This window comes from Amblyomma mixtum, chromosome 3 (genome assembly GCF_055824585.1).
Source record: "Amblyomma mixtum isolate Tamu chromosome 3, ASM5582458v1, whole genome shotgun sequence".
Taxonomy (NCBI): domain Eukaryota; kingdom Metazoa; phylum Arthropoda; class Arachnida; order Ixodida; family Ixodidae; genus Amblyomma; species Amblyomma mixtum.
This window is the reverse complement of record NC_143014.1, coordinates 99,934,540-99,987,428: the sequence shown is the minus strand read 5'-3', so window position 1 is coordinate 99,987,428 and position 52,889 is coordinate 99,934,540. Positions and strand designations below refer to the sequence as shown.

The window sequence follows — 52,889 nt, the reverse complement described above, 5'->3', positions numbered from 1 at the left end:
TTAGTGTAAAGAGACTAAGTTGCAAGGAATAAGGGACCTTGGTCTGAACAGGACACAATACATGTGTGCGGTGTCCGGATCTTTATGCTCTAGCCCTCTGCCGCTCGTAATGTTTGCCTAAAGCTGCAGATGTCTATGTTCCTGATGAAAGCTAACCCGTCAGGGATTGTTGAACCGTAGCTTTTATCTGAGGTTCTGAAGAAAATAAGTAAATGCGCGAAGGCTGCACGACAAATTATTGAAGTTTAAGATTTCATTTGTTCAGTACCAATATAATGACATCGAAATATTTCGAGCTGTTGATTTTTACTTCCTTAGTGGTGATTAGTTGTTCTAACACTATAGACCAGTGATTGTTTCGAACACCATTTGCAAAATTCCGAAAACCAACCTTCCTGTACAGCTAATGCCCCTTCACCATGGCGGGCCGGCCTAGGAGTTGGGTGCAGCTCTGTATTATAATATTTTATGCCTCATACCACTTTGCTCGTACTTGGCGAAAAATTTGGCAGGGCTTCATTTCACCCTTAAGTACACATTGCGTACACATTACATTAAGTACACATTGCAACTGTTCAGAAGCTTCTTATCTCCACCTATGCCGGAATGAGGTTACGCATTCACCTGCGTCAGCTTGAATAAAAAAGAAGTCAACGGCCGCGGAAGCAAAACGTGTGCTGGAGTCAAGTGACACCACAATTTTGATTGTGTGCACAGAGCTTGTGTGTACTTTTTATAACTTTTTTCTATAACATTTTCATATTTTTCGTATATTAATTGTTGTAATGGAATGGTGTCCCAAAGCTTTTTAACACTATATTTTTTTGTGGATTCTTTCACTGATTTCTACATAAGTGGTTTGCTATAATGAAAAATAAACGCGACGCGAACTTTTTGCCAAAGTAAGCTCGATAGGCTGGAAATGCTGTTCAACGCCGTCCCGCTGCAGTGGCTCAGTGGTTATAAGGCGCTCGAGAGTTCGGAGCCGACTGTGGCGGCAATGTTTCTATGGAGGCAAAACGCAAAATGCGGCTGTGTGCTGTGCGTTGACAACGAACGTTAAATATCTCCGGGTGGTCGAAATTATTTCGAAGTCCTTCGCTACGGCACTTCTCTCTTTCCCTACTCCGCGGTTGAGGTGCGCTCCTAACAGACAGCGACAGTTACCGCATGATTTTAGTTTCGATACCTGGGCGCCGCCATGTTTGTTTTACTCGAGCGCCGCCTACCGCCGACGCCATCTTAGACTGATAATTTGCAGCCGGTGGGCTGCAGCCGAAGCAGCGTGCGATCTCTGAAAGTGTCATTCGCCCGTTTTATTCCTGCCAAGCCTAGAAATTTTGGGTGGGCGTTCGCCTCGTGTCCATCCTCGTGCGTGCTATGCCATTAGCTCCTGCAATAACCAACTGGAAGCAAGCGACCATTCCTCGACGCAGCGAACGGTCACCACGGTGAGTGCCAAGCTCGCAGTTCACGCGTGCTTTTTTGTCGCCGGTTGCCTGTAGGGCAAACGTGGCACGGTGTTGCATGTTAGAAAAACGGAAGCAAAATGTGTTGAAACACAAGATCGCGGAGGGCAATAATTATCTAGTTTTTCGTTAAGCGCAGTTTTTCATGAACGCTTTCGCTGCCTGCTTGGACATGGCGAGTGTGACAGTTTAGATGCTAGGCTTGCGACAGAGTACCCCGTTTACAAATTGAACATTTTGGAAACAGCGAGTACATGACCGAAACGAATCCACTTCTGATGATTAGAATGTTTGTTTGCGGAGATACGCGCTATGAAATTGAAATTCGGCCCCTCCTGCCGCTTGCTGTTCGTACTACGAGCGATACAAGCTAGTTGACTGAAAGCGATTCGCATTCTCGCCTTCTCCGCTCCCGCCAGCACTTACTGGTGCACAAATACCAGAAAATGTGCAATTACACGATCTAATAGGTTGGTACGCTAATGGAACGCTATTACCGCTTACTGACAGGCAGAATCGCCGACCTGTGTATTTTTTCATCTTACGTTGCCATAGCTGCATTTTTTCTCACTTTGCAGTTGGGTAAAAGTTCATGTCGCCGCTTCTACAGACAGTTGCGCAAATCAGAGAAAATCGAAGAAAAATTCTCTCGGCTTAACCGCGCGTTTGTTTGGGCTCAAATTTTGCACAGAGGTTGCATTTGGTGGTCAGTTTTGTTTTATACTACATTTAGGTGGGGTACTTGCCTGATTCGAGCAGAATTATTTGGAAATCCCCATCGTCTGTGGCGACGGAGAACCAAAATCGAAAGACTTCGCAGCAATGGTACCCGTAGCGCCATCTCGCACCCACCGGAGAAACCCAGCTGTGCTAAGTGGAGAGCTCGTTTCTCCGATGGCTGCGAGATGGCGCTACGGGTACCATTGCTGCGAAGTATTTCGATTTTGGTTCTCCGTCGCCACAGACGATGGGGATTTCCAAATAATTCTGCTCGAATCAGGCAAGTACCCCACCTAAATGTAGTATAAAACAAAACTGACCACTAAATGCAACCTCTGTGCGAAATTTGAGCCCGAACAAACGCGCGGTTAAGCCGAGAGAATTTTTCTTCGATTTTCTCTGATTTGCGCAACTGTCTGTATTCATGCCATGCTGTGCAAATTAAATTAGTATTTTTGCACTAACGACATATTTATTTTTTTCAGGTGGTGATCCCCACACCCTCCCGATATTGACGATCATGTGGGGCGGCGAAAAGAAGTTGTGGCCAAATTTGTGAAGTCATCAGATAGTGTACTGCTGAATTAAAAAAGAGCTCTGCCAAGGCCGTCCAAATACTTGATCTCTTAAAATTATGCACAGATTATAGTTTGGTAACCCAGGCGATGCGCTTCGTTCCGCGCCCGATATTAGGCACAGGCAGTGGGTTTGTTTCTGTCTGCATTTCGTTCACAAACTGCGCTAACGTTTAGCTTTTTGTTGGCGCAAGTATTTTTTGTTCACCAACTACGTCCACTGCCAATGCAACTCGGGACCGGCGGAAAAGCGGTGAAGAAATGGACACCGAAGACGTGATGAGACCTTAATTCGCATAACATGGTGCGCGTACATACTGGCGGCGTTTGTTTTCTACTTTCGTCTACTATTTCCGCAACCGACAATAAAACAATGATGTCTAGAAGACGTTGGTGTTCCGTACAACATTGCTGCTTTTGTTGTACAGACGCAAACGCGCTTGACCGGTAGCTAAGCAGCCGCGGACGTTGCTCCGAGCGCCGGATTATCAGCCCAGGGGAGAACGGCAACATTGGGGTGTCGCGGAGCGCACGTGTTTGAGAGTATTTTTCCCTCTCCTGCCCGCTCCTCGTAAAATGGTGTAATTTTGGTGCCCAACGCCCAGCTGCAGCAGTGCAGGCTAAAGGAGGGGGGATAATCCGATTGGACACGCGCCGCAGCCATTCGCCGTGCTGCATGGACGCCAAAATGGCGACCACTGTGGCTTGAGTGCATACCTCCTATAACCACAACTGTTATTTTTAAGGCCAGATAAAATGACAGTTTTTGCAACATATCGTAAAATATTGGTTGTCGCAATACATTCCAAATACCGCACTTTAGTGTCGTTAGTGTGTGTGTGCATGCTTCCGAAGAATAACTGCCTTCTATAATAAGCAGCCACATATAGGTTCTTGACTTCGCCAAAAGTGTGACATTTTATCATTTGAGTCATCCGCCTTCTATTCATAATGATACGTGTCGCTCCATGAGCAAAACAGCTTCAAGGAAGCGCGTTCGGCCCCAGTGTGCGGTGGTGGTGGATAAATATTGAGCCGTATCTTAGGCTCTTGGTCTCGCGTAGTGGCCGGCAGTCGGTGACGCCCGGCGACTTCCAAAGCCCAGCTCACCAGCTGCTTTTGAACAGCTGGGCCGGAGCTGGACACCGCGACCTCCCATCGCTCGAGGTCAGTGAGTTGCCACTCTGATGGCGGCTGGAACTCAGAGCATATGTAGAGTATGTGATGGAAGTCAGCTCTTGGGGCTCCACATATAGGGTACACTCTGGCGAGAACAGCCCTGGGTGCGTAGTGCTAAATGGGCGGGAGATAGAAAGGTGCGAGATTGTAGCTGGCGCCACGTCACCTGCTCTAGTTTAGTGAGTGATTTGTGAGGTGGAGGATAGTGGAGTCGTTGCTCCCTGTAGTGGAGTGGAATCTCGTGGTATGTGATCATTCGGTCACGGGCGCTCCCTGGCTCGGCGGCTTGCCCTGCTCGGTTGACGCATGCTCGAGCGGTGTCATGGGCGGCTTCGTTGCCTGGATGGCCCGCGTGCGCGGGGACCCATATGATTTGAACGGGCCTAGTGGGGGCCTGAGAGGAATGGAGAATTTTGTGGGCGACGGCATGCATCCGCCTTTGGCGAAGTTTCTGATCGCAGTTTTTGAGTCACTAAATACGAGTGTGGCAGTGGTGGAGGAGATCGCAAAGGCAATTGTAGCTTCTTCGACTTCTAGCGAGGTGTACGTTACGACCGATACAGCTGTTAGAGATGAAAGATTGTGGCCGATTGCGCTAATGGCAAAGGCCGGCTGAGTGGTGTATGCCGCGGCATCTACGTAGACAGCATCCGTGTGTTGGTTATACCGCTTGTGTAGTGCCTTGCTGCGCGTCGAGCTTGGTTGTGGACTGGGTGCACTTTTTTGGGGAGTGGATGGACTGTTAGAAGCTTTTGGGTGGCCCCGGGGATGGGGTATGTAGGTCGGAGAGTGTTGGTTGGGTTAAGACCTAGGTTCCAAATGATGCTGTGGCCTGTGGGGGTGGGGGAGAGGCGTTCAAGTTGTGCCGTACGGTGAGCTTCTGTAAGCTCGGCTGATGTGTTATGTATGCCCATGAGTAAGAGCCGTTCTTTGGAGTTGTGTCGAGGGAGGTGGAGTGCGGTCTTGTACGCCTGGCGAATCAGGGCGTTGATTTTCTCTTCTGCTTTCGTGAGGAAGAGATATGGGAGAGAGTATACTATGCGGCTGACGACGAATGCTTAAACTATAGGCTACGGAGGTCATGTTCTCTCATGCCCCTGTTTCGGCTGGCAATTCGTCATATGAGCCGCATGGTCTGATGGACGGTGTTTGTGAGTTTGGTTATCGTGGCGGTGGTCTAGCCGTTGCTCTGGAGTAGGATGCCTAGGATTCGGACCTTTTCCACTTCTGGGGTGGGGGTGCCGTCCAACGTGACATTTGTTGGAGGCGGGTGCCCTAGGTCCGTCCTACATCTAGGTGGTCGAAGAATGAATGAGTAACTCGGATTTAGTAGGGGAGCAAGGCCAGGCCGACGGTTGCAGCATGCGCGGCCACCAGGTCGGCACCGGCCTGCAATGTTTCTTCTATGGCTCCGCCATTTCCTGTGGTTGTCCACAGTGTAATGTCGCAGGCATAGAAGGAGTGCAAGAGATTAGGTACTGCGTTTAACGCCTTGTCCATGGGAATGAGTGTTATGTTGAAGAGCAGCGGCGAGAGGACTGACCCTTGCGGGGTGCCTCTGCTGCCGAGTGTGAAGGTTGGGGAGGAGAGAGACCCGAAGCAGATTTCTGCTGTGCGGTGTCTTAGAAAAGCTGAAGTGCATTTGAAGGTGCGCGGGCCTGGTTCTAGAAGACCCAGTGCGCGCTCCCGAAGCGCGACGAAAGGAGAGGGCACAAATATATCGTACTCCGTAGCAGAAGATGCAGTGGTCTCCACTCTCCACGAAGCGGCGGAGGGGGCGCGCGCATCGAGGCACCCTAGGGATACCTAAAGTCCCTAGGGTGGGACCCTAGGGCACCCTAGGGACACGTGGAGACCCCCGCCCTCTACACTGTCTATTCTAGCTAACTGCAGCGCTGCAACCACGTCTTTAACTTGATAATAGTATGTCTTTAGAAATACTTGGGGACCACAATAGTCTTGCCTTTGTGCATACATAGGTTTTGGGTTTTGTGCCACGTGCTACCGCCAAAGAGGTAGAAGGCGCTGCAGACACTACATGCGCTAAGCCAGAGCCACCTACTTCATCGCTCATACCATGTTTTTTTGTTGGCGAAAGGCGAACGGCGTACCATTGCACCTTTAGCCTTTGTATCGTTCCATGGTTTTTAAGAGCGAATCATGGAAGCCGGCTTGAATCAAGCAGCGCCTGAAAAGCGTGTTGTATTAGCGTCGTTGTCTACTGGAAAATTTTTTGAAATCCCAGACAAGGACATCGTAAGTATCTCGTGCCATCGTTATGACAGGCTGCAACTTACGTTTGTGATTCCCGTAATTCTGCTACTCCAAAGCTCATCTTTGGGGAAGCGCGCACTGCGATATCTGTTTTGAGCTTGACCTTTTTTAACAGACAGGGAGATGCCGATTGGTTACGGACTTCGAAAAACTGAATCGAATCGGAGAAGGCACTTATGGGATTGTCTGTGAGTGTTTGGCTAGAGTGCCTCATTTTGCACTGCTGTGTATCGGAGTCTGCAGATTCCAACATTCATAGTGCCACGTCTTTTTGTTTTACAGACAGGGCTCAAGACTTGAGCTCTGGTGAAGTTGTTGCGATGAAGAAAGTGCGTATGGAGCAAGAGAAAGACGGTATATACCTTGCAGGCTTTGTCGTGTCGCTTACAGTACTCTATTGGTTACGTTGTAGCTATAAATGTCGCATTTCTTGTTGATGTCCATTTGCAGGCATTCCTGTCAGCGGTTTGAGAGAAATAAACCTCCTGCTCAACATTCAGCACCAAAACATTGTCAATCTTAAAGAAGTTGCTGTAGGAAAAAGCTTAGAAAGGTGAGTTGTGGTGTGTACTGTCGCTCAAATTCTTAATATTGTGCAAGCCTTGGTCATGCAGTCGGCCAGTGCTTTGTTCTAATTAGGTACGAATGAATCGTGTACTATCGCGCTCAATATGAGTTGCAACGCGCGGTCATCGACCGGGGCTCGTTCCGTGGTGTGCCTCCTCCAAACAGTCGCTCGGAATTCTGGGAGAAACTGCTGTTCCAGGAAACAACAGCACCCCCGCTCAGGAAAAAGTTTCTGCCAGAATTCCGAGCAACTGTTTGGAGGAGGCACACCACGGAACGAGCCCCGGTCCATGACCGCGCGTTGCAACTCATATTGAGCGCGATAGTACATGAGCTTAAAGCAAGCAAGGTCTATGAAGACCATGCTTACTTCAAGCTCATGTACCTAATTAGAACGAAACACCAAGAACGTGCTTGCTTCATGCTGATGTACTACCGGGAGCAGATTTAAGAGACCCCTGCCAGCGCGTGCCGATCCACGCCAAACTGCGCGAGCGCCGCCTGACGAAGCACTCCTGGTGCCGAGGACGGCGCACTGGTGCACGCCGATCTCGAGCAAAGCTACGCAGCACGCGTGCTGCGCCTGTCTCGGCCGGCGCCAGGAGTGCCTCGTCAGGCGGCGCTCGCATGCAGTTTGGCATGGATCGGCACGCGCTAGAAGGGGTCTTTTAATTTTGCTCCCGATAGTATATACGTAATTCATTTTTACCTAATTAAAATAAACCGCTGGCCAATCTGATGACGACCGTGCTGTCACAACTGGCCACTACACGTTGTGGTCATGGTCAGCTAGGTTACCCTGTACAATGCACCGTTGCCAAGTGTGCGACAAGGATGGGTGGGATGAATAAAGTCATTGTCACAGCATCGCTGTTCAAGTCATTGGAATTTCTTCTGGGCATATGACCTGTGTGTGCAGCCCAGCATCAATTTATGACTGTCAAGTGCTTTCTAAAGTAATTTTTTAATGCATTGCAACAGTGATGCTTCGTACAGACAGACCTACACCTGGTAAACGAAAGTAGCATCCAGCGATCATTGAGGGTGCCTGTCTACCCATTGAACACAGCTACGACTGTTATGTGTCTATAAGATGTCTTGTGAAGACCTGCAAAACACTGATATGACATCTAGCTGGACTTTAAGGGCATCTGTTAAACATCTGTAGGCTGTGTTGCAAATCATCCAGTGCACATCCTGTCAATCTCTCAGGCTAGCAAAGGGCATAGTAGCCATCTCATAGATGGTCTAATGCTTTATCCATTTTGAGTTGCAAGACACCTTGCTAGATGTTTGGTAGGGATTTGTAGCGTGTTTCAAGAATGCTTGGTACATCGTCGGAATATTAAGAAGATTTATTGTAGATGAACTAGGTTTTAAAATGCCATTTAGGCTTGAATTGACACTTTAGAGAGACCACCGCAGAGTCGCCAACTTTTAAGCATACCTGTATGTGCAGGAACAGGAAATGTCAATGTTTCAGAACCAACGCGCTCCTCACTTGACCACGAAAACCTTGGCTCATCCCTATTTGCTACGCCAATATACTGCACCATAAGGGTGCTCTTGTGTACATGTGGAGAACTTCGGATTCACAAAGCTCCCTCATGTATTATTTATTCTCTGTGCACTAAAATTAACCAGGCTTATATGGGATGCTTCATCATTAGGAAACTATCATTCCATCCCAAACACAAATCAAGTAAAATCTGTTCTTATTTGGGTACAGCACAGGGATTATTTGTGAAAGGTCTGATTGAAGTGTTCTGTATGCGTAGCGGGAAGATGTCTTACTGTTAACTAAAAAAAATCTGCCTGATAGATGTTTTGTGTAGGTTAAGATGTAATAAATCATGTAGCTTTTTGTGTGCATTTCTGAGACGTACTGTACAGTGATGCAATGACTGTGTCATTGAGCGCCAAACTGCACCATAAGGCTGACCGTGCTACATGCTGCTACATTATGCAAAATAGGCCACCACGGTGGCTCAGTGGTTATGGCGCTTGGCTGCTGACCCGAAAGACACGGTTCGATCCCGGCCACGGCAGTCGAATTTCAATGGAGGCGTAATTCTAGAGGCCCGTGTACTGTGTGGTGTCAGTGCACATTAAAGAACCCCAGTTGGTTGAAACTTCCGGAGCTCTTCGCTACGGCGTCCCTCATAGCCTGAGGTGCTTTGGGACGTTAAACCCCGTAAACCTAATATAACAAAGTACGAGCAGTCTGCGGTAGAACAGCACATGGAGTGCAATTAACATTGATGTCGTACCTAGTACCGTGGTCACATCTCGTGTGTCTTGGGCAGCGCTATCGGCAAACCTAATCTTGCCTGGAATCATTCATCCAGTAGTCGGATACCTTGTTGGGGCCATTTCCCTTGTCAGTCTGCAGAGAGAAGTGAAACAGGTCTACAGCGTGGCGTCATCTTGTCATGGTTTCATTAGTGCTTTCATTACAGTGCTTTTGACCTGTCCTCCAAGAATGAGACTGCTACCTTGCATTTCTAGGGGCTGCATGCGATTGTGAAAGGATTTTTTCAAGATGAAAATAAGCAGTATAATAGCATCACAGGCAATGGTTAAAAAGTATGTGTACATATTTTTAAGACATTTTTGGACCTACAGTTAAACATTTGTGCAACATCTTGAGAACGTCTTGCAAGATGTCATATCCCCAGTCTTGCAGCCTGTTAGTTGAGCTATATGACTGCCTCAATTCGTTGCAGATGATGTCTTGACGAGAAGGGCACTAGATGTCTGATAGTTCTTTGTCAGAAAATCTTGTGTGCATTTAAATGGCATGTCGAGGTAACTAAGATGTCTTGGTCATCTTTGTAAGGTATATTTTAGACGTCCAAAAGATGTAGTTGTGTTAATGGTGAGGGCATTGCAGTGGGAGCAAGCAGTAGAGGCTGTGCCTGCTGTCCTGCTTCAGCAGAATAGTGGATGATGGTAGCACTGGTAGGTGCCAAGTGTTCACATGCTGCTGTGAAATGATTGATTAAACATCTGTAATTAATGTGACATTAAAAAATTGAATGCCAGTGTCATTGCAGTGTTGCATATGAAGCCACCTTTGTTATTTTTACTTTTATTTGCATTGGTGGCATAGTATTGTGGTCTGTCTGCTTCACCATTACAGTATCTTTCTTGTGATGGAATACTGTGAGCAAGACCTGGCAAGCCTGCTGGACAACATGCAGAGCCCATTTTCAGAGTCACAGGTACGGGCAGTTCTGCTCTATCAGCTGCAGGAGTGAGCATGATGTCTAGCTGGATAAAAGAGGTGATTCACAGGCCTGGCTGTTTGTGGCTTTCGACCAAAGTATGACGTCATGGACACTGTCACAAACCTCTCGTGTATCCATTGATTGGCTAAACTGATGTCTGTAAGGCAGTTTCATTATTTCGATGGAGGTGAAACGCAAAAGGTGCTGGTGTGCTGTGGATGGCAGTACGCGTTAGAGAACCCCAGCCGGTCTAAATTAATCCTGAGCCTTCCACTACAGTGTCTCTCGTAGCCCATGTGTTGCTTCAGGATGTTAAACCCCACAATTTACAATTTTTTTAGTTTGTCTCAAGTGACCATAAACATGCTCAACTTCTTCCGTCAACAATCGCAGAGCAAGAGCAAACATTGACGGGCGTGTAACTTGTGACATCACACATGCAAGGTTGCCTGTAAAAATTGTCCCAAGTGAGGCCACGAAACGGGAAAATTTTTTATTCATTAGCACAGAAACAAAACACCTACAGGAAGGATCAGGCGACTCCAGAGAACCTACCTTGAAAGTTTGAGTAAACTGTGTGGAGGTAAAAAAAAATGCTGGAGTTGCTCTTTAATGGCCCCTGATGGGGCATTACACAAGGGGTAGGGGGCAGACGGTCAGTGGAGGTCACAGAAAGTAAACACTTAAATATAAATAGCACTGCCTAAAACAAATATAACAGCATTATAGCTGCCTAATATAAATATTGAGCTGTTGCCTATTTGGTAAAAATTATACTATAGTTAGTGGAGCAGATGGTCTTGCTACCTTATATTAGGATGCCAAGGGTGCTACACCGATGGATGATCTGATGTTAGTAATGCTCAGCTGAGAGTCATATTTGGATGGGACGAAATGAGCAGCTTAGTTTTATATTCCATGAACTGAATAGTCCAGACAGCTGAGGCGTACTCTAGTTTAGTGTGTATGAAAGTTTTATGTGCGATTTTTCTAACGGCATGTGGAGGACAGTGATCACTTAATGAAGCCAAGTGATTTAGAGACGCTTGCGAGAGCCGACGTGATTTGCTTTGATCAGGTTAGGTTACTTGGGATTTGAATGTCTAGATACTTAGGCAATTTTACTTCAGACAGTGCAACTGTGTTTAGCGTGTATGGATAGTGTGTGTTAGACCATTTACGTGATGCATGCATGAACTGCCTTTTAATGCATTCAGTTTCATGAGCCAGGTAGAACGCCAATTTTGAGTATGGTTAAGACGTCCTGCAGCATTGACTGATCATTTTTAAAACATGCGATAATAAGAGAATGTAGTCATCTGCAAGCATACGAACGATGAAATTCCAGCAGGTAGGTTTTTGATAAACATGAGGAATGGAAACAGGCTGAGAACTGAGGTCTGAAAGATTCCAGAGATAATGATAACAGCAGCTGAAAGGTAACTGTTGATGGCAAAGTATTGTGCTTGATTAGTTAAAAAACTGTGAATTCATGACAAGATCAGCAGGTCCAATGAAAGGCATGGAAGTTTAGTCATGAGGCAATGATGAGGGATGTGATCAAAAGGTTTTGAGAAATCAAAGGGGAGGTCAGTCATGAACTTATAGCGATTGACATGAATAACCAGAATTTTTGTTTTGATTAGCGAAGAAAAGTTACGAAGGTGATTTGCTATATGCGAGTAATGTACGTGCTCGATTGTGAGAAAATACAGAAGAAAGAAAACATGAGGAGTGTCGCTCTCGTGCTGCAGGTGTAGTTGATATTTTTCATGTAAGCCGTTTTGTGTTGCGTCTGTGGAATTTTATGCAAGCACAATTCATGTTCTGGGATTCTACAGGATTAGATCTTCCTCCTCCAACAAGGGCCTGCACTTTGGCTGAGTGTTTATTGCTGCATCTTGTCATTTCTGCTCACGGATTATACGACTGCACTGCTAGATGTGACCTTGATGCATGCCATTGATTTTTGGTTTATGGTTTGGTTTATTGCGGTTTAATGTCCCAAAGTGACTCAGGCTATGAGGGACACCTTAGTGAAGGGTTCCGGAAATTTCGACCAACTGGGGTTCTTTAATGTGCACTGACATCGCACAGTACACGGGCCTCTAGTGTTTTGCCTCCATTGAAATTCGACCGACGTGGCCAGGATCAAACCCGCGTCTTTCGGGTCAGTACTGAGTGCCATAACCACTGAGCCACCGCGGCAGGTCGACAGATTTTTCTTCGATTAAGTTTATTTAGAAGCTGTATAGCTCTCCTTTGTAGTCATATAGCTGTGCTTGGGTGGATGCTAATGAGTAATTACATCATTTTTACAAATCTACTCCACCTTGGGGAATTACCCTAAAAACATTGGACCAACACTGTTCCCACTTCGAGTTATTGATCAATTTGCTTTTGCCCTGCCATATGCTAGCCGTCCTGGTTCACTGAGTTGGTAGAGTGACTGCCTTAGTGTGGTGGTGGTCCTGGGTTGGAACCCCTGACCAGGAGGAGTTTTTCTTTAACTACAAAGTTTCTGTGAAAGCTGTATAGCTTTCCATTGTGGCTGTCTAATTTGCCTTCTGGTGTATAACATATTTAATAACTAATGAAAGTTAAAGATGTTACAATGATAAAAAAGTTTGATGTTCCCGCTTTTGATAGATGTTTTCATTTTGCATGTGGCACCGCTGGTATTAAAGCAGTCATAAGCGAAATTTCGGCCACCATGAATGTATGGTCAGAACAGCGTGCCGTAACCAGATTTTCGATGGCAGAAGGTGTTCCTCTTATCAACATTCACTGTTGGATGAGTGCTGTTCATGGCAAAGCATGTGTGTTTCCAGTCAGGCGGTGGGTACGGACTGTACACACGGAAGACCAAGTCATGTCGAGTGTGAAAGACAAGAACCGCAATGGACGCCTGCTGTCTGCATCCCACACCTGGGCTTGCGGCACGCGTGGGTGCATTGATTCGTGATGATCGTCACATTAAATAGACAGTTATTACAGGCATTCTTGGAAGAGCTTGAAGACATTGAAGCATTTGCGTGCACTTTTGCGTGGAGCATCCTAGAAAAAATTTGATCATTCTGCATGACAATGCTTGACAGCACACCAAGTCAGGAGACAACCGCCGCATTGAAGAAGCTGCAGTTTTGGGACTTTCTGCCTCGCTCACCGTATAGTCCTGACCTAGCACAGTGTGGCTTCTGGTTATTACTGAAGCTGAAGAAAACATCTTAAGGGCACGCACTTTGTGTCCGACAAAGTGGTGGCCAATGCAGTGCCTAGTTGGTGTTGTCAGCAGTTGGCCTCATTCTCCTCTGACGGAAAACAGACATTAGTGCATCGATGGTGGAAGTGCATCAGCGTTAAGGGGGGGGGGACTATATCAAAAAATGAACTACGCCTCTGAAAGAACACATTGCGAGCTTTATTTTGACTAACGTTTGAAATTTTCATCAGTTCATAAACATGTTCCAGACCAGCAGGCAAAATATGTTGAACATACCTCTTGTGTGTCTCATAAATATGTATACCAGGTGTCCCAACTAAATGTAACCAAGCTTTTAAAAAACATGGGATGTCCTAGCCATCTGAAACCAACTGAGGTTTGTTTAGAGTCGCATGACCTATTCTGCAGTATTTTTTTCATTCTTCAAGGTTAACTAATCACTTTAGCTAGATTGGCTAAATTTTTAATTATTGACTTGAGGAACAAAGTGTCAATAGAAAAGTTATAGATCGCTTTGAAAAACAGCTGACTGAAACATTTGCGGCAAGGTACTATTTACGTAAAGTAGTTTTTTTGCCGGTGTTTAACCATAATTCGCACAATAAGAAGCAGCTTCAACGTGACAATGGTGCCACTTCAACGTCCCAAGGCACGCCTTAGAGAAAAAAAATCCTGTTTTTTCTGAAGTGCTCTCTTCGATGAGACTTTGGGAGCACATTGAGGCACAGATGTGAGCGAGCAGCTGGTCACGTGATAACTTTCTTTTAAGGCTAATAAATAAAGCTACGTAAAATGTATCTTGATGAAAACAGCACTACTAGTGTTTTTTCGAGGCAATCTAAAACTTTTTCATTGACACTTTCTTCCTGAAGTCAATAATTAAAAAGTTAGCTAATTAAGCTTAACTAATTAATTAACTTTGAAAAATGAAAAAATACTGAAGACTAGGCCACGCAACTCTGAACAACCCTCAGTTGGTTTCACTGAACTAGGCCACTTCGTTGTCTTTTTTAAAAGGTTGGTTACATTTAGCTTGGACACCTGATATATATACAGGTTGTTTCACCTAAGACTTTCTGCAATTTTTAAAAATAAGCTATTTGAATTAGATGCGCGCTTTTTCTGGCATAGCATTTTCTGGTGTAGTACATCATAATGCAGCTAAGACGTGCTAACTAGCAGGCTTGTCAACTAATATTTAATAGTTAACTTTTAAACTATTACCGTTGGGCTCCTTAATTATTGAGAGGCATGTAGCCCACCGTAAGTAATACCCATATCAGTGTTTAGAATTTCGAAAACGCGGTTACCCTTGGCGCTGTGGCCCAACAAATTTCGCCTACATCGCTCCAAAATACATGCGGTTTGAGAAGCTTGCAGGCAAAGCAACCTCTCCAGTGAACCTAACTCGTCGAGATAGCCAAAATTTGTTGGGCCACAGCGCCAAGGATAATCGTGTTCTCTAAATTCTAAAAACGGATATGGACATTACTTACGGTGGGCTACATGCCTCTCAATAATTAAGGAGCCCAACTGTAATAGTTTAAAAGTTAACTATTAAATATTGGTTAACAAGCTTGCTAGTTAGCACGTCTTAGCTGCATTATGATGTACTACACCACTGACAATGCTATGCCAGAAAAAGCGCGCATCTAATTCAAATAGCTTATTTTTAAAAATTGCAGAAAGTCTTAGGTGAAACACCCTGTATATATAAGTCTAGAGGCTCGTGTTCTGTGCGATGTCAGTGCACATTAAAGAACCCTAGGTGGTCAAAATTTCCAGAGCCCTTCACTACGGCGTCTCTCATAGCCTGAGTCTCTTTGGGATGTTAACACCCATAAACCATATATATATATATTTATATATATATAGAAAGTTTAAATTTAATTTCAATTTAGTTTTAACACCATAAATTAAAAAAACATCCTCTATGCTACTTTGTTTCGGTGACTGTTCACTTTTGTTGTGCATATGTGCACGTGTACGTGCGTGCACAAGTTATTTTCTTTCTCAGTGAATGATCCCTAATATCACCGTAATAGAGCAAAAATGGAGTTGGTTCATGAATGTTAACTAAGTGCTCCCTTTGATATTGCTTGTACCTGTACAAGTGAGCAACAGATGCAGGGATGACTAACTAGGAGTGATCTTTTGGATACTGTGCATCAAGCCAGCATGTGCACAAAGCAACACTCCAGAGACGTGAAACTGGCATCCTCAGTGCCATTGTCTGTTGGGGTGCGCTTTCTGGGTAGTTCTGACTTTGCCTCTACTTTCACCGTAATATGTTTTGCTATTTTTGCAGTTCCTTTTCATGCTCCTTGTTGCTTGTGAGAGCTTGCAGAGCTAAAATATGTTGAAATGATGGTGTTCACCACTGAATCACTTTTTTTGTTTTCTATTAGGTGAAGTGCATCATGATGCAGCTGTTCAAAGGCCTTCAGTACCTGCATAAAAATTTTATTGTGCATAGGTTGGTACATCTTGCTTCTTCTTCAGCGTGAAGCAGTGGAAGCAGCAGCACAGAACAGCTTGTGAACTTTTCTCTGTTGCTTATCTTGATACTTGCATCTGCTTACATGAATTCTTTTTTCAAGTTCATCAATAACTTGTAGCCCTCCTCCTTGCCTTGCAAATGCATAGAAAATGTGAACTCAAAGTGGTGCTTGTCAATAAGGAATGGTTATCCAAATTGCACTGCTGGATTGCATTTGGTCCCTTAAGAGATTTGATAGCTTTTGTCATGTCCTGATACCTGCAGTTGTTACAATTGCAGCAGCTTTTTTTCTGGTTGATAGAGGCAGAAATTTTGCATCAAACAAATTTTGCTGAAAGACAGTGATGTGATTGCTGCGCCAATTGCGCCAAACTGTGCCAAAAGGCAAAGCCTGCTGCATGCTTTCACATTGCAACAAATTATGAGTAATGTGCGGCAAGCTTGCGGCAAAACTTCATATTTCCTGACGAACAAAATTCTCGGACGCCACATGTTATCCTACCTCTGCATTAGTTAGTACTAATGGAAAACGCAATTTTTCTGAGGATCCTTCAAGTAGTCATTAATATTTATATGCGGGCAGGCATCATGCTGGCTGGGCACGTTGTCACCACTCATAAAGAAAATAAGCAAAATAGACCTGCAGCATGCCGGGATTTACTCTGGTCATCCCATGGCATCTAAGGCATGCTGGAAATGCACATGGTACAAACATTTACAAACTGTGCTGGTGTTGACTACCACGTCCTTGTTCAGCCAAAGTGGAGAAAGCACTCGCTACTGCAAAGTTCTCACATGGCGTTGATTTTGAGGTTCGCTTTGTTGCCTTATCAACAAGAAGTGGAGAGTCCCGGGTAACTTTTTTTCACTCACGTCGTACTGTCTCTGTTCTTTACGACTCACGTTCTCCAGTGCATATTCAGCGGCATGTAACTTCAGTTTTGCATCATAATTCTTCGCCTCGCAAGCGACGGCGTTTTGAGTAAGAAGTACGCACGCAAAGCCACATGGATGCGACACTGAAATTTTAATTTTGGAGAATATGACTGCACTGAATACGGCGGTAGTGGTGCACACTTAATGTCGCCGCGACATTCAGTCTAGTTGTCATGAGATTATGGATTCTAGCCCTAGGATAACATTTTAAAAGTACACTTTTAGCATAGCAGGATACATGTTCTGCTACCGTGATCCACATTCATGGTGAGTTATCTGCGCATTGCGCAGATGGCCCTGAGGAGTGCACACCTGCCACCATGCACTTATAGTTGGGTCCCCGCAGAAGCGGATCACAGTAGCGGATCATGCCACACTAAAACTGTAAAAACTCTTTTTTTTTTCTTTTACTTTTCAATTAGATTTCCAAACATTGTTACTAGGAATGAAAGAAGATGGCGTGTGGTGGTGTGTCATTTTTCGCCGTATATAAGTTGCACTGATAAAAACTATTTGAAAAAAAAAATGCGGCTTATACTCTGGAAAATACGGTATATATCTGCACCAAACGCTCACTTTTCTGTGCCAAACTGCACTTTTCGCTGCTCCAAAAGCTGCTCCAAAGTGATGACTTTGGCTGGTCACGTCACTGGAAAGGTTGCATTGAGAAAATCTAGTCTGGTTCAGCTCTTTTGGGCAAATTCTTGATTTGGAGTGAGGTTGTTGAGGTGCTTGATTGTAAAAACTACTATGTGGGTCAACTAGCGACTGCAGTTCTACATACATTCTAATCTCAAATGCCCTGCACACGTGCTGCAGCAAAGCTGGGGATGACACATTTATCTGTCAAGCGCCTTTTTTGTCCTGGATTTTCATAGGTTTCAATTTTTGAGTTGACGTGTGTTCACTGCAAGGCAGATTACCAATGGAAAGGTGTTGGCAGCTTCTTTGTAGCACTGCCATGAAGGCATATTGGACCTGAAATTTCCTGTCAATTCCAAATAGTTCATGGAGAAAGAAACAAATCTGCATATCAAGAAACAAGTAAAATGTGTCATGATGTAAACAGTATGAAAGGAAACTCGTAAACCATGTGTAGAACTTAGTGTGTGCACCTGCCTGTTTTGTTCCTTTTATTTTGCATAAAAGTAATGTTTTTGTCATTATTCATCATTGCCTCTTCAATTTTAATTAATTAATAATAATGAGTAATTTATGACAAGACTGATATGCTGCCTCTTTTCAGCATTAGATGGCTATTTGCAATCGGCTGTCAGTAAGTGTGCACTGATAGTCAACAAATTTTAAAAACTTTTGCTGTTGCAGGCCTGTTGCATGATTAAAACAGCACACTGACCATGCATTTTTTTTTTTCTGTTTCTCGTTCTTACCATCTTCCAGGGATTTAAAAGTGTCAAACCTCCTGCTGACTGACAAGGGCTGTCTGAAGATAGGTTAGTTTATATCATTACATTATTTGACCATGCTGTTAACCTTCCTTTTCTTGAATGATGCCAAACTTTGCTGTTCTGTTTTTGAAAGCTTGAAACTTGTCAATCAAATATGCTGTAGATTTTTTGTTTGCATTGTTGTTGGCAATATTTTTGTTGAGTGGTAGAAAACTTTGCTGTTGTATTTTTGAAGACTTAAAGCTGGACACTCTGGTATGCAGTAAATCTTTTATTTGAGGCTGAGTTGCTCTTCCTGCATTGTGTGTCAGCTGCTTATCTGGCTAATGTTATGATTGAAAGTTTAATAATGTTCTAGATAAACACTTTTTTTAAGGTCGTCATTAATCTTGCCTCTTAGTGTTTTACTGAACTATTTTTATGCAAGGTACTACTTTTTTATTGTATACCTGCTGTTCAAGCCCACCTTCTTTTGGGGCCAATACCCATATTGTTTCATTCCTGTGTCTGATTGTAACTAGCATGCTTTGTGTGTGTATATGTGCATGTGCGCGCACGTGTGTGTGTGCACGTGCGTGCATGCGTGTGCAAAGCTAAATCTAGTTCCTTGAACTTTTTTTTTTACCCTTCTCTCTCACTCCTACCTTTTTTTCAAGCCGACTTTGGACTTGCAAGAAAGTATGGCGTGCCTGTGAAGCCTATGACGCCACGTGTTGTTACTCTTTGGTGAGCTTTCTATAGTCCAAAATTTGTAAATGTTTTATGACTAATCACTTTAAAATGATGTTCTTGCTGCGGATAGCAGCTGGACCTAATGGGTAGCTGCCCAAAATGAGGATGTTTCTTAATGTTGCATTGAAGTTTAAACCCATTTTTCTGTGGCAGATTTAGTCATGGTCTGGGCTGTAATGTTTGCCAAGCTTCAGAGTTAAAATTAAAACACAGCTGACTGTGGAAGCTTCGTAGACCTTAACGGTGCATTGCAGATTAGTGCCGTAACTGGTATTAAGCTATGATTTAAAACTCTTGTTTGCTATTTTTGAATGCATTGCCATAGCAGTTGAACCTGTGTAATAAATATTTCCAAATTATGTTTTTTATTTTTGGCTGTGCTGTTGTTTAAACAGCACATATGCTTAGAGCCAGTTGCTCTATGAACGTGCCCTTTTATTTGATGCACTTTCTTACGACACCATATGTAGCTTGGTGTTGTATTAATGTATCTCGACTTGGTGGGTAGCTTGTGGCTTGTGCTGCTGGTAAATGTCATCACTGCACCGATTATGTTACCACCATTACTGTAGTTTTAGGGGGGCAGCACATTTTTTGTCCTTCTGTTCCTTTTGCCTTACTATGCCTTTACCCTTGTCTGCTCAAGCTCAATGATAGTCTCAGTTCTGGCAGCCTTGATGCCATGGTTAGCATAAGAGGGTTCTTGCACATCTGCCATCGTTGCTGTTCAATCACTTACCATGTGTTACTTGTGGTTTTAAAAAGGACATTTCACATCCACCACTATGGACGACACCCTTCCAATAAGGAAGGGTACCAGGCAGGGAGACACGATCTCACCAATGCTATTCACCACCTGTTTACAGGAGGTGTTCCGAGGCCTGAATTGGGAACAGTTGGGGATAAGAGTTAATGGGGAATACCTAAGTAATTTGCGATTTGCTGATGACGTTGCCTTGATAAGTCACACTCATGAGATGAGCTGCAAAGCATGATCGGTGAGTTAGACAGGCAGAGCAGAACGGTAGGTCTTAAAATTAACATGCAGAAGACCAAAGTAATGTTCAACAGTCTTGCAAGGGAACAGTAGTTCACGATTGGTAGTGAGGTGCTGGAAGTGGTGAAGAAGGAATATGTGTACTTAGGACAGGTAGTGGCCGCTGATCCGGATCATGAGAGGGAAATAACTAGAAGAACGAAAATTGGGTGGAGCACACATGGCAGGCTCTCTCAGATCATGAATGGCAGTTTACCAATATCCCTCAAGAGAAAATTATATAACAGCTGTATCTTACCAGTACTTGCCTACGGGGCAGAAATGTGGAGGCTAACAGAAAGGGTTCAGCTTAAGTTAAGGACAACGTAGCGAGCTGTGGAAAGAAAAATTATAGGTGTAACGTTAAGAGATCGCAAGTGGGCAGAGTGGGTGACAGAAACAATGCGGATTAATGACATACTAGTCGAAATCAAGAGGAAGAAATGGGCTTGAGCAGGGCATGTAATACGAAGGAAAGATAACCGTTGGTCGTTAAGGGCAACGGAGTGGACTCCAAGAGAGGGCAAGCGTAGTGGGGGGCGGCAGAAAGTTAGGTGGGCGGATGAGATCAAGAAGTTTGTGGGGATATGATGGCCACAGCTGGCAAAGGACAGGGTTAATTGGAGAGACATGGGAGAGGCCTTTGTCCTGCAGTATGCATAGCCAGGCTGATGAGGATGATGACTATGGACGAAGGTGGGGCTGCTGAATGCTCTCAAGGTTGGGTCACACACAACATGAATGCACTCGAAAGTAGAAGGTTAGATAGCTGCCGGTATCGCTCAAGAGGTAGAACACTGTATGCAGCATACGGAGGTTGTGGGTTTGGATCCGACTGATGGCATGTGGTTGTTATTTCTTCTGCTTTCTAATCAATTACCTTTTATGTAAAAAAGGACTATGTATGCCCCTGTCACAAGAGCAGTTTAAATGGTGGTGGTGGTGGTAGTGGTTTATTTAAAAAAAAAATAAATAAATAAAAAGTGAAGCAAAAAAGTGTTGCCGGCCGCGGCAATTGCTATCTAATATCTTAAGCACCCGAGCTGCAGCCGGCGGAAACGAAAGGGAAAGGGAGAGGATAGTGAGGAGAAGTATAGAGGGGAGCGACAGCGAGAAAGGACAGGGTAGAGCTTTGTACACTATTTACAAAATACAAAAGTAATCAAGTTCGCGCCGCTCGCGCGCTAATGTCCAAGCATTGTCCGAAAATAAGTGCGCGCGAGCGGCCACTGCGCACAATCACTTACACAAGAAGTAAAACTGTATGTACATAGCCGCGCGCACGTAGCGTCCTGTCTCGGATTAATCGCGCGCGCGGCACACTGCACTAGCGGCCGGGGTGGGGCGCCCGGCCGCGTATACCGTCCGAGGTAGCACCCACGGAGCGTTCGTGTCACGCGTGCACTACCTGGCGTAGAGCAAGCGGGGAGTCAAGTCCGCCTGCTCGATGAGCGCACAGAGGCTCACCATTGTTCTGTCACGGGTGCGCGCACTGCCGCGCGGCCACAGGAGCGCTTCGAGACTGTCCGGGATGATTCCCAGCGCCCTGTAGGCCGCGAGCATCTCGCGACGCGGCACTGCAGAAGCGGTACAGCGAAGGAGCATGTGCTCCAATGTCTCCACTGCGCCGCATTCAGCGCACGCGTCGCTCGACGAAAGTCCGTGGCGCACCCGTCTTTCCCCGGGCCACACGCAGCCGACGCGCACTCGGATGATCATCGCCCGCTGGAGGCGCGACAGTGAGCGCGCGCCGACGAGAAAAATGCGCTCTCCTCGCGCGATGCGAGGGTCCGGGTGTTGCTGACGGAGGTGGTCGTAGATCACCGCACGCACGTCTTCCAGGGCGAGCGGTTCGTCGCTGGGAGGAAGCTGATGTGCGGCGGTGGCGAGCTCGTCGGCTTGCTCGTTGCCGCGGATGCCGCAGTGACCGGGCACCCACTGCACGCGAATACTGCATCTGCGCTCCGCGAGGCGCTCAATGCGCTCGCGTAACGCGCACAGCAACGGGGTGCCACGGGCGGGAGTCTGCAGGCGGCTAAGGGCGGCACGGGAATCACACAGCAGAGCACACCTGGGTGGCGGCGGAGTAAGGGTGAGCACCAGGTCCAAGCCCAGGCGAAGACCCAGTAGCTCCGCCGTGGTCGAAGAGCCCAGGTAAGCCACTCTTTGCTGGCGGTGCAGCTGCAGGGCGGGGATGGTGGCCGCTGCGGCGAGCGAGCAGTTTTCGCTCACCACGGAGCCGTCAGTGAACACAAGCAGATGGTCGCGCAGTTGCTCGTAGATGACGGCTCCGGCTAGCTGCTGCACTACACATAGTGGTGTGCTGCGTTTTCCCGCGATGCCGACGATCTCTCGCTGTACCTCCGTCGTGAGGGGCCAGGGGGAGCAGAGGCCGTAGGGGGGCGTGGCTCGCGTCAGCTGGTCATATTCCTGCAGTGCCGCGCCCATTCTTGAGCGCGGGTAGTGACGAAGGCGCTGCAAGAGTTCCGCGCCGTCTGGTGCGCGGTGAAGGCGGTCAATGTGGTGCAGCGAGCGCTGCGTGGCCTGTAGCTGCAGCGGCCACGCGCCCGCCTCGGCCAGTGTCGCCTCGCATTGCGAGTTTCCGGGTAGACCGAGGCAGGTCCGCAGCGCTTTGCGATGCTGCACCTCCAGTGCCTTCCATGATGGTTTGCGCACCGTGACGAGGGGCAGCGCGTAGAGTATCGCCCCTAAGGCTGCGGCGTTGTAGAGGCGCAGCGCAGCCTGCTGAGAAATCCCCTGGCCCCGGGCGGTGAGCTTGTGCACAGCGGCTGTAGTCCTCTTCATCTGCTGGCAGGCCCTGGTCGCCGCGGGGCGGAAGGAGAGGCGCTGGTCGATTTCCAGGCCGAGGTACCGCACGGAGCTCTTCCACGGCAGCGGCGTCCCAGCCAACGTCAGCGGCGCCAGGCGGGCGCATCTGCGAGCTGCGCAGGCCATGGCTGCAGTCTTCTCCGCGCAAAGCGCCAGGCCGAGGCCCCGCAACCGGTCGCCGATAGCGTCAAGGGACCCCTGGAGACAGTCTCTCACGCGGGAAGCCTCGCCCGGAGGTCCCAAGCACCACAGAGCGATGTCGTCCGCGTATATGGAGATGTACACGCGGTGCCGGTTGCCTGTGGGCAGACAGCCCGGCACCGCCGACATCGCCACATTGAAGAGGAACGGGGACAACACCGACCCCTGCGGCACGCCTAGATCCACCGGGCGGGGCTGAGAGAGAGCCGCTCCCACGCGCACGCGAATAGTGCGCGCGTTGAGGAACCCCTGCACATAACGCAACAGACGACCGGCCACGCCCGCCTCTTCCAGCCTCGCGAGAATTACCGCACGGTGGACGTTGTCAAACGCACTCGACATGTTGAGCAGCAAGAGCAGTGCTACCTGCCGCGCCGCCACGGCGTGCTCGAGTGCGGAGACAACGTCCGCGATTGAATCTGCCGCGCAGCGCATCCCGCGAAACCCTGTCTGACGCTCGTCGAACAAGTCTGCCTCCGCGGCCCGCGCATGCAGGCGTTGGAGCGCCATATGCTCCATCAGCTTGCATGCCGCCGACGTTAGCGCCACTGGCCGGTATCCGCTGAGCTCCGTGGGTGGGCGGCCTGGCTTCGGTATCGGGCAGACGACCGCTGTGCGCCACTCCTCAGGTAGCACCCCGCGTTCCCACACCAGGTTGAGCTGCCGCAGGAGGACTTGACGTTGTTCCGCGTCCAGGTTGCGCAGCATCTGGTACGTAACCCCGTCTGGCCCGGGCGATGAGCGGCGGGTGCAGTGGTGCAGCGCGTCGTTCAGTTCCGCCGCTGTGAAGAGCGCGTTGCACGGGCCGTCATCCGGGGCGGGGGAAGAGTACCTGGCGTCAAAACTGGGGCCCGATGTCGTCACTGCACTGCTCGCGGGACGCTGTGGCGCAAATCGGTCAGCGAACTGCTCAGCCAGCTGTTGGTTTGTTTGGCCGCTCGAGATGGCGAGAGCGGCCAGGGGCTGAGGGTTCGCCTGAGGTGTAGTGATGCGCCGCAGGGTGGTGAAGAGCCGCCGCGAGCTGCGATCCTTCTCCATCTTGTTGCAGAGAGAAGCCCACTGCCGTCGATAAAGCTTGTTGGAGTGACGCCTTGCCGCTGCGTCCAGCCGATTGTAGACCGTCCAGTCTTCTGGCTTGTCCGTCCTTCGCGCCCTGCGCTCCGCCTTGTCCCTTTTGTCGCGCAGATCGAGCAGCTTATTGTCGGGTGTTGGCTGACCTGCCCGCACCTCTGCGCGACGCGTGGCTGCGAGGGCGCTCCGGACAAGACTGGTGAAGTAATCGGCGCCGGACGCAGCGGCGGCGTCGACCTCTTGGCGGAAGCGGCCCCAATTCACGATTGCGTACGTACGCATGGGGCGCGCCTCTTTAGCAGTGGGCTCTATGGTGATGGAGAAGTGATCCGAGCCCCAGAGTGATGGTGCACGACGCCAGGTCGCCTCGATGCCGCTGGACGCGAACGCAACGTCGATGCAGGAGCCTGACGATCCACGCCGTCGGAAGGTGGGCTGGCCAGTGTTGAGAGGAGTGAGTCCCAGCTGCGTTGCTGTGTCATGCAGGTCGTCGCCGCGCCGGTCGTTGCGCGCACTGCCCCACGCACAATGATGGGCGTTGAAGTCACCAACTATGAGCTGGCGCGGGGCACAACACGACGACACTGCACGAAAACACAGCGCGTTCCACGCCACAGCTGGGCGCACATAAACACTGGCCACTGATGTGTCAACACCCCCGACGCGCACTGTCACTGCCACGCACTCCTGAACGTCACTCGTCGCCGCCGCCGTGCCGACGAGCGCGTGCTGGACGTCGCGTCGCACATAAATGGAGGCCCGCGATTTCCCGGGTCGATGGGCTGGGTCGCCGCAGGGGATCGATGCACATGACTCCTCCTCACACTTCGTTGGTGAATGGTAACCGATGTAGCCGGGCAGTCGCCTTTGGGGCTCCCCATCCCGCAGCCGGACGTAAGTTTCCTGCAGCGCGATCACCTCTGGTTGTTCGGATGTTATGCGTGAGCGGAGCTCAGCGTATCGCGCTGCAAGGGAGCGGACGTTCCATTGCAGGACTGTGGGAATGCGGGGTACTGCCCGGCGACTAGCCATGTTGTTGGCTGTTTAGTGCAGGAGGGCCTGTCGCTCCCTCACAGATGCGGCGACCCTCGGAGCCCTCTGGCAGGAGCACGCTTAGTGCTCGCAGCGCGGCCTGCAGGCGCTCGATTAAGGCGTCGCGTGCGTCCAGAGGGGAGCCACCAGAGGTAGTCGGTGCGGGCCTCACTGGTGCGGTGCGGGAACCGGCCTGCTGCTTGGGATGCTGCCCCCGCTGCTTCTGAGGCCGGAGCTGCTGAGAAGGCTGCTGCTGCTGCTTGCTGTGGCCCGCAACCTGCGCATAGCTGCGCTTGCTTGGTTGCTGCTGTGCAGCCTGCGGAGCCGTTTCTTCGCGTACAACCGCGCGCACGGCCCGTCGTGAGAGAGGCACCTCTGACGAAGCCAAAATCGTGGCGACATGCCTCTCTCGTTGCCAGTGGGGGCATGAAGGGTCCGTGGCAGGGTGTCGACCGCCGCAGTTTGAGCAGCGCGATTTTCCGCTGGTGCACGCTCCAGTGTCGTGTGGTGCACCGCAGCGGGCACAGCGGGCAGCAGCTCTGCAGGCCTCGGTGGCATGGCCCAGGCTGGAACAGCGGGAACACTGCAGTGGGCGCGGGCGGCAGGGCCGGACAGCGAGGCGCCGCCTGTAAATGAACACATGCGGCGGCGGGATCGGCGCCGCAAATCGGAGAAGCAGCGTGCTTCCCGACAGCGACGCCGACGTCACTGCCACCGCCGACTCCACTGCGGCAAGCAGCTGGTCCGCTGAGCGGCGCGCGTCCACGCCGAACACGAGCCCACTGGACTGGTTGCGAGGAGCTGGCTCCCTGGCGCACACAGCCAGGCCACGGATGACAGTCGTGGCCAGAAGCGAGCCGAAGGTAGCTGCGCAGCCGGTGTCCACCGCCACGACGTTCCGCCGCGTGTTAACGCGAACCGCCAGCACGCCAGGGCGCGGGCCCAGCTCCTCAGCAATCTCCTAGCCCTGTTCCCTGCTTATGGCCACGCCGCGTTCCGCTGGCCGGAACAGGATTGTCCAGTGGAGCTCCTCATGGACCGCCACAGCAGCAGCAGCTCTCTGCAGGGCAGCCTTTCGCCTTCGCTGTGCTCGGGTTGAAGCCTGGCGCCAGGGGATCAGGCTGGCGGTCTCCAGTGAGCATGAGGATGCCAGGGGGGCGTGGCGTTCGTTGCTGTCAGGCACGCTGGCAGCGTGCGCCGCGCTCCGTCTGAGAGCCGCAGCTGCGGCCTCTGGGTCACGTGCTGGGTTTGCTGGCTTCTGCGCCGCGTCAGCCGATGTCGTCACCGGCAGCTGGTCCCTCAGGGTGGGGGCTTGCGTTCCAGCGAGAGCAGGGGGAAAGCAGCCAGCACTGGCAGACACGCCATTGTCGGCTGTCACCTCCCTGGCTCTTTGTCCTGTGGTCGCTTTCTCAGGACGCGGAGGGGGAGGTGAGACAGGTGCAGTTAGCTGCAGCGCTTCGCGCTTAGCAGCAGATTCCTCGCCCCCGCTGCCTTTGTTCCCCTCCCCCTCTTCAGAGTGGGTGGAACGGCGCCGCTTGCGATGGATGCTTTGATCCATGGCGTCTTCCCCCTCTGGCTCTTCTACAGCTGCTTCCACCGCTGCTGGAATGTAGCCGCCGCCGAGTGGTGGCTGGTGGACCGGGCTGGTAATGGCGGCTCCCACGTGTTGGTCCGCGCGCGCCGCCATCGCAGCAGCACGTGGCGGAAGGACCAAGGTGCGTAGCGTTGCCTTCGCCGTCTCCGGAGTCAGGGCAGCGCGCTGTGTTGCGCGTTGCACGCACTCTATCCACCTCTCTAGCAGCGGAGATGAATCGATAGACCGGTCGCGGCGTGCGCTCTGCGAACGAGGTCCATCCGGCACAGTCCTAGGCTTGCGCATTCCGCGGCCGCGGGCCTCCGGGTGGGGCTCCATAGCCGGGGGGCCACGGGAGGTGGCTATCCTAGGTCCAGGTCCGTTGCCTGCGGGTCGTACGTGCAGGCGATGCGGGCCCAACCCGGTTGCTGCACGACGTAGCTAGGCCCGGCCGAAGTCGAAGGAGCGTCAAAAAACACGTCCGACTCGGTCAAAGGTCAGAACCGGTCTCCCCGCAGTTTAAATGCCCATTGAGTCAATGGACATCGAACCCATTGGGGATGAGCCAGTGCCGCATGGTGGTTTTCAATGACCATTGAACTCGATGGACATCGGCTTAATGGAGGTTCACGAGTGGCCATTGGAATCTCAAGAGTCATTGAGAACAGCCTCGCACTCACCATATGTTGCAAAAGTATGGTATAAAAACTCGAAATAAACAAAAATATCTTTTTGATTTAATGCCAAAATTTCAGGCTACCTTAGCCAGTTCATAAGCAAATTTTTATTCAGTAGTAAAAATTCACAACTCTGCAGGACGTCCGGTGGTCAGGTGTAAACTAACTGACACTGTTCTTGACATGCGGCATCGTGGTGTTCAGCTGCATTTTTCTAGTACCCCATAAATGTTGCAACTACAGTTGCTAAGAACATGACAAAGACTGTCACTGATCTGTGGCAGCTTCACCAGCAAAAAGTGAATGCTTCTGAAATGAAGTGCGCGTTGTTACCCGTTGTTCCCCTCCCATCACTTTCTCTAGATTGTGGCGAACTGTAAAGTATTTGAATAGCTTTTTTGAACAAAGTCTGTGTTAAAAATAGCACGTACTCCAACACTTGGCTTGTTTTATTCGGCTTCACTGCGTATTTTTACTCATTGTTACTACCCCTAGCACCATCTGTCGGATTGCATGCACATTACTCAGTGATCATTGAAATTCGCCATGTGGCAGTGGAGCAGCAGGGATCTCCCATTGATCAACATGACTAGTTAAAAGAAAAATCTTCCCCTATGCTTTCCTTGGCTTCGGTGACTGTTGGCTTCCTTGAAATCACGGTCATCGGGTGCTTTGTTTACATTAAGCAACTTGGTTATCTGTTTGTCTTTGATTGTGGTTTTATTTACCATGTACGATGAAACCTCATTAGCTCTCTTGCTAACATGCATAGGCCATTGGCCTACGTTTTAAACCTGCCACCAAAAATTCAAGTTGGCGCTCCTTGACAAGCTGTGCTACCTATATTAAGAATTACAGGTATTGGCGCATAGGAACTGGAGTTATTCACTGAACAGATTTCAAAATACGAGCAAATAAAATGCTGCCCTCGCGGTGCTTCCTATTCTCATTTCACTTTCCCAATGACTCAGCCTTAACATATGTGATAGCGTTGATGGGTTAATGCCCATCAACGCTCCTTGTACCACGGGAGTCCTCATACCACTCTTCCCGCCGCAGTGGCTCAGTGGTTACGGCGCTCGGCTGCTGACCCGAAAGACATGGGTTCGATCCCGGCCGCGGCGGCCGAATTACGTTGAAGGCGAAATTCTAGAGGCCTGTGTGCTGTGCGATGTCAGTGCACGTTAAAGAACCCCAAGTGGTCGATTTTTCCCGAGCCCTTCACTACAACGTCCCTCATAGCCTCAGTTGCTTTGGAACGTTAAACCCCAATAAACCAATCATACCACTCTTGGCGAAGTGGTGCAGTGGTTAAGCGATGCGTTGCTGCCCCATTTGGGTGCTATTTCAAACAAAGTCACTGATGAGGTTTATGAGACTGCTCTTCCCGATCAACCTCTCGTGCCCATTCATTAACTGCTACCTACCACGGTGGGCAAGTTGTGATGACATCACATGGTTGGCACTGCATCACGCTTGATGGCGGTTGCCTTTTCGGCTTGCGCAGACCCTGCTAATGCAAACACATTAATAATAGCACTGGTGTCACTGTAGTACTTGCATTGCACTTTGTGCACAGAAGAGAATATTCTTTTTCTTTTTATTTTTTCTCAGGTATCGTGCGCCCGAACTACTGCTTCAGGCCAAGACCCAAACTACAGCCATCGATATATGGTAGGGCATAAGAAATTTGATTTATGTTGCCAAAGTACAAAACAAAACACTCCCACTTCCTCATGTGCTTGCATGTAACCAGGGCTGCTGGCTGTGTGCTAGGGGAGCTGTTGTTGCACAAGCCACTGCTGCCAGGGCGCTCCGAGATTCACCAACTGGAACTGATCATTGATCTGCTGGGTACTCCCAATGACATGATATGGCCTGTGAGTGATTGTTTTTCTGCTCTCTACCTTTTGGTTATATTCCACACTATTGCTGCATTTGCAGTAGGTAGTAAAATTTCACACTGGCCAGGAGGTCAGTTGCAAGCAGACACCGGCAGGTGCTAGGGTGCAGCTTCACACTGTTTAAATGTTCTGACATGCTTATGGCAGATGGCATTATGGTAGATGGTAGATGGCCCTTTGGGAGCAAAAGTGCCTGTTGTGCTGTGATTAATGATAGCAGCAAGGGGCTTGCAATGTTTCTGGGACGGTGACCAGAGGTCCTAAGTTTTTTAGGTGAACCATAACGACTTTCAGTAGGCGCTTAGTTACCCTGCAAGTCTTGGCTTCTGTCTTTTCCTTTTTGGTGTATGCACAAAAGAGCTTGCAGATGCATGGCCTTTGAAAAAAGTAATAATGATTGACTGTTATAATGAAACAGCCTGCCACAAGCAGTTACTCTATGATTAATATGAAAATAAAGTTGGTAAAAGAGAGGATGGGGTTGAAGCATGCATGATTTAGGTGCCCAGTGAAGTGGAAAAGTTCTCCACGGGGCCTTAAAGGTGCAGTGAAGAGGAATCTGAACTCGTCTTTTTGCCACGGGAACTCAATCTACACGTTCCAAGCATTGTTAGAAACCTCGATTTATTGCCGTGTGTGGCCGATTTCCCGAATTAAATCGAATTAACATCCGGCTCCCACCTTTTTTTTTTTTGTTTTAATTCTCCCCGTACGGTGGGCGGAGTCGACCAACGCGTGGAGTGCCTTTCACCCAGTCCCGTGGCGGCTTGCTGCTCTGCCATCGGCGGAGTAATCCGTAATAGCAAATAGTCCGCGCCTATTTTTATTTCTGCGGGCTTATTTTGCGGCTATATTATCTGCGAATGAAACTATGTATTCACGGAAACCTAAAAAACAAAATAAAGCGAAAGCAAAGCCTCCACGGAGCTGGCTGAAAGGCGCTCCACGCGTTGGTCAACTCCGCCCACCGTACGGGGAGAATTTAGAAAATAAAGGCTGGAGCCGGACGTTAATCCGATTTAGTTAGGGAAATTGGCCACACAGGGCAATAAATCAAAGTTTCTAAGAATGTTTGGAACGTGGAGATTGAGTTCCCGCGGCAAAAAGACGATTTAGATTGCTCTTCACTGCACCTTTAAGGTTCTGTGGAGAACCACTGGACACTATAGTGGTTGGTGCTTCATGTTGTGCTGCAAGAACTTAAGCATCTGGAAAATAAAAAAAATAAGCGGCATTGATGGCATGAAGTAAAGAGAGAGAGAAGCAAATTTGCCTGCCTCATTTTAAACATGTAAATTTGTTACAGCATGTAGGACGATGACATGAACACTACAGTTGAACCCTGAGATATCAAACCCAGATATTTCGACTGATCGGATATGTCGAACTCACAGATTATCTCGTTTAGAATCCCATGTAAAAGCATAGGAAAGTGGCGCAGCATATTGAACTCCCATTTCATTGGTTATTCGATATATGAAATGGCGCACTGTGCCCCTTCAAGTGGCGCTTTTCCTAAAGACACTTTTCAGTCACTTTTGGTGTGTGGAGACAGATAATCTGTGTGGCCGTGGGTGCCTGCTGGCAGCACTAGCACTGTAAAACTCACACAGAGGTTTCCCTGGGGTGGGCTTGAGGGTGGCCTACGGTCTCTTGTACTCAATAGACCTCTCCCTGGTGTAAACAGTGTGACATCAAAGGGGCGTTCCTGCTTTCGCTTCTGAGCAGGTACTATTGCATGTGACTACCGCTCCCCCACCGCCTTTATTCTTTCAATTAGAGACATCCCGCTATGCGTCATAGCCTTTCTTTTCACGATTATAGCCCCCTCAGTATGCAACACCTTTTGCCCATTGGGCCAAAAACACATGCTCTAATGACGTAGGCCGAGAGAGGTCTATTTTCACGCCATATTCTGTCATGCGGTGAAGCCAACGTATCTAAACTCTAGCCACGGCTGTCTCGGGCCGTGCTTCACTCGCTTGACTGCCAAAGGCATTGCGGAAACCAACTGTACCTTAATTTTGGTTAAAAGTTATTCTATTTATAGTGTACTTGTAACAGACTTGCACATCTTATGTGGCACCGCAAGCTGTAGCTTCGATGCGAAGGACTGAGCTGTGCGCTGCCAGTACACCAGTGGATGGCACGTCGTTGTGAGAAACATGTCACTAGCGTGAAAACAATTTATTATTGCTTCTGTGTTATGGATAAGTATACCATTTTTATACATCGAATTATTGATGTATCTAACTATTTCGCTATCCCCTTCAATTTTAATATACCCAGGTTTGACTGTATGTGACGCAGACCGAGGGTACAAATTAACACTCACAGTCATTAATGGCTGTCCAGCATTCTGCTTTTTCTCCTCTCAGTTGTGGGGTTAAAAGAGGGGAGGGGGGGATAAATGCTTAACTGCGGCTGAGACAATTCAAAACAGCCCGGACCCCACCCCGTGATCGCACTCTCTACTGATGATATGCCGACCCCAGCGGGCGTTGTTCTGGTGGAAACAAAGGAACGACACACTGGCTGACACAAACAAGGCATTTATTGCTACAACAACAATAACGCCAGCAGCAACAAAATAAGTTAAGGAATTGAGGTCGTCCGATTCACGAGCAAGGTTACGAGTGAACGTTCACCCACGCTAGGACAGGGGAGAAGCTCTGAAGCCAGACGGGATGAGATGTGGGAGAACGTTCCCCCCATGAGGCCTCGTCCCACTGGCAGAGAGCGGAGCGCCGCGCTGACACATCGGCGTGCGTCAAGTTCCCCAGCTCAAAAGAGGGTGTGCTATTACCCCGTCTGTACGTGCAGTAATCACGCTGTTTGTGGCGCTCATTTTGCTGCGATGCTGGCACCCTGCCTTGTTAGTTAAAGTAACTAGAAACTAGGAAGGGTCCAACGTGGGAAGCAAACCAAAGAGGACAAGCCCCCACACAGTGTGGAATGCCAACTGGCGTGTACCTATATACTTTGCTTGATTCAAAACCTTGTTAGAGTCTGGCAAGCGATAAAAGATCATCATTCCTGTAAACATGCTGCCATTGCATGGTCAGCCATAATTGGGAGCACTGGTGGTATGAAGCTACGAGCCCTGATACATACGAGGGCTCCAGAGTGAGGTGCCACTGTTCCTGCTACACGCAATGTCTGCCTGGCTTTGCAAGGAGGGCGTTAAGCAGAAGACAGCTCACCAAACAAATGCAAAGCAGCAGCTTTGTCTACAGTATGAATGGAACACTGCTTGTATTTTTTTGTGTTTTTTTTATTGGCCTGAACGTAAAAGCACGGGCTGACATATGCCGCTTGCATTCTCAAGGAGCCATAGGACGCCGTAGTGGAGGGCTCCGGAAATTTCGACCACCTGGGGTTCTTTAACGATGTCAGTGCACGTTAAAGAACCCCAGGTGGTCGAAATTTCCGGAGCCCTCCACTACGGCGTCCCTCATAGCCTGAGTCGCTTTGGGACGTTAAACCCCATAAACCAAACCAAACCAGGAAACTTAGCCTTTGCGTGTCAGTTTCTTTGTACAGTTAAACCTTTGCCGCATGAGGCACAAGGTGTGAGATCACATGCCTAAGCCTTCTGTCATTCATACAGTGCTTCATATGGTGACCTAATGGTATTTATCTTAATGTTATTGGCAGTTTAATGAGTTAGATACAACTCATCTGCCCTTGAGATGTGTGTTTTTGTTCCTGTTGACTGAGCATAGCAGCATCTTTACTTTGATTGAAAAAACATGTGTCAGGAAACAAGTAATTTTTTCAAATTAGGAGTACGTACATTTTCATTGCAACAGGCACCATTTTAGAAATTATAATTACAGTACAGATTGGCAATGGTTAGCTGATTTGCTGGCTTATGGCTGCTTTTCTGACTTGCCCTAGTAAAAACAGTGTTATTCTCTTTAAAGTACTACTAATATTCTATTTAAGCAATGCTAGTCCCAGACATTATAAGCTTATGAAGAGTTCTTGTATACAGAAAATTATTTAAGTAGCTTCCAGACATATCATCATCATTGCATGTATGTAATGACTAAATCTGGGTGTGTGGCACTGGCTCTGAAAACAATGGCATCAGCTAGTTTAAGGCATTAAGTGCTTAATGCTATTTCTTGCTCTGATGTGGCACTGGCATGAACCCTGCAATGAGCCTAAAAATGCTGTCACTTGTTATCGTCAATCAGCAGCAGAGTACACAGAGGTGCTACTTTGTTTTTAAATTGTATATTGCAGTGATAGCTGCTTGAAGGACTTCCTCTGGAGTGAACAATATTCCAGTCGGCGATGTGCATCGTACCTGAAAAGTCGCTCACCCCTGCCACCCTTGGGGCAGGAGTGATGGGGATACAGTGCAGTTATCTCATTTCACAGTTACATGTTTGCTGCAGAGTTAAGCATAAAGCCTAACAGTTCTCTTATCTTGTGTTCTATCATTATTATATGTGCAATTTATTTCTGCATGCAGCCAGCGTAAAACTCAAAATCTCAAACATTCTTGAGGTTTTGGCTTTTATAATAATAATGACATGATCATTATGGCATGAGGGCAACTTGGCTGAAGGGCGCCATGGCTAACATGTTTAGTCAGCGTAAGACTGAGTCAAAGACCCATTTTTCTTGGCATTTTTCACCCTAGATCAACTCAAGCACTGAGACAGAGAAAAGTTTGTGCTCGTTGGAAAACTGCTGGGCATCCTGTAGCATTGGGGACCAAACCCCACGCGTCTTACACACACGGACGTGTGCTCAAGTTTCGACTTTTTTTAGTTTTAAATAGTCTTTTATTTAATCACTAGTAGTACAGTAGAGCCCACTTATAATGGCCGCGGTTATAACGAACGCTCGCTTATTACGAACGAAGGTGGATCTACCATCAAAATATGTATTAGAGCAAAGGCATTGCATGTCGGATACAATGAACAAGCATGGCTCCACAACTTGGTTACAGTGAACGAGGAGGCGCTGTATACTCTGCCCTAGAATAGAAAACCTTCGATTCTCTTAGGAGCATAGAGCGACAAGCACCTCCAAGCCCCCGTAACACCTCCTCATTTTCAAAGGAAAAAACGTAACCCCCCCCCCCAAAAGCAAAAATGAAAAATAAATTACGAGCTGCATGGAACGCCGACGAAGCTTTTTGTCAGATGCGGCCGTCGAAATGCATGCCTTGAAAGAAGCTGATGAAAAGTTCCGTAAGCTTCAAGTTACATCCTTCAATGCCCGAGCATGGAAGACAGTGGCCACCGTGTATCTTCACGCAGACTAGTAAGGCGCAGCCCTTTGGAAGCTACACGCTCGTGCACACACACAAAGGGCTATTCGATTGCATGACATTTTGATCGACGATTGTGCCACTAGGCATACATTTGCAATTTGTTTGCTGAGTGGCTTGGAAAAAATTTGGAAGATCCTGTTTGGGCTTGACAACCGTGCATTGCACTATGTGTGCTGCCTTTTCTGACTTTGGCGACCACACTCTTCTGCCAACGAACGCTACGAGCCAGACCCGCCACTTGAAATCAGCATGATTCGTGTGCTCGAGGTATTCTAGCGGCGCCCAGTCACCAATGCGTACTTATATCAACTGACTGACAAGGTGCCGACGCCTCAGTTCGGGTGACTCTGTTCCCTGCCGTGGAATAAGTTCACATGGATAGAACTGACTGTGGCATGGATCAGCAGTTGCTTCTGTAAGGCAGAATTTGTGATCCAAGAAACAATGGAGGATGCTGTCGAACACCCACATTATCGAGTGCATGCTAATTTGTTGTAAAGTGTCTTCAGTGCGCAGCTAGCTCAACCTGATGTCACCTGGGATGATTCCGTTATGTACATGAGGACACTGACATTGGAGAGCCCTTATGCTGACAGAAATAATAGTGCACGAAGTACGGACACACTCCCATTGTCATGAATGTGCTGACGATGACAAAGAGGCCCACCTACCGCCGTGGAGGCTTCCATCACGATTAGTCATTATGCCGCGTCCCTAAAGCAACTTGTGGGCAGCAACGCTGTTGGTGAGGGGCAAATAACTGCTCTGGGGAGCTTAGAAAGTGCTGCAATAGGGTCTAGTTTGAATAAATACACGCGCATAACAGATTGACACTGTGTGACTGTATTTTTGGCGTAACATGGGAAGTCCACTTGGTACGTACCTTCGATACATTGAACAGAATCTGCACAGCCGTCAGGTTCGTTAGAAGTAGGGTTTGGACACTTCAGTTTTTATTTTTGGAAAAATTGGCTTACTTTTCTCCGTTTTTATTTTATAACACTATATTTGTCTTTTTTATTTTTTTTGACGAATATTATTTTAGACGAACGAAATACTTTTTTTTGGTGATTTAATGTAGCGATTCTGTGTGGTCGAAGTCACTTAGTCTATCTTGGTGTGTCATCCTGAGCCATTTATGTACCAGTAATTAATGTGCAAATGGCAGAAGCTGTGTTTGTAGAAGAAATTACTATTGTGATTAAAAGAGTTGCTCCGGACCACTCCTGACGACAACAACGAAAGTAGAACTTTATTTCTAAGAACTAGGTTGACCTGTTATCATCAGATTGTCACACAGGATTGAGCGCGAGTGCAGGGCATCACTTGAATTTCATGTTGATGGCAGCGATGGAACTGCCGCTCATTCGTTGCGGTAGCCAGAGCATACTTTTTCACGACGCCCATTCACGGTTTCATGTCAATGTCCTGCAGTTGATTAACCTATTTAACCGAACTGTAATATCAGAACTCATTTTTTTGCTTGTCTTTGTGCTTGTTTGCTCTATAACTCGACTCATGCTATTGACTATTGTAATATGTTATGGATCCCCCCCCCCATGTAATGCCCTTACCGAAGGGCCTTTAATGGCAAATAAATTATGAAAGTTATGATTATGCTGAAGCCCTGGTTAAAAAAAGAGCATTTTTAGATACACTCTTTGGTGTTAAAGCTGCTCTGTGTCACAAAACCAGCAGTTCTCTTATCATCTACTTCTTATTTCATTTTTTCTGTATCTAGGGGTACTCGAAGCTACCAGCATTGGAGAACTTTACTCTGAAGCAGCAGCCGTAAGTATCTTGAGTACCATGCTTTATAGTATGCCATTCCTGGAACGTTTCATAGCTGATGTTTCATTAAAGTTTCCTGACAGATTTTAGTGCAGAAATTTAGTGTGCATTTTCGCGCAACATACTGGCTTTCATTTGTTTTGAAAATTAGCTTAAAGCTGCTAAACATAGTGTTTCAGTTATGTTGAAAGCGGCACATGTGTAGGAAAGGATTCATTGCATGAATGAGGGCATTAAAAACTTTCACTTGAGCTTTAACTTCTAAAAGTACATTTTCCTTCATAAATAGTTCCTAATACACTACATTTCCTTATTGCAAGGAATATTTTCATAAGTAATATAATACTAATTTGCCTCAAACTAGGTCTACTGTAATAATACGGTAGACTTGCTTTGAGGCAGATTTTTTGTTGGCTAATCCTTGCATAAGCTGAACAGTTTAAGAGCTCTTGTTTAGTCACCCATGTGGACACCTTACAAAGCAAGCATGGTTGGCACAAGCAATTCAACTTGCACACATTGCTTAAGCACCAATTTTTTTCCGCTGCAACAGAAAGCTTGCTGTCTAAGGTGCTCAATTCCACAACGGTTTTATTCAAAACACTGTGGATGATTTTGACTGAAAATTCTACGATCGGTACAGTGCCCATTTTTATGTATCCTGATGCTGGAAACTATGATCAGCGAAAGTGATTGAAATTGCATGTTGGAAGAAGTACCAAATACTATTATAAATCTCACCCCCCCCCCCCCCCCCCCCCCCCCCCATAACCACACAATAATTGTACATTTTTTAATATAGAGTAGCACGATCTCAGTTTTCACACCCAAAACTATTATGGCAAAGTGATGTACACCTCGTCGACAAACGTTTTAGTGGACCACAGTTGCTGCTTTATGCAAGGAATGCAAAACACAGTGGCGCCGTCTTGTGACAAAACTGAAACCACATCTTCAGCGATGCGTAGGGTATGTTGCTAGAGGCAACAGACCCTAGAGAGAGCGTAAACTTTAATAAAGCTTGAAGAATACTGATGAAAGAAAAAGAACACTGTGCATTTAAAACAAATCAGTGACATTTTACCGAGATGTGGTCACGCCATGCGCTGCACCAATAATGGCAGGGTTTGACCGCAAGTTGGCACTTCAGTTCGTTTTATGCGATTTTCAGTGGCAAATTAAAATTGTAAATCCTCGTTTCTTTGATATTGCAGTGTCAATGCTTACAATATATGGCACAATCTTTCTATTTGCTACGTAAACTTCTGACACGATTTAGTCCATCAGTCCCCTTTAATGTGAACTTTTGCTGGAGTGCCACAAGAGCACTGTTAAATGGCACTGTATCAGCAGACATGCTTACAGCCTTCTAAGAGCTTTAAAATCCACCTTTTGCATGAGGATGTGGCATCAACACAATTTCATCACTACTGTGTTCAAAGTTTGGACAAATTCTGGTCGTATACTAAGTTTATCAGCCAGCCGAACCAAAATGTATGAGTGGGCCGAACGAACTTGGGGGTACGCGACATGAGCTGGAATGCAGTGGCAGTCACCGGCTGTGGTGGCTTTTCTGCATTGCCTAGGTATGAATGGGTGAAGCATGAAAAGGAACTGCGATAACATATGAACGAGCTGTTCTTGCAGAGATGCCACATAAAGAGGAGAAACTCAGCGGTTCTTCAGAGTGGCTAAGGGTAGGGAGGCGAAGCATCAGAGAACTGCAATGATGTACTGTCAGCAGAAAAAGTTTGCGGGATCTCCAGCGCGTGGCAGAGCGACGCAAAACTGCATTTCAGTGCCATCTGCCGCCTCCAAGCATGTTGTCGAGGCTCACTGAAATTACGTTTGAAGCACGCCTTCACGCTTGCTTCCCCGTGACGCGCTTATCAGACTCACAGATGCCGCTGAGGCGCTGTGTGACGTTTGCAGCCAGTCCTACTTAGGCTCGCGTGAGGGATCGAAGCACTGTTCGCCATCGCAGCAGCCGAAACAGACGCGCAATGATGGCGACACAGCGATTCATCGCCAGCAGTGAGTGGCAAAAGCGGATCCCAGCGAAGAACGCGATGAGACATGCCTGATAACAAAGAAAGGACAGGCATGCACAAATAATGGTTAACGCCGAAGTGCTGTGAGCCTCGACATCGATCGTGGCAGATGGCGCTGGAATTCAGTTTTGCGTTGTTCCGCCACGGGCTGGAGATCCTGCAAACTTTTGCTGCTGACAGTACATATATACAAGCAAGCCGGGGAACGTCTGGGAAGCGCAGTGTATTGGTGCAAAGGGGCAGATCATCCAAAAACATCCAAGAGGCCTTGGCAGTCTCACGATTGCCACCAACAGACTGGATGTGTTGCGATGTTCTTTCCGCACTAAGGCCAACACAAAAACGTAAATTTGGACTGATTTCTGTGAGTACTAGAAAAGCGGACTGTTCAGACCTTGTGTCAAGAAATGTTAATCAAGAGTTTATGAAGTTGTTGGGAAATGACTGTGTACATCAGCCACTGCGGTGGCTCAGTGGTTATGGGGCGCTCGGTTGCTGACCAGAAAGACGTGGGTTCGATCACAGCCCCGACAGTCGAATTTCGATGGAGGCAAAATTCTAGAGGCCCATGTACTGTGTGATGTCAGTGCACGTTAAAGAGCCCCAGGTGGTGGAAATTTCCAGAGCCCTTCACTACGGCGTCCCTCATAGCCTGAGTTGCTTTGGGGCGTTAAACCCCATGAACCAAACTGTGTACCTCATTCAACAGTTACATTTTTCAAAATTTGGAGGCTTGAATCGTGTTTTTACACGTAATACGTTTCTTCCTGCGCTTTTTTTTTTTTTTGCGCATCAGAGAGGTTCTACTGCATTCTCCTGTGTGAGAAAAAACAAAGCACTTTTCGCATGAAAAGCCAAAACTTGCAGCTGAATGGGACAGGTGCCATGTTGGATTTCGGAGTATAATTTTTAAAGTGCTTTGTCGATAGTTTTATAAACAGCTTTTGATTTGTTTTTCTGCCTGGTTTACTAATAGTGCTAATATTTGCTTACTTATCATATTAAAGGTGCGCTAAAGAGTAATCTGAACTTGTCTTTTTACTGCGGGAACTCGATCTGCATGTTCCGAGCATCCTTAGAAACTTCGAATTATTGTCTCGTGTGGCCGATTTCCCCAATTTAAATTGGAATAAACGTCCCGGCTCCCGCCTTTTTTTGAACTCACCGCTGAAGGTAGGAGGAGTCGACAAACGCATGGGGTGAGTCACGTGCCGGCTTTGCTTTCGCTTTTATTTTGTTTTTTAGGTTTCCGGGAATAAATAGATCCAGTCAGAGACAACACAGCTGCAAATTAGGCCCACGAAAATAAAAATTCACATGGACTCTCTGCTTTCGCTGATCGCTATGTATCGCTCCACCGATGGCAGAGTGCCAGGCTGACACGGGACTGGCTGAAAGCCAGTCCGCATTGTTTGACTCCTCCTACCACCAGCAGTGAGTTCAGAAGAAGGCAGGAGCAGGGACGTTTAATCCAATTTAAATTAGGGAAATTGCCTGCAAAGGACAATAAGTCAAAGTTTGTAAGGATGCTCGGAACGTGTACATCGAGTTCCCGCAGTAAAAAGACGAGTTCAGATTCCCCTTTAGTGCACCCTTAATCAGAAAATATGGGACTGAGTTAGTTCTGTATTTTTGGCACTAATGAGCCAAGTGATGTTCAAGGTTTCATCATGGTTGTCTTAAAGGGAACATGTTGTGTCTATTTACCTTTTTTGTGTGGCTGTTGGCTTTGGAAAGGTTGGTAAATTTGAACGCTTAAATGTTTACTCACTGGAAAAAAGGCTCAGTATCTGTGTTTATTTTCCAGTCTTGCTGTGCTTTTTTGTTTGAGTCTGCTTATGCTAAAAGAATCCCTTGATTGGGCCTTGAGCTTTGCAACTCAGAATCAGGAAAGCACTAAAGCTTGGTAGATGAGAATTTTCTGTTTAATATGCCAAGATCTGTGCAAGTCTGTATTGACTTAAATGTTCATAATTCTTTGAAAGGAATTTATAGTTTACAAAGCCTGACCTCAAATAAATGTTTGAGCGTTCCTAGCATTAGGCCATATTAACTGGCTCTTTGCACCTACCTTACGATTGCGAAACTTTGTTTTGAAATTCTTTATACAATGCACTGAAACATTAATTTGGCCCCTGTTAATTTGGAAATGTTGATAATTCTGACTGCTGACGCTGCCTCGGCCGACACCCATATAAGTGGATGGCATTCAGACACAGCTGGACTTACTCTGGACCTTACGCTGCACCCTGCGTATACTCTATATCGGAGCTGGCACAGGTCTGAGCCCACCGGATGCCTCTGAAGGTGTTGGCGATCAGGCTCTGCTGAACTGCAGTGGCGTCGTCGTGCCTGGCGAGAAGTAGTGTTGCTGCTTTCTGCACAACAGTGTGTGACACATTGAGTTCGCTTGAGTGTCGAGCTGTTTAATGTGGACTTGCGCACCATTTATATTATCAGTCGAACTCGGTGTTCCCGCATATCACACTTGGTCCTTGAATTAATTGAGCTGGTACAAGCTGCTTGCTCGAATTATCTATTAAAATATATGGGGACGCACACATTCCAAAAATTATATCTGGGATTTCTAATTAGCTGATATGGAATTATCGAGCCATGAGATACGCTTGCACAGTTTTTTTGGTGAATAGTATAGAAAATTGCAATGAAATTGTGAAATGTGCCCTTATTACAGGTACAACAACCTGAAACACTTTTTTTCCTGGCTTTCGCCGGCTGGCATCCGCCTTCTGAATTTCCTCTTCATGTATGATCCTAAAAAGAGGTGAGGCTGTAGCTTGGTTGACAGTTTCAAAAAAAATTTTAAATGGCTGCTGCTCCTAGGGTTATTTTTATGTGCAGCAAAATTATGTGCTATCACGCTTAATACGAGTTGCAACACAGGAGCTGTAACAGGAGGCGAGCTCTTGATGCAGTGCCAGCTCTGCTCTGCTGGAAATTTGTTTACTTAGCCATTAGTGAAAAGAAATATGTAGACTTGATATTCATGCAGTTTGGATGGTGTGGATAACAGCTCATTATTTTATTGTAAAGTGCAATCCTTAGCTGGTTCACTCCAGACACATTTGCAAATCATATTGAGTGTGATAGTACATCTGCAAGGTGGGCAGCATGTCCATGAGTGAGAGTGGGTGGATGTTTCCCGCGTAGTGTTCTTTGATGTTTATGAATAGATAGTTATATGCCTCATTGAAAGGAGATTTTGCAATGAGAGGCTGAAAAATTTATTCCCTGTGTAGGCAGACGGGGAACCCTGATATCCTGCATTCTGTTAGAGAGCCTGTTTCATGTTGGAGGGCCTTTTATAATGGATTTGGTTGAAGCCATTATGTTCCTTATAGAAATACTGTGCTAGGCCTCAGGATCACTCATCATGGTGCTGTATTTATTATTGTACTTGATGCTGTTTTCATTGCCCACAACACCAAACACTATGCTTGGGTGGGGACTTGGCAAACAAGAATTTGGATTTTGAGATGTTCATGTGTTCCAGGGAGGAGGGAGTGCATGTCTCAGGACTCTTACTTGCCTTATACGTGCATACTCATTTCTTAGACTCTCTAGGGGCCGTGAAAACGTCCGAAAAGTCAGACTGTCAGACTGTTCAGTTCTGTTTTAAGAAACAGTTTGTTGCCTTTAAGCCAGATGCCCTATATGCTCCTTTTTCTTTCTTTCAGGAAGAGCGTGTCGCGTATTAGCTGCTATTTTCATTGTTATGCAGTATCTGAAGGCTTGTTAGTCAGTCGTCATTGCTTTTATGTCATACTGGTCATGCTGATGTCATCAGAACCTGGCTGGCATATATAAAAATTCCAGTTGTTACAGCTTTTTGACAAAGCTTTTTTTTCCTGCATCTTCTGTGTTCTGCAAGGTTTCGAAGAATTGTGTTTGAAACTGCAGTTTAGAGGCCCATTTTCACTGAGCTTGTGATTTGGTGTACATCATAGATGCTTTGTTGGTTATGTGTTGTTTAGTGCAAATTTTGTCACTTTAATTATTGAATTACTTTTTGCACACAGCTCACGAATTTAAGAATCACAAATGTCACCTGTACCACATTTTTGCATGGTCCAGTGGTCACTGTATCTGTGCATGTTTGTGGATGTAGCTATGTGTTTATTATGGCATACTTCCTGCTTTGGACAGCAGGAGCAGCAGCATTTTTAAAAGGTCTGTAATTAGGAAGATGAACTTTGCTCTAATGTCTACATTGACCTCTTTGGGATTTATAGGGCCACTGCTGAAGAATCGCTTCAGAGCTCCTACTTCTCTGAACCTCCATTACGTAAGCATCAGTTTATTACTTGACGTGGTTCCCATGATTGTGCATGTTGGAATACATTGCACAGTTGTGAACATTGCATTGAGTAAGCTTCGTGCAGTGTTGACACCTGCTGGAAACATATTGTGCAATAATATTTGGAAAGGCTACCTTATAACTGTAGCCGCCGTGGTGGCTCAGTGGTTGTGGTGCTCGGCTGCTGACTCAAGAGATGTGAGTTCGATCTGGGCCACAGCAGTCACATTTTCAATGGAGGCAAAATGCTTGAGGCCCGTGTACTGTGCTTTCCAATATTGGTACATAATCGTGTTTCATACTGAACAGGATGCACCACGAAGTTCTGTCTCGAGAGAATAGGTGCATACCAGTAAGCGCACTGACACGTTGCTGTGAATACATTGGGAAGCCAAAAGCAAGGAAAAAGTACCTGGCAAAATGAGCTATGACATAGGCATCTGGCACATACTCCACTTCCCATAAAAGCAGAGGAGAAAGGGGAATTTTTCTTATGAAGCCTTGTCTCTGAGACAGGTGAGAGAAATGAAAACAGAGAGAGCACAGCAGTGAGAATCTGCCTGAAGAGATGACCCTCTAGCTGAGAAAACTGGAAATGAGGTCACCGATTTCTTCTTCCATTTACATCATTTGATTGCAGCAGCTGTAACTGTGCTGTTGTTGAATGTTTTGCTGGGTGTTTCAGAAAAAAATTGCAGCCACGTGTTCCAGAGACAGTGCCTGAAAACCACCAGAGTATTGCAAATTTTTGTCCAGGGGCAAAGGGACAGCTTCCATAAGTGTGATGTTCACGCGCTTGCTAGCCAGTCACACCAGTTCAGAAGCAGTTGCTTTAATTTAGGTGATCAGGCGGGCACTTTAAAGTAGATATCAACTTGTACATTTTGCATGTACTTGTACCGCATGATTTTGGATGTTTTCATAGCAAGAGGCACCTGTGTTGCAGCACACAAATTGCAGAAGTCCACTCAACCATCCATATTAGTCAGTTGGGTTTGTATTTTCTTAATTCCGCAGGGGGTGCCTCATTTTTGCATGCACAATGTAGTAAAAAGTGATGTGACTAAAGTTTATTTTCAACACTGATGGAAAAAACATTTGTAAAGAGTATTGTAGCACAGCATGCAGCTATTTACTGAGATGTACTTGTGCCTGGTGGCCATGCCTCATGATGTACTGCTGTGCTGAGTGTAACCTGTAGCACACCGTAAGTGGCCAGAGTTTGCTGCATGTTGAGACTGGCATTGCTGGAAAGTTATGCATTTTACTGCCAGTTAAAAAGTAACAATTTCTACAGTGTCCTTGCATGTTTGGCACAGTGTATCATGGCATATTAAATTACATAAATTAATTGAGCACAAACCACAGTATGGCCACAAAGGCATGCTGCAGGTCGTGTTGAGCGTGAGTGTACACAGCACATTTTAAAAAGTGGTACAGCCTGCTGACAAAACAGCTGCAATTCAGACATGTGCACTGCAGGCTAAATCAGTTCCTGTGCTTGGTGCACCAAGCTAATTTTAAAGTGCTGGTAAAAGGGACACAAACAGAGTGCATAAGGGAAATTAATAGGTTACTCTGACTAGTAGACTATGCTCCAGGGAGTATATTAGCATTTTTTTCTGCCTGAAGAGATGACCCTTCAGCTGAGAAAACTGGAAATGAAGTCACCGATTTCTTCTTCCATTTACATCTCTAAAGAGTGGAGCAGCTACATCATTCTTACAGTGTAAAATCTCCAAGGCTCCTGGTGAATTGGAAAACGATTCATTGGTTGAGTGGAGACAAAACCGCTTCATCTGCCAACCATACAAGCCCTATGATACAATATATGTCATTACAGTAGAATCTCGATGATATGATTACTGCTGATGTGAATTTTGGTATCATATGAATTTGTAAAATTTCCTGGCCAGAGTGCATTGTGTACAATTGGCAGAATTTCAGATGATACGAACACAAGAGACATGTCTGCACCTGTGGGTACTGAGTGCGGCCCTCACCCGCAAACACACTGATCATCAGTCGCGCAGTGCGTATCTTGAGTACCGAGTGTCAGCCTGTGGCCTGCACTTTGCCAATGTATCAATCGCGAGTCACATGGCACACAGCGCATGCACCACCGGTGCACCGCGTACACCGCGGCACACAGTCCACACATCGCTCATGTTGTGATCGCCATTTGTGCGGTAGGCACTGCGAACAGTGAGCGGTGGCATGCGGCTTCAATAAATACTGTCAGCAAAAAACGTGTGAATTAATTTCCTGTGCTTACTGCATACAGGTGTTTGTTTTTGGATGATAAAAACATCTTTCATAACACTGTGACATGAATATCATAGAGATACTGTTCACTCTGCATCACGCTTTTTATGTCCTTCCTGCCAAATGTTATATGGCCCCTCCTGGCACCGTACCACTCCTGGCATGGTACAATCTCGCGTGATTTGAAGGTTATCGCGTTTTCCAAATAAAATGGACTAATAAATTTTTCTGGTGTGATAGTTGCTTAGTCTGCAGTAATAATGGTAGTACAGGATAGACGAATCATTTGGCTAGCTAAATGTGTATATTCCTTTTGGCCTTTTTGCTAAAATAAACTGCGTAAGAGCACATTTATACAAATAGCTTAAACCTGGAGTGATCACCTTCAAATCGCTTCAGACTGTGCGTACATGATGTGCTGGGTGAGAAGTGGTGATCAAGACATGTCGGCAACGCTGTCAGGCAAGAGCACAAATACCCATGAGAGCTTGTACTTTGCTTGTGCTTATCAACTCCTCACAGTAGCTCCATGTAAGCCAAGTGGGCAGCATATGAAGCGAATGCACTGCATTTGTCCATCAGCACTCTGTGTTCTGCTTTCATCATCTTTTAGCATCGTAGTGGGGCTGGGCAGGAAAGTGGTGAACCAGTCAGGCCAGTGATGATTGCATGCAACCAGGTGCAGTTAGCCTGCACCTGGAGCGTCTCTGCATATCGTTAAGTTTTGCATTATTTTTTGGCAGCTTTGTTCTTGGCAAAAGTGACATATTTGGTATCTTGAGACGCAAATTGATCAATCTAGCTTGGCTTAGTATTCCCTTTCGGTGTCCCTCACTAAATCAATTCGGTCACTATGCTTCTGTTGGTGCACCTAGCTGATATTCAAAAGTTTAATGCCAAACAGGTTTTGTGGTTTACTGAAGTTCAGGCCATCAGTGGTATACTGCATTGAGAAAAATTCTGGTGTCTTTGCCTAATTTTCCCTATGTGCATTTTTGTAGTGTTGCTGCATTAAGTTGGAGCAATAATGCTTTTCGCTTTCACTTTTTAGCTTGCGAAGCAGAGCTGATGCCTTCATTTCCACAGCATCGAAACCTAAAGCGATCAGGAGTGGGAGACCTCTCAGAAGAAATGTAAGCATTGTTGCTAATGGTATGTAAGAGCCAGTGGGTGGTGACACGCACTACTTGCTGTATGGTTGTGTTGGTTGCTACAACTGTGAAGGCCGCCTGACTACAACAAGTTGAATGGTCTTGAGAGAGCGTAGAATACCATGTGGTTACTATCTCATCCTAGTGATAAAGGGGTTAACTTAAAAAGTAGTGCAACAAACTTCACGTCAAAGTACCTGTAGAATGCATTTAAAATTTTTAAAATGTTCTCACTCTGCACTGAACAAAGCTTTCTTTGTACTGTTTCTATGAGCCCTAGGTGCTACTTGGAAGCACAGTAAAACCAGTATTAGTGACATTTCTCTTTTATTCATAGTAGTAACTTGCGATATCCCTGGATAGCTTGCCTCCCAGTCCTATGAATATTGTGCAGCAACAGTTCACAAATCTTTCAACAGTTCACAACAGTTCAACAGTTCACAAAACAAATCTTCAAGTGACTTTCACTAATAGCATATGGCAAGACTTCGCACACCAGTTCTGCTTCCTTGGCTTGAATTGCTATGACATTCGCATCATGGTTGCAAAATTTTGTGTGCCGCCCCTCATTTACTGTCTATAAAATTGCATGCATGTCATACACTTTTTTTTGTTATTTCCTGTTTCTTGTTTTTTTTTTTTCCTGTAGCTTGGTGTGAAAGGGGCTAAGAAATCAGCAGGCTTGTTATTCCTTTGGCTTTGTTTAGCCTCCCTCTAAGGTATAAATACTGTAACAACAATGGGCAAAGCTCTTTTCTACATTCCCCTTGGTGTTTGTAATTGTGCGCAGTGTTTTTGTGCTACAGGCACCAACATTTGGTGTGGGTCAGCTTTTAGTTAATTTATGAACTCCTGTCTTTCCAGTGGTTAAGGCAACGAGAAATGCTGCTGGCTTCTAGGTGCAGGAAATCAAATCAGAGTGAATTTGGATTAAAAAGTTACTGTTAACAAGGGCCTAGAGCAGCAGCACTAATCTGCTGCATTCTAATTTGTGCCTTCTAATAAAATGACAAAGAAAATAAGGGCACTTGCTTAGTAACTGAGAAAGCTAACAACCACGAACTCAATGGACAGCCTGAGTAAGTTCTTAATGGAAGTGAAAATTTCAGTGATCAGAAGGCTTGGAAAAGCAGAGAACACAAAATTTTACAGTTTGGAAGTAAAACCAGTGGCTTCTGCAAAGAGTTTTTAATTACTGCAAATAGTTTTCATTTCATTTCTCTTGTTCAGAGTTCAAAAGCTGTTCCAGCATGGGCTGTGCATAGTATTGTAAACAAGGAGTGTGTAGTGGTGTTAATTATGTGCAGAAAAGGATGACACTTGCACCTGCATGCTATATGTGTCATATCCACAGCTTATTTATGTAGACGAGATAGCTTTTCTTCCCTTTTACCTGCTGTTGATAAAACAGATTCAGTGTTGGTGGACTTGCAGAAAAAAGGGCTTTCATCGTACTCTGTTTGATTACTAGTTATAGACTTAGAACAGTGGCTCAACTTTCTTTTTTTTTTTTTAATGAGGGGTACTTTCTGTTGTGTAAATGCTGTCACTGGTGTAGTATGTCATAGCAAAAACCTCTACATTTGCTGCTGGTCAATGAAGTGATCTGAGGTGCCCACTTAGGCTCTGGAGTGGTAGGTCTACAGAATGTGCTACCTTTATTCATGTGATCAACCTGGGCATGTGGGCAGGTGCACTCTCATCAGGTGGGAAGGGGGGGACTGTAGAGGTAGACCATTTGTCGCTGTTGGCTTTTTTCTCACGGTCGGGAAGAAAGCCGATGAGTTTTTAATCGTCGATCCATGCCAGCGCAGCATAAAATATATGAACTACAACTACATTCTCAGTGCTGTCATCCACAATTATTCCATGATGCCGCGAGTGGTTCATTAAAATGACTTCATTGTTGAGAAAAATAAAAATTATCATTGCAGAAGGTGTCAAAATATCTTGCATTTTTAGCATAAATGTTTTTTACCATTGATACACTCGGCAGAGGTGGAAAAAGCATTTCACTGAGTGATACTTCTGTGCCCTTACCAGGGACCGTATCTGGCTTGAAAGTGAACTGGCGTGACATGCAGAAACGGCTGCGAGTGCCAGCCACCAGCAGTTTAACTATAATGGGTAAATAGGCTTTTAAAGTATTGAGCACACACTTTCTCAACCTAAATCTATGTCTGTGTACTTGCAGTTCAATTAGATTAAGTTGTGGTGCCATGTTGAAAAGCAACAGTGTGGAGAAATCTGCAAAATGTAACATTTGCAATTTTGTGAAAAACAGAGGGTTGTTACTGTGAATGGTTAGCAGAATGGTTCAACACTTTGCTGGTGCACACAGAAGTTTCTGGAACCCGCACGCCACAAAAAAAAAAAAAAGAAGAAAATCTCACTCGTGGAGGCGTGGCCCGGTGTTGAGATGTGCACTGTGGAGGCTGCACAGGGAAGTGGAGCACGCCCTTCAGTTTATAGCTGCACGCCAGGAATGCCTAGTGATTAAGCTTTTTTGTGATTTCCATGTTCTGAAAACTTTTGTGGGCACCTCTACACCTGGAAGTGTTGCAGCTTGCAGTAATACCATTTTAAGGCATCGCCATGCAGGACCTGCATACATTGAATATAAAACTAACAGCTTATGAGGTAGACAGCTATATTCTAGAAATTTTATTACCGTTGTGCGCTCTGGTGATATCTGTCATCAAATGCAAGCATAGCTTGCACAGTGAAGGTAGTACATACCACAGGATAATGGCAGGGATGAAAAAATGAGTAATCATATGCCTTGCATATCTACTATTCTGCAAAGAAAATGTTTTTTGTATTGCAGTTGTAGTACCTTGGTGTGCGTTTAACTTGGCACTCTGTTCTCACAGGAAGAAGACTGCAAAGCTCATCTAGAAGTGGCAGTTTATGGAGCATTTCACTCAAATCTGAGCATAAAAAGGATGAATTGTGAATTCTGCACAAGGAATTAACTTTACTTTTGTCTCATGAATGTCCATTAAAAAAAAAAAAACTCACTTCATTCTTAGCACTGCCTTGGTACTCATACATTGGTGTACATTTGTGGGATTAAAATGAACGTTGAAAAATTCCTGAGCACCAGCAAAGTTTTATTTCCTGCCACACTTAAGTGATTATAGTAGTTTCATTCATCGGAACATCATCCAGCATTTTTTAATGTTTTCAGACACAGCCTTAGCCAAAAGTGCAGAGCTTAATCGGTGTGGTTCTAAGCTGTGTAGCGGGGCTCTTGTAACATGTGTGGAAGTCCCAAGTTTTGGAGGGGTGAAGACGAGATTTCCACTCACCTTCCTAGATTTGGAATGCTGGCAATGGGTACCGAGGGTTTGCGTAAAATTCAACTTGAGTAATTCACACTGCTGGTGAATGCAAACCAATTTTTAAAAATTTGCTACTCTTTCTGCAATTTATTTAAAAGACAACTGTTAAAATGGTATGTGCTGCAGAGGGGCTTTCTTGTAAAATGTTACTTGCAGATTACAGTCTACACTGTTAAATAAACTACATCGTTCTTGTGGGGTACATGCTATCATAATACTTTGACAGTAGCTGCAAAATTCTTCTTCAAAGATGACCATTTGCATGGCACTTATAGCGCGCTCCAGAACTTGCCTGGGGGCATCTCTTTATCAAAGTAGTAAACCATCGGATAAGTAACAGACGGCTGCAATCAAGTTTTGGGAAGATGACAGTCACCATCAAGGCACTATTAGACAATCCAGGAACCATATCCCAGTTTTGATTCTTTGTTAGTATTGAGCTGAATTACATGTGGAATCCCACAAGAACAGGGGCCCGGACATGGGTCATTTAAATAAATGTTTTTCGTTCTTTAAATAGAAGTAGTTGTAGCATTCAAATGGCACATGCACAGAACGTGTAGCAATTGAGACGTGCTAAACACAACAGCTCCATTTTTTTGCTGTATGACTTCTGGTAATGCTGCAGGGCAATGGTAACTGCAGTCTTTGAGATGCGTCACTTTTGTAAAAATCACTCATTATCATTAATGAGCCAGTCTGGCAATTTAAAATACCGTCACATCTCTGCTGTCGCACAGAATCAGGCCAAAAGCCAAAGTTTTCTTTTTGGCTAGAGACTCAACATTACTTCCAAAAGTAATGTTATCAGGCCAATCTTTTTGCTTCTTATCATGTTGTGTTTTCATCTTAAAGTGTCTACAGTAATATTATCGTTAATTCAATTACCATTAATTCGGATGATTCAAGGAACGCAGTCCCGGCCTACGTGCATCCAAGTGTGTCGGTCGCTCGTTAATTCAGCATGGGTGTGCTCGCACCCTTTAATTCGAATGACGAGTCACGTCGAGGTACGACACGCAGCCAGCGATCATCCAAATAGAATTGAAATTGGTTTGGATTTGGTTTTTAAGGAAAGGCAATGGTACAGTAACTGTCGCATCTCGGTGGACATGCCCGAACCGCACCGTAAGGGAAGGGATAAAGTAGGGAGTTGAAGAAGAAAGGAAGAAAGAGGTGCCGCAGTGGAGGGCTCTGGAATAATTTTGACCACATGGGGATCTTAATGTGCACTGACGTCACACAGCACCTGAGCACCTTCTGCGTTTCGCCTCCACCGAAATGCGGTCGCCGCAGCCGGATTCAAACTAGGGAACTACGGCAGTAGCCAAGTGCCAAACCCACCGCCCCGAACCTGAGCTGTGTGGAACACCGGTGCCCACAAAGCCTGTGCACCTCGGGTGTGTGCGCCGTATGCGCTATGGCAGGTGCAACGACGATCAGAAGTTCCCTATTGGTGGAGTTTAGCTCACACGCATAGTTTCTGTTTCGCTTTTCTCAACTTCACGCCATCCCGCAGCTGCCATCGTTCGGTGCGCATCGGCCAGTTAAGCCGTTGCGGGCACTGCCTGGCGCATCACTGGTGAGTCGTTCCATGCCAAATGAACCAAAGTTGGTGCTCAACCCCCCTCTGATCTTTTCCATAAAATTTGTGGCTCTTTATTGACCTGCCTATCGTAATTACCTTTAATAACTTTGGAAAAAAATATCCTGGTCTAAGACATTCCTTTGAATTTCTCAGACGAGTGCAAAAGTTGCTCTCACTAAAATATTTACAAAAATTAGGTATTTTACTTTTGCGCTTGAAAAGTGTCTAGGTAATGCACACGCTTTGTGCTTTTTTATCGCACAGCAAGGTTTGGTTTATGGGTGTTTAACGTCCCAAAGCAACTCGGGCTATGAGGGACATCGTAGTGAAGGGCTCCGGAAATTTCGACCACTTGGGGTTCTTTAACGTGCACTGATATCACACATTAAACGGACCTCTAGAATTTCGCTTCCATCAAAATTCAACCATCGCGGCCGGGATCACCCGCGTCTTTTGGGTCAGCAGCCGAGCACCAAACCACTGAGCCACCACAGCGGCCCCACAGCAAGGGATTTTCAGCACAAAGATTTTTGTGCTGTTATAATTCGCTATTTCGCCCCAGGAAGCATCGTTTTTGCTACCTTTAAAAACTGTTTTACGACATTCGAGAGCAACATCATGTATTTCACTGGCTCTCATAACATGTACTGTCTCTTTAAATGGTTTAAACTATATTACAACTAATATATTTCTGAAAAAAAAAAAAAAAAGAAAGTCGAACTTAGAAGTGTGTTGTGCCACGTTTTCGGCCATAAATTTTGTACAGAGGCGTTCCTTGTAAAAATAAAAAATGTGGCCCGATTGGTAGCTAGTTGTAATCTTTCACTGCAAATTATGTCTGTTTTAGGCAAGAAAAAAAAATTTTGAAGTTCAGCGCTACACAGCCGCACCTCGAGCCATGGTTGCCCCGTACTGCCATGGGACTGCAGAACACACCCCACTCCTGCAGCGCTCACATATCGCAGACTTTCATGCCGTCAGTCGAGCGTATACAAGCAGCCGTGTCCCATGACAGGCGCTACGTGGCCTGGGACACACTCTCCATCAAGACCCTGGGTCCCCGGCCACAAAGAGCCTTGATGGCTACGTTAGGGCGGACATCTTAGCTCGAGAATATACTCACTGAGCGGGGCCATCCCCTCCTCACTTATACCCCCTATCCTCCAACTTCGGCACCCGGCTCGAAACCCAATGCCTTAATAGACGCCTCTACCCTCTCCCTCATCCCTCCCTCTCCTCTGAAGGCTCCTGCTTCATACTACGTCTTCAATCAAACACCTATCCCAACCTACACTATTTACATCACCAACACCCAACACTTTACAAAGACAAATTTCCATGGTGCGGCGACACCTCAACCCTAACGCATATCACATGGACATGTCCCCAAAAACCCCACCATCTAAAGCCGCGTAATGCGGCCCTGGAGCTGTGGGAGGTGAAGCTGACCAGCACACGCCTCAACGATCAGGCAGTGCTACTTCTCATCGCCAGAGGGTCAGCAGAAGCCTCCGGAGCCCTGGAATGAGGGCCCACTCAAGTGCACTCTGGCCACCATCCTCTTCAATAAATGTTTACTCACTCACTCACTGCTGTTGAGCCATTCAGAATTCTGTGTTGGATTTTCATGAGCAATAGTATGCGAGAGCAGCATCAAATGACTCAAGGGGACATCAGGAAGAGAGAATATGATTACCTCTGGAAGCATGTGTCTTGCCACCTCTGATTTCTCCTGCTGCCACCCACCTTTCAGCTGGAGCTGACGCAATGCAGTCTTTATTTTATGTATAAAATAAATGCGTTTTGTCCTATCAGTGGAGCAAGCAGCGAAGTCACGTGTTTTGTTCCAGTGTTGCCCCAGTAAATGTGGAGCATGCAGTGCTTTGGATAACATGAGTCGATATAATACTTTCCAGAATATTTATTCTGAGCGTTCTTGTTTTGCATGAAC

General features: G+C 46.5%; 1 protein-coding gene and 1 long non-coding RNA gene across 3 annotated transcripts; both read left to right on the top strand.

Annotated features, from left to right (window-relative positions):
• Positions 1-1,257: 1,257 nt before the first annotated feature.
• Positions 1,258-2,804, top strand: LOC149351139 (uncharacterized). Its single transcript, XR_016290532.1, has 2 exons — positions 1,258-1,451; positions 2,675-2,804. It is a non-coding gene; the product is annotated as an uncharacterized LOC149351139 (long non-coding RNA).
• A 3,120-nt stretch (positions 2,805-5,924) lies between these two features.
• Positions 5,925-49,100, top strand: Cdc2rk (cyclin-dependent kinase 10). Of its 2 annotated transcripts, none has more exons than XM_089580410.1 (15): positions 5,925-6,199; positions 6,333-6,405; positions 6,500-6,571; positions 6,668-6,770; positions 9,927-10,008; positions 15,646-15,713; positions 18,075-18,127; positions 18,739-18,808; positions 28,848-28,907; positions 28,990-29,113; positions 36,172-36,221; positions 40,968-41,057; positions 42,526-42,578; positions 45,907-46,007; positions 48,880-49,100. In XM_089580410.1, exons 1-14 carry the CDS (start codon positions 6,104-6,106, stop codon positions 45,990-45,992), a joined length of 1,080 nt encoding a protein of 359 aa, XP_089436536.1. In that variant the 5' UTR covers positions 5,925-6,103; the 3' UTR covers positions 45,993-46,007; positions 48,880-49,100. The 2 variants fall into 2 exon arrangements, with proteins under 2 accessions (XP_089436536.1, XP_089436535.1); XM_089580409.1 differs by having other exon boundaries at positions 5,929-6,199; positions 45,907-45,988.
• Positions 49,101-52,889: the final 3,789 nt, after the last annotated feature.

Excerpts from the sequence above, each read along its gene's own strand:
- Cdc2rk (XM_089580409.1), top strand. The coding sequence starts at position 6,104 with ATGGAAGCCGGCTTGAATCAAGCAGCGCCTGAAAAGCGTGTTGTATTA. Across the intron at positions 6,771-9,926 it reads GTAGGAAAAAGCTTAGAAAG|TATCTTTCTTGTGATGGAAT; the intron begins GTGAGTTGTGGT and ends TCACCATTACAG. Across the intron at positions 18,128-18,738 it reads CAAGGGCTGTCTGAAGATAG|CCGACTTTGGACTTGCAAGA; the intron begins GTTAGTTTATAT and ends CTTTTTTTCAAG.